General features: G+C 40.1%; 1 protein-coding gene across 5 annotated transcripts; it reads left to right on the forward strand.

Moving 5' to 3' along the window:
• Positions 1-443: 443 nt before the first annotated feature.
• Positions 444-59,910, forward strand: cckb (cholecystokinin b). Of its 5 annotated transcripts, none has more exons than XM_088328945.1 (6): positions 445-638; positions 34,189-34,409; positions 47,745-47,801; positions 50,440-50,557; positions 52,768-52,905; positions 59,721-59,910. In XM_088328945.1, exons 2-6 carry the CDS (start codon positions 34,221-34,223, stop codon positions 59,858-59,860), a joined length of 642 nt encoding a protein of 213 aa, XP_088185071.1. In that variant the 5' UTR covers positions 445-638; positions 34,189-34,220; the 3' UTR covers positions 59,861-59,910. The 5 variants fall into 5 exon arrangements, with proteins under 5 accessions (XP_088185075.1, XP_088185071.1, XP_088185072.1 ...); XM_088328946.1 differs by having other exon boundaries at positions 445-608; XM_088328949.1 differs by lacking the exons at positions 34,189-34,409; positions 47,745-47,801 and having other exon boundaries at positions 444-608.
• The last annotated feature ends 1,038 nt before the right edge of the window (positions 59,911-60,948 follow it).

The raw sequence follows: 60,948 nt of genomic DNA on the forward strand, positions 1-60,948 counted from the left end.
TTTTAAAATGAATATATTCACTATATACTCAAGATCTAAACATGATATCTATGTCTTGATAAATGCACACGTAAGATTAAGAATCACAAATGTAAATCGCAGATATATCTGTGGCTCTGCAAAATACATGATCCACTCCGGATTTCTTTTTTTCTTCTACTACTGGAGAAATTGGAAATTTGTTTTGAAAGTCCTTAAAAGTGCTTGAATCTGGGCATAAAAAGTGTGAAAAAAACCCGGTTTAGAAAGTCGAGATTTGATCATGACAGTTTATGATTTATCACGACTCTGGTGGGGACTGAACAGAATAGTGTTTCCCCCTTGCATCTGAGATTTTTCCCTCCTCGTTTCTTCTCTGGACTCAATCTCCCATCATACATTTATCCACCCCCTTAAAGGTAATGAATTACCAACCAATACTAATAAACGAATTTCCAGTTACAACGTTTCTTGAATTTTACTGGTATTGTTAATCGCTGTGTATAAATAGATAGAAATAATATAGGGTACCACAATAGCACTATAAGCGAAAGGTCCTCAGACTTGATCAAATCACCTGCGGTCTTGTAGAGATTTGAGAGAAGATATTGAGTACAAGCACTCTGAACGTGAGTAACCAAGTCGAGTCAATTCCTCAGGTATGTGGATTTGGTGTTTTGGCTGAAAAATGTTTTAAGATTTTAACCTGACCCGGAACTCTTGTTAAAAGTCTTACTCGCGTATTTGAAATATTACTAAGTTATCACCTTTGTTGTTCTACAACTCTAAATAAATCATTTTATTCTGTTTTATCTTATTTTGGACCATCATAAAACAGTAAAATGTAAAATTTTCTAGTCGCCATTTTCGGTAGAGGAAATGGCGTCAGTCGTTTTACTTGAGAATGGTGCGGCAGATATCTGCAATAATGTTATCATTTTGCTAACTATTTCCTAATTTAAATGTATGATTGGGGGTTCTAGTCGCCATTTCCTCTTCCGAAAATGGCGTCAGTCGCAACATTTTACTTGTTAACTGTGCGGCAGATATTACTGCAATAATGTTATCATTTTGCTAACTAATTCTTAATTTAAATGTATGATTGTGGTTTGAACCACGATTATCTAAAAGTACTCTTACATTAAATAAGGGTCAAATGTCAATTAGACCTTGTTCAACTCATAATTGAGTAAATATTGGCTTGGGATGATTGCTGGAGAATGCAGTGTGAAATCGCTTTAGGAAGTAATTCGTTAAATTGAGGTCGCCGTTAATAGAATATTCTAAGTTGCATGCGAAAATTGGATTCCTTTTAATTGAAACGCATGTTCTTACAGCAATGATATGTTGCCTTTTGGGGAATTGTAAGCATGAAAATGTATGAGTACAAATTTTATATGATCAACAAATTCACGAATAACCAATGCCCGGTAATATCTATGCAGGACATAAATACTCTCACTTCACTTGAGAAATTATTAAGTAGGATGGTGACCCCTGCTGATCTTACTGTGCCATGGCTATAGTACATTTTATATCCCCATTGTGTAGAGAAGACCAAAATGTATGATTTCTGTACAATACGTTTCTTGTAGGAAACCTATATTATTTCTTTGTTCTTTTCAAAACAAACCTTTAGTTTTTAAGCCCCTCACTTTAACAGATAATAGTGAAACGTTGGTTCTTAAACTGCACACAAGAGTGTTGAAAATAACCAAATATTAGTAGTAGTAGTATTTGATACTTTTAAGTTAAATTATTAGCTACGTTTCAGGATTCGTAAGGGTGCTTGAAATCCTTAAAAACGCATGAATGTTAATGTTATGTTTTGACGGTTTGAAAAGTGCTTGAAATTCGGGTGACGTTCAAGACCGGGTGGAAACATATGTTGGCCTGGAGGGGTGTGGGTGCAACAAGGCTATACTTGCCCAAGGCACATCACAGGGAATGGTCCAACCAACCAACTGGCAAATGTTTGAAAGTTTCCACGTTTTTGGGCAGTCTCTCTCGATAGACCACGCATTAAATTAGGGGTTGGGAACCTATGTCTCGCGGGCCGTAGATGACTCTTTTTTTTTTTTTTTTTTTTTTTTTTTTTTTTTTTTTTAAGGAGTACATGCGGCTCGCGGGCCATATTTGGCTCTTTTAAGGAGACAAATATGGCTCCTTTAAGGGGCCACATATGGCATCTTTATGGGGCCACATATGGCTCACGAGCCATAAATGGCGCCTTTACGACTGGCAGCTGGCATTGGTTTGTTTGGCATTGTTATGTAATGTATCATCAACCGTTTGCTACATGTTACACAGGGCACTGTGAAATGTGTATTAGTGCAACAATTACTTATCATCCATCCATCATCTGCACCGCTTATTCTCTGTACGGTCGGAGGGGTGCTGGAGCCCTTCCCAGCTATCTTCGGGCAGTGGGCAGGGGACACCCTGAACTGGTTGCCAGCCAGTCGCAGGGCACACAGGGACAGACAACTGCTTGCTCATTCACACCTAGGGACAATTTGGACCAATTGACCTCAAATGCATGTTTTTTTGGAATGTGGGAGGAAACCGGAGTGCCCGGAGGAAAACCACGCAAGCACGGGGAGAACATGCAAACTCCACACAGGAGGTTCGATCTCATGACCTCAAAACTGTGCCGCACACGCGCTAACCACTGCGCCGCCGTGCTGCGCCGATTACTTATCACCTATAACTTATTATGGGCCATGTAAAAATTTGAAGGTAATGTTTCTCAGTGGTAAATAATAATGGAAAAAAATTCACGCAACTGTAAATGTAAGCTGCATGATGCCAACAGTAAAGCATCGTGGTGAGAGTGTAATGGTCTTTGGCTGCTTTGCTGCCTCAGGACCAGAACAATATCTGTGGTTGACGGAATAATGGATTCCGGTGTTTACCAGAAGATCCTGAAAGGGAACGTCCGGCCATCAAAGTGTGCCCTCAAACTCGAGCGCTCTTGGATCATGCAGCAGGACAATGATCTGAAACACAAGTAGGTCCACCTCTGAATGGCTAAACAAAACAAAATGAAGGTTCGGGTGTGGCTGGGTACGGATTTAAGTCCTATTGAGATGCTGCGGTGTGACCTTAAACCGGCAGTTCATGCTAGAAAATCCACCAACGTGGCAGATTTGAAACAATTTTGCAAAGAAGAGTGGGACAAAATTCCTTCACAGCGTTGTGAAAGATGCATTACAAATTTTTATGAACGTTTGATTTCTGTAATCGCTGCCTAAGGTGGCCCAACTCAATGATAGGTTTAGGGGGGAATTATTTTTTCACATAGGGCCAGGTAGGGTTTGTCCTCCTTTATGCCATAATTAATGGAATCAACATTCCAAAACTTTCCTTGGGTTGTGTCTGTGTGATATTAAAATTGGTTTGATGATCTTGATAAACATGCAAAAAATACAGAAATCAGGGGGGGGCAAATACTTTTTCTTGGCACTGTCGATCTAAATAAATGTATCGCAGTGTCATCACATTTAAAAATTATATTTTGTTTTGTTTTTCAAAAAATGTTATTTTCGTTTTGTCTGATGAAGTTATTATTACATTGAGTGCCCTGATTGACATTCCCTGTAATTAGTTGAGAATCATTAGAACCATATCAAACAATTTCTCGCAAATATCGTACTTTAGTTCCCTGTTTCTCCTCTAGATGTCACCATTGCCACGTTGACCAATACAATTGTGTAAAAAGAATAGATTCATTGGCGTGGCACGCAGAAAAATGTGTGCTCCAACACATGATCCAGCAAAAATGTTAGAGCTGAGGTGCCATGCAGAATAGTATGATTCAATAAGAAGTACAAAGCAGTCATCCAAATAATTACTTGATTAAAAGTAAAAAAAAATACTCCAGTACTGAGTAACTGTAGCAACGTCTTATTATTTTTTCTAAGCATTTAATCAGATCATCCAATCATCAAACTCCCCGAAATCTAAAATAATTTACAAGTCTGTGTAGTCGGACAGTTTATTTGGGTGTGGCTATAGTTATATACACTGTGCACGGTACACAGATTCCTTAACCACCAGGGCATGTGACAATAGTAATACTAGTCCGCACGGGAGGGCGGTTTCTCTGATCCAATCAGTGTGGGCCCTACACTGGGGAAAAACATTTTTTTCTCAAAATTTTAGGTATCTCATTGTATTATCTGCATTGCATCACTTGTGGCTTTCATGTGTTTGTTGAAATGCTTACTTTGTGCCGATGAAGTTGCGTCATTTTGCTTTCGTGACATTTTAAAGGGTCTTTATTTCCTACATTTTTGTATTATTTATATATGTATGTATATATATATATATATATATATATATATGATATGTATTCCCAAGCAATTTTCCTATTTTTTTCTAGCATTCTCCTTTATTTATTTTCTATAGCATTTTTCCTGGCCTTTTTTTTTTTTTCTTCTTTTATTATTGTTTCTTCTTTTCTCTCTCTTTTTTTTAACCTTATTTAGTTTTTTCTCTTGTCAATTATTTTTTTTATTGTTGCCTTTTTATAGGGGAATTACTTGTCCGCAAAAAGTAATTTTTTGCTTAATGTTACATAATAATTTTTGATTGAAGCAATCAAAACAATCTGAAGAGGCTTTTGTGCGCCAACAGAGCCGCTTTTTAAAAGAAATATGGAATTTCCATCTCTGTGAGCTTATTTGAGTTAGTTAGAGGAGCAACCCGGTGAAGGCAGTTAACTGCTAAATTCTGCAAACGCGTTGCTCAACACACAGATGACAGGCAAAAAGTGCAAGATGAATGAAATGAATGAAAACAGTCCTTCTTTTATTGAGTTTCTTTTTCTTTTCCTGGCTTTTTCAGCTCCAACTAGCACCTTCAAGTCAAGTCATGTTTATTTGTGACGCCCTTAATCACAAAGAGTCTCAAAGGGCTGCATAGACTACAGATTATTGCAAACCACACTATCCCCTGATCTAAAACCTACATGAGGAAAATGAAGAAACCTTTAGAAGGGACCGCACATGCCCTCCATCGTACCTGTCTTATATAAATCGCGTCATTCTGTGTTCATTTTACCGCTACAGCAAGGAAGAGTGATGGTGGCCCAAACCAACTTAAATTTTGGGAGGGTGGAATTCCCCCAGACAAAAAACAAATTTCATCTGCTACAATGTTGGTGTTGCACTGAATGTCGCGAAATAGCCGGCTTGAGAATAAATGCACGAGTAAGGTTAGACATTGCAAGTGACAGATACATTTCTCAGTTATTTTTCTCATCCAGCCGGCCCAAACTCCATCTTGACATGAGCCGGCCCTCCGGGAAATCTCCCGTTCTTCCCGATTAGTCACTCCAGCAATGGTGTGGACTGTAGATGTGTGTAAATGTACAGTGCTCTCAGAGGAACTAATTAGCAGGAGCAGACTGTCTGCAAAAGGCGCCGAGGGGAGCAGGTTCGCATGTTTGTACTCCATGCACACTTAATTGTTTTGCTTAGCCAACAACAGGAAGGTCTGATCTCGAAGGGGAAGGGCACCATGTAAGAATTCCCTTTCTTATCCTCAAAACGCCTATCTGCTCTTATTGTTGAAAAGTGATTTTTGTGGCGCGGGTTGGTTTTAGTGTATTGGCCCTAGTCGGTAGAACGTGACCTGTCCCTTGTTCTTGGCAGATTCATTCCTCAAGAAACGGGGAGGCTCATTGATTGCTTCCGTCTTGGATTTCAAAGTCTTTTCAAGTACACATTGACTTCAATTTCGAGTCGTGTTTACCCTTCGTGTCGTCATCTGTGACATCAATACGAGTGCACTGGTGTGAATAATTTCCGCCCCTTGCGGCTTATATGGCTTTTGGCAATAAAATAGCCTCTTGAATGGTTCAAATATTAGGTGCATGTATATGAAAACGTGTAAATACAGGTACATACAATTCAAAATGGATTCAGAGCTTCAATATAAAAAAAAACAATACGATATTTAATTAAAGGGGCCAAAATACAGTGTTCGTACGGGTGCATCAAATCCTTGAAAATGCATGACTTTCAATGTGTTTTCAGGGTTTGAATAGTGCTTGAATTTTGGGTGAAGGGCTTGTAAGTGCTGTATGTTTCTCGGCAGTCTGACTCGATTACGGCAGCCTGGATGAATTTTTATGAATTTTTCATTGCCCCTATGGGTCACGCCCAAGAGAACAAGTGCATGATAAACATGGCGCTATCGAATGTGTATTTGTTCACGCATCAATTATGGACTTTTATTATAGGCTGTGCAGAACAATGAAGGTGATATTTCCCAGTAGTAAATTGCAACTGGAAGAACTTCCTGCAACTGAAAATGTAAGCTACATATTACTGTACCGTCATTTTACCTAAAACCTATATGGGGAGAGATTTTTCTCAAAAATATTTACACCTGAATTGCTCAGATCCACAAATATATCTGTAATATACTCAAGATCTAAAAATCCTGTCTGGATAAATGCAAATTCAAGATTAATCACATAACAGAATGGCAGATATACTGTGTTTGTGGATTTGCAAAATACTTGATTCACACTGGATTTCTTTTTTTATCGGTACTGGATACATTGGAAAATTTTCAGGAAACGTCTGGCATTAAATGAGTTATATTTTACTGAATATTTTTGGACTCACAAAGTAGAAAGAGTTGTCCCTGTATATTGATTTAAAGAACAAAAATCCAAGGAGACGTTTGGGAGCCGAAAGATACTGTTCTCGAATAAGAGCCAGAATTCCCATCACGACTTTATGGTCATGGCCCCGAGTTGTGATGAAAATTGGAACAATGTAGAGGAAGCAGGGAGGGGCTGGAGGTTAGACGTCAATACGGTTTCACATAATCCCTTCGCCAATGAGTCGGAACCTCACGTGGCTCATCCTTACGGGGGGGTTGTTTTGTCATGGCAACTGCTGCAGAAAGTGAGGGCGGGGGCTTCAACAATGGCGTCTCTCACATCGTCATATTGCCCCTTTTAACCTCTCGCGTCGTCTCGGCCCCCATCTCGTCACGACGGATTTGTCCGTAAACCCGAGTGGCAAGCCCGCGGATTGATCAGAAGTGACTGATGCATGACGGTAGAGACGAAAGAGACAGGGAGGTGCTCGTTGACCTCCGCTCGTAAATCAGCATCCCGTACGCCCTGATCATCCACCCGGCAAAAGTGGACCTCAGAATTCGGGGAAAAGTTCCTGAAATCAAGATTTTCTTGCTGCTTGAGCTTAGGTGGAGCAAACTGGAACACTTGCTTGCTGACATACGTATTGATAAGTTAATAGTTTAGGTAGACACTTAAAATAAAGAATGTTCCAAAAGTCTCGGGCACATTTTGACATCAAATATCTTTGAAACTATTAAGAAACACATCTGCTAAATTCAGAAAACTTGTAATCTTAATTTTTACATGGAATGTTCAAAGATGTTTAATGTGAGCACCATTGGGCACAAGCAAAAATCAAGCAAAATTCCTGCCAAACGCGTCCCAGCATTGCATTGTCGATGGTTACTTCTTTTATTAGCGCCTTCATCTCATCTGTGTCTCTTCAAATACGGGCCATGCAGTTCAATACTTTCACAAATCCTCACCAAAAGAAGTCTCCATATACCGTACATGAAAAGTCGCCTCATTGCGAAAACAAGTCAGTTGTCAAATCCATCATCGCAAAAGACCCGATGAGATGATTTATCAGTGTCTATCAACTGTTGGATTAAGTTTAGGTTCACACTGCAAGGAAATCTGATATATTTGCACAGACGCGACCTGTATCCTACCTATTGAAATCCGTCTGAACGGCACATGTCAGATTTATTTTTAACACCGGACCCAGGCCACTTTCATATGTGGTCCTAAATCCGATACATATCTGATCTTTTGGAATGTGACTGCTCTGTGAACAGTCGAGACGCGTTCATATGACCTGCACAGTCATCAATAGGCGTCACTATTTTGCGTTCAACAAAGCTGGCGGAAGCAGAGAAATACACCATGGCGGACCAAAACACGGAGTGTCATGAGTTCACACATTCATGAAAGATGAACAGCCAATATTGCATCGCATACAACCGGATTTCCAGCATGCTGCTCGACGTCACTGCTGTAAACAAGCAGTGGCGTTCATTATTTAATTGATAATATCCTCTAATAATAGAAAACAATATTTCCATTTAAATCACACCCCACGGAGCGCATTCAATGGAGGGAAACCAAGGTTTTAGATTGAATTGATATTTTTGGGGTACAACGTCCCACTTCTCCATGTTGTTTGTGCTTATACACAAAATAGCAGTTTAGAGTACCCACCCTTCCTGGAGTCCTTGAAGGGTGTTCATGAAAGCACGCCCCGTGGGGACTCCCTCGTACTGCTGGGAGACTTCCAACGCTAACCTTGGCAATGACAGTGGGGGCGTGATTGGGAAGAATGGCCCCCCCTGACCTAAACCCGAGTGGTATGTCGTTATTGGACTTCTGTGCCCGTCATGGTTTGTCCATAACGAACGCCATGTTCATACATAAGGGTGACACATGTGCACCAGGACACCCTAGGCCAGGGGTCGGGAACCTATGGCTCGGGAGCCATATATGGCTCTTTTGATGACGGCATCTGGCTCTCTGAACATTTCTGAACGAAACAAATCAATCAATAATTTTACTAATAATGTTACTTTAGCAAAATAATAATAATAATAATAATAATAAAGTCAGAAAAAAACATGTCCAAAAAAATAAATAAATACACACATTTTAATTTATATATATTCTCACCTGCAACTTTTCGTTCAGGCACGCAGCTAAGAGCCAATCTGTTCTTCGGTGAGCGGGAGGGTCCGCTACCCGGAAAGTCTAATTTTAATGGATAATTTACAACAATCTGCAAAGAAGTAATATTTCCTCGTTTTTGGTTAGCTTTTTTATGCAGAGTAAACCCTTCTAATCAAGAAGATGACGAAAAGGAAAAAAGATTACCGTACGTTTCAGCAGGAATGGACAGAGCAATTTGCCTTTATTGAGAGAGCAGGTTGTGCAGTGTGTCTTATATGCAATGATAAAATTTCCTCGATGAAACGGTCAAATATAAAGAGACACTTCGACACACGCCATGCCACATTTTCAGCGAAATATCCAGTGGGAGACAACAGAAAGAAGGCCTGTCAAGAACTACTTTCCACAGTCCAGGCTAGTCAGCAGCAGCTCCGTGTATGGGCCAAACAAGGTGATTTTAACTCTACTAGCTTTGCTGGTTCTTTAGCAATTGTAAGGAGCGGGAAGCCGTTTACAGATGGCGATTATGCCAAATCATTCATGCTTTATGTGGCCAACGAGCTTTTTGACGACGTTAAGGATAAAGATAAAATAATCAAACGGATAAAAGATATGCCTCTTTCAGCAAGAACTGTGCTGTGATGTCGAATCAAGTGGAGATAAAAACAAGTGAATGACATAAATGCAGCGAAATTGTTTTCCCTCGCTTTGGATGAATCAACAGATGTCAGTCATTTATCCCAGTTCAGTATTATTGCACGCTATGTTGACGGTGACTCACTGCGTGAGGAAAGTCTTGCCGTTTTGCCACTAAAAGGGACAACGAGAGGAGAGAATTTATTCAAGTCTTTCATGGAGTTTGCAAATGAAAAGAATCTACCAATGGATAAACTTATTTCTGTGTGTACCGGTGGTGCTCCGTGCATGGTGGGGAAAAACAGGATTTGTAGCGCTGCTTCGTGAGCAGGAGAACAGACCCATCCTCAGCTTCCACTGTATTCTACATCAGGGGGCACTTGCTGTATTGACCATGTTTGGATCTACTTATGCATGCGAACAGTCGTTCTCACACCTAAAACACATCAAAACCAACCTGCGATCACGTTTAAAAGATGGAAGCCTAAACGCCTGCATGAAGCTGAACCTCACCACCTATCAACCGGACTACAAAGCCATCAGCAAAACCATGCAACACCAAAAGTCGCATTAATAGTAAGTCAGAAGTACTTTTCTTATTAATAAATACCTTTAATTTTATTTTGAACAACATGTTATAACAGAGTCTTATTATAATATATATATTGTTGGTCCGGCGCAGTGGTTAGCGCATCTGCGGCACAGTTCATGTCATGGGAACCTCCTGTGTGGGTTCAAATCCAGCTCCAGACTTCCTGTGCGGAGTTTGTATGTTCTCCCCGTGCTTGCGTGGGTTTCCTCTGGGCACTCCGGTTTCCTCCCACATTCCCAAAAACATGCGTTTCAGGTGAATTGGCCGGTCCAAATTGTCCCTAGGTGTGAATGAGCGAGGGAGTTGTCTGTCCCCGTGTGCCCTGCGTTTGGCTGGCAACCAGTTCAGGGTGTCCCCTGCCCACTGCCCGATGATTGCTGGGATGGGCTCCAGCACCCCCGCGACCCTACTGAGGATAAGCGGTGCAGCTAATGAGATGAGATATTGTTGGTCTTCGATTTAGATAAGAAATTGCTGACCTGAGGGCCTCAGACAGCGGTGAACAAGCAGAGCGGGCAAGTAAACATGGACGGATATGAATAAAACCTCAGCCTGCAGACCAGTTGATTGTTATAATTATAAATAATTGTTAGTTTTTGTTATTAACTTAAACCCCAAATTGTGTCTTATTATACTATAACCTCGTTGATTTTCCTCTTCCATTTAGCTGTTTTTGGTATTAAAATATACATATGGCTCTCCTAGGATTAGATTTTAAAATTTGGGGTTTTTTCGGCTCTTTCAGCAAAAAAGGTTCCCGACCCCTGCCCTAGGCCGTGGTTCATGATCAACTTTGTTGTTGTTTCACCTTGCTGTGTGCCATCAACACTGTTTATAGTGGCGATGGGGTGCTGCTGACCTCGACCCGGGACGTTGTTAATCGGTGGGCAGAGTACTTTGAAAGCCTCCTCAATCCCACCAACACGTCTTCCTCTGAGGAAGCAGAGCCGGGGGGACTCAGGTGGGTTCTCATATCTCCGGGTTGAAGTCACTGAGGTGGTCAACCTGCTCCTTGGTGGCAAGGCCCCAGGGGTTGCTGAGATCCGCCCGGAGTTCATTAAGGTGCTGGATGTTGTGGGCATGTCATGGTTGACACGCCTCTGCAACGTCGCATGGACATCGGGGACAGTGCCTCTGGATTGGCAGACAGGGGTGGTGGTTCCCCTTTTCAAAAAGAGGGACCGGAGAGTGTGTGTTCCAACGACAGGGGAATCACACTTCTCAGCCTCCCTGGTAAGGTCTACATGTGTTCTGTGGGCTTGGAGAAGGCATTCGAACGTGTTCCTCGGGAAGCCCTGTGGGGGGTGCTCCGGGAGTATGGGGTACCGCACAGTCTTATCCGGGCTGTGCGGTCCCTGTATGCCCGGTGCCAGAGTCTGGTCCGTATTGCCGGCAGTAAATTGGATTCCCTTCTGGTGGGAATTGCACTCTGCCCTTTGTGACTGATTTTGTTCATAACTTTTATGCACAGAATTTCTAGGCGCAACCTTGGTGGGGAAGGAGTCCGATTGGGGGGCCTCAGCATTCCATCACAGCTTTTTGCAGATGATGTGGTGCTGTTGGCTTCCTCAGGCCCTCATCCTCATCCCTCACTGGAGCGGTTCGCACCTGAGTGTAAAGCGGCCGAGACAAGGATCAGCACCTCTAAGTCCGAGACCATGGTATTCAGCCAGAAAAGGGTGGCATGCTCCCTTCGGGTTGAGGATGGGATCTTGCCCCAAGTGGAGGAATTCAAGTATTTTGGGGTCTTGTTCACGAGTGAGGCCCTGGGGACAACCCAGGACACGCTGGAGAGACTATGTCACTAGGCTGGCATGGGAACTCCTCGGGGTCCTGTCGGATGAGCTGGAGGAAGTGGCTTGGGATAGGGACATCTGGGCTTCCCTGTTAAGGCCGCTGCCCTCGTGACCCGACCCTGGATAAGCGGAAGATAATGGATGAATGGATGGAACGTTCCACAGTTAACATCCATGAGTACTTGAGTCCACCAAAAACGAGTGCATTGCGTGTGACATCATTTGTCGTCTGTGGCATCCACACAGAAGATCAAGTCACATACAAATCGAATTAAGTTGGAAATGTGAACAATCTAGAGAAAAAAATCGGAATTGAGCATTAAGCTCTGCAGTGTAAACCTAGCCTAACTTTAGCTTCTAAGACGTCAGGTGCAGTTGTCTTTTTAAGACATGCCACAGCTCTTTCGATCGATTTGCTGTGGCTCTGCTGGAAAGCAGTTCAAACTTGTCTAATCTTCTGAAGTTGAGGGGCGTCCCGTTCTTTAAACTGGGCATGATCCGTTATGAATTTGCCATTTCATCTTACTGTGGACTTTCCTCTGGTGTTTGAATTTTCAAAGAAATGCACGCTCATTATTCAGTTTTTGCAAATTCAAGCACACAAATTGCCTTTCCTGGTTGAGTTAAAGCCTAAAGGGTCTGAAAAGAAATGTTAAACTCAATGGCCTCACACAAGACTTAATGTAATTAGCTTTAAAATGGCACAATTTTCATGTTACTACGATTCATTTTAAGGAGAAATAGAGCCTTTAAATGTTCCCAGTACTTTTGAACATCCTGTAAAAAGAGGACATCGAAGGATTTTGAACTGGCTAGGAGAACAGGAGAGAATTTAATCAAACCCCTAGATAAAAAATTCCAACTTGTCCTAAAATATTCACCCCTGAGCCCTTTTATTAAATCTCCTGGGTACAAAAACTAGATCAGCCCTATAAGGGTGTGGAAATCAAAGAACATGATAGGTCAATGGTGACGATGATGTAAATAACGCATAATAGTCAAATTAACAAACAACAGTCGTTGCATGCAAATGTTTTACCCTATTGTTAGTAATCTTCCCCAGTGCCCTCACCACCCTAAACATGTGGGCAAAACTAAAAAAATATATCTTTCGACTTTTTTGGGAATTCTCGTTTTTGGTGAAAGTTATTTCACTTCTTTCATTGTACCATTGTTTCGATGCACTATTCTGGTATTTTTAATTGCAATATAATTACAACTGAGGCCAGTCTCTATGTTGTAAACATTTTTGCCTATTTTTCCCGACAGTCTTTTATTTGTTTATCTATTATCTATTTGATCTATTCCTGTATTTAAACTTTCAACATGTATACCACGGAGTGCCTTGCCTAATATCATCGCATACAATGCTTCACCACGTCGTTATCAATGACAAGAAAGACGATTGAACTCAATTCACTTTGAAATAATACTCAAAACAACAAACTGTGAGCCTAAATAACAAACAACTGAATTCCTCAACAACAAATTCATATTTGTTATCATTGCCCCTTTTTATCACAGAAACATAGTATTAGCATTTTTTTTAATTGTCTGAAAAACAGAACAAACATACATTTTTTTACCTAAAGGGACAGTGTGTAATATTTGACCACTATATGTCACTCTATTGTGTAGTGCAGCCAAAAGTCAATGCTAAAAATCACAGGTAAGATTACTGATTACTACAGAGAATCAAAGTGACCAAAAAGCAACTTTTTTCTTTTCATTTTTTTTTGACCAGCCTTTTAATAAAGAATGAAAAAAAGTAAATGAAAGACAGGAAAAAGTTAAAAAGAGAAAGTAAGAAAAGAAGAAAGAGACAGAAGAAAAAAAGAAGGGAAGAAAAGAGAGAAAAAATAGGAAACTAAAAAGTGAAGAAGGAAAAGTGAGGAGAAAATAAAGTAAAAAAAGAGAGAAAGGAAGAAATAAAAAGCGAAAACTGAAGAGCGAAAAGGAAGAATAATTAAAAAGAGAGAGAAAGATAGAAAGGAAAGAAGAGTTCCGTTTCACCTCTTTAATACAGAGTGTGTCCTTTTATCCCTTTGATCCACATGTGTTAGTTTGGACTATATAGTTAAATGAGTAATAAATGGTAAATGCTCTGCATTTATAAAGCGCTTTTTAAGTCACTGAAGACCCTCCATAGCGCTTTATAATGTGCTTCACACTTACCTATTCTCACACACACTCAACTAAAATCCTTTCTATCTGTGCAAAAATTATCCATCCTCCTTTTAATCTGTGATTCAGGTTATTCGTGCGTTTCAGTTCAATCAAGAAGTTCTATTATATCGAATGTGTGGGCACTTTTGGTTATTTTATGAAATATCTTTAATAGAATATAAATGCACTAGATGAACACATGAGGAACTTTACAAAGGGAACTTGCTTTTGTTTATGGTTTCCTCGTTTAAATATTTCATTTGTCTTCCTTCATGTTCCTCATGATGAGGTTTTGAGTTTTTCCTTGCTCTCATGTAGGTTTTAGATCAGGGGATGGTGTAATGATATAGTGCAGTGGTTAGCACATTGGCCTAACACGACAAAGGTGCCTAGGTCGAAACTGGGTGGAAACATATGTTGGCCTGGAGAGGGATGGGCGCCACAAGGCTGTATTTGCCCAAGACACACCACGGGAAATGGTTGCCTTTTGACCTGTGTGGTTAAGGGATCCACCCATCAACCAACCAGTCTGTAATAGTCTGTGGACTGTGCAGTTTTTTGAGACATCTTGTAATTTAGGGCTCTACAAATAAACATGACTTGACTTAACTTAAGAGAGATTATAAACGAAAAGGAAAAGGTAAGAACGCAAAAGAAAAAGAAGCAAATGGGGAGAAAAAAGAGAAAGAAAGGAAATAATAAAGAAAAAAGTAATAAGGGCAAAAATACAGAAATAATAAAGAAGATAATAAAGTAAAAAAGGCAAATGAGAGAGGGAAAAAAGATACAAAAGAGAGAAATAAAGCAAAAAGGAGAATGAAGCAAAGAATACAGAAAATAATGCGGAAAAAGAAAAGAAAAGAAAGCAAAATAAAATGAAAGAAAAATGAAAAGTTTTTTGGAGGGAGCAAACAGAATGGCTGAAAATAATGTCAGCCCCTAGGGAGTACAGAATTATTAGGCAAATGAGTATTTTGACCACATCATCCTCTTTATGCATGTTGTCTTACTCCAAGCTGTATAGGCTCGAAAGCCTACTACCAATTAAGCATATCAGGTGATGTGCATCTCTGTAATGAGAAGGGGTGTGGTCTAATGACATCAACACCCTATATCAGGTGTGCATAATTATTAGGCAACTTCCTTTCCTTTGGCAAAATGGGTCAGAAGAGGGACTTGACAGGCTCTGAAAAGTCAAAAATAGTGAGATATCTTGCAGAGGGATGCAGCACTCTTAAAATTGCCAAGCTTCTGAAGCGTGATCATCGAACAATCAAGCGTTACATTCAAAATAGTCAACAGGGTCGCAAGAAGCGTGTAGAAAAACCAAGGCGCAAAATAACTGCCCGTGAACTGAGAAAAGTCAAGCGTACAGCTGCCAAGATGCCACTTGCCACCAGTTTTGCCATATTTCAGAGCTGCGACATCACTGGAGTGCCCAAAAGCACAAGGTGTGCAATACTCAGAGACATGGCCAAGGTAAGAAAGGCTGAAAAACGACCACCACTGAACAAGACACACAAGCTGAAACGTCAAGACTGGGCCAAGAAAAATCTCAAGACGGATTTTTCTAAGGTTTTATGGACTGATGAAATGAGAGTGAGTCTTGATGGGCCAGATGGATGGGCCCGTGGCTGGATCGGTAAAGGGCAGAGAGCTCCAGTCCGCCTCAGACGCCAGCAAGGTGGAGGTGGGGTACTGGTATGGGCTGGTATCATCAAAGATGAGCTTGTGGGGCCTTTTCGGGTTGAGGATGGACTCAAGCTCAACTCCCAGTCCTACTGCCAGTTTCTGGAAGACACCTTCTTCAAGCAGTGGTACAGGAAGAAGTCCGCATCCTTCAAGAAAAACATGATTTTCATGCAGGACAACGCTCCATCACACGCATCCAAGTACTCCACAGCATGGCTGGCAAGAAAGGGTCTAAAAGAAGAAAAACTAATGACATGGCCTCCTTGTTCACCTGATCTGAACCCCATAGAGAACCTGTGGTCCCTCATCAAATGTGAGATTTACAAGGAGGGAAAACAGTACACCTCTCTGAACAGTGTCTGGGAGGCTGTGGTTGCTGCTGCACGCAATGTTGATCGTGAACAGATCAAAGCACTGACAGAATCCATGGATGGCAGGCTTTTGAGTGTCCTTGCAAAGAAAGGTGGCTATATTGGTCACTGATTTGTTTTTGTTTTGTTTTTGAATGTCAGAAATGTATATTTGTGAATGTTGAGCTGTTATATTGGTTTCCCTGATGAAAATAAATAATTGAAATGGGTATACATTTGTTTTTTGTTAAGTTGCCTAATAATTATGCACAGTAATAGTCCCCTGCACACACAGATATCCTCCTAAAATAGCTAAAACTAAAAAAGCCCCACTCCAACTTCCAGCTTTGATATTAATGAGACTTTTGGGTTCATTAAGAACATGGTTGTTGTTCAATAATAAAATTAATCCTCAAAAATACAACTTGCCTAATAATTCTGCACTCCCTGTAATGTCAGCCCCCTTCAGACAATCCTCATCTTATGTAGAATAGATACAAATTTCTCAACCAACAAGTATTAAAACATGTACGTTTATATCACAATTCATGTATTTTCGCTTATTATTTTTTTGTAATTAACGTTTTTTGGTTCTTACCACTAGAAGGCGCTAAATACTAAACACTGTATACCGCCTTAAGTCAACAAAGAGTCTCCGACTCCCCAAACGATCGCGAGCGCCTTGGAAAACGGCCGTCCACATTAACATTCGGCCGCATTCGTTTCTCGACAATACCCAGAAATCCCAGGGGCGGTTCAATTTCTGTTTGTTTTGTCGATTTCATAATTGATGCCGCCAATTTGACATTCTCCCACGTCGGCCTTCAATATGGTAATTTCTCTGCGTTTACTCGTCTCCGATACAAACAGCCGGAGGGACTCGGACTCTTCTTTTAACACATCTCCTGAATCGCTGCAGGTTAGGAAAAGTTCAGGGTGGAATAAACCATACAATGATCTCCTCTTACCCTATAAACTGGACGCAACTTTTTTGACACAAAATTGTCATTATTACCCGATTACTTTTTTTTAACAAAGATTTACCGCACTTCAAACTTTTCGTCAGGCAGATCCGCCATTGTTGTTTTGGTCTTGCGGTTCGAGTTTTCGTCTGCACGCCGATCTCGGCGCTTCGAGATCACGTCATTGTTGTGGTGGTTGTCGTCGAGGGAAGGTGAACATCAACACAAAATTGGTAATTTCTTCAGTGTCAGTAGTAAGTCGAAACATAATGCAGAAAGTGATAACAACGGCAATAATTCCGGCACGAAAAAACGTCGGAGAAATTCATACCTGTCAACCTGTACGTTTTTGCCGTACAAAGTACGTTTATTATGCATTTTAAGACGTATACGATGTACAAGAAAATCTGTACGGAAAAAACGCAAATTTGTCAATTATGGGTACTATCCGGTATACACCGACTATCACGAAACGGCAAATCAATCAAGTCAAACGAGTTCGAGTTGTGTAGTGACAGGAAGTCCGTCTTTTTTTTTTTTTTTTAGAGAACCGTTTTTTGGGCTCAACTCATTAAAGAGAGCCGGCTTTCAAACGGCTCACTTGCTTTGAAGATTGATATCATGAATTATGTTGTATAAAGAAGTTAAGAAAAAAAGGAAGCATAAAAGAAGAAAATGAAAAAAAGACAGGTTTGTGGTTATCCCTTTAATCAGTATATTATCAACAATAATTTGATGCAGAAAATGATTTAATAATTTGAATAAGAAAATGTATTATTCTACTTAATTATATTTGCATGTATTTTTTTCCCTTTACGGTGAACTTCCAAGCTACTTCATTTTTGAACATTTTTTTATAACAAACTTCATTCATGTCGAGCAACTCGGTATCTCGCAACAAAATGTTCATTAACAATATATATGATATAACGAAACACATGTACAATACAACATGTTAAACTACATAAATAAACACGTTTGAAAAAATATGGTATAAGATCATTTTGTAAGGGCATTGAGCCGTGGAGGTTGACAGGTATGGAAATTCTTTGAAAGATCACGGAGGCAAGGAAAACACGTGTGTTCAGGCGAACAATTCGACGAAAGAAAATAAACAAAAGAATACTCCTAGCAAGAAAAGGACTTTTCTGCCAAAATGGAATAAATTATATTCCTGGTTACGTTATGAGGAGGATGATAATGGATTGGACCTTCAGAAAGCATTACAACTGTGGCGGGACAGCAAACCACAAAGAATATATGAACTGAAAGATCTGAAGTAAAACGGCTTTGTATTACCAATTAACTGATGATTTAAACTGAATGAAAATATGGATTAATATAATTATTTCAGCAATATTATTTTGTATAATGTACAATATTGTTGTGAACTGAAAAATCTTGAAGTCATAACTGATTTGTATTACCAATAAACTGTAATGATTAAAACTGATTGAATATATAGTTTTTTATTATATATTTGTCACCGTTTTACAATTTCAACCTCGTAAACACAAAATTTTGGGGACCTATAGAGCTCTGTTGGGACCCTTACATTTTTGAGCATGCGAGTCCCTGGGACCCATCGCTTTTCACAGGTAAAATGAACACTGCTCCACGGCTCCATGCCCGTACAAACTGTCGTATTTTCCCATACAAAAAAATCGTACACCATTTTTTTTTCGGAATGATGCATGATGGGAAATCCCTAGGCGGCAGACGCATGCGCACAGTAGCATCAAACCGCTCTCTTCTCTTGCAAGAAAAAAAACGATACCGAGATAGAGGCTACCGCGGCGAACTCCTTTTGACTTGATTGATTTGCCGTTTCCTGATAGTCGGTGTATACCTGATGGTACCCATAATTGACAAATTTGCGTTTTTCCTTACAGATTTCCTTGTACGTCGTACTCGTCTTAAAATGCATAAAAAAACTTACTTTGTATGGCAAAACCGTACAGGTGACAGGTATGAGATTGCATGTCTCAATAGTAGATGGTGATAATACCACGCTTGATGTCTTCTTTCTATTCAGTCAATCGGTGCCTTTGAGAGGGACCACATCTCAACTTGTTGGTTTTATTTTGTTTTTCTGCCTATTATAATGGGTCCCAACAAAGTTTGTGATAAGGAGAGGAGGGAAATGTAGAAAATATGGAAAACGCCAAAAAGGAAAAAATTGTGAAATTCGAAAACGGTGTACAAATGTTTTCCATTAAACACTGCTGCAAGGTACAGTAAATGGTTTACAAATGTTATAGTTTTAGCTTTTGGCTTAATTGCTCAGTCGTAAGGCCACCGTTTTCTGTGGTGTGTCTTGGGCAAGTACAGCCTGGTGGCACCCATCCCTCTCCAGGCCAATTCACCTGTATTGTAATCTTCATTTACTACATAATTGATTAACTATTCATGTTTGGTCAGACGCATCATAAAATTTTTAATTTCTTTTAGTATCTGGCTATTTTAAAGGAGTTTTAGGGGTTCCCTTATATCAGGGGTCAGGAACCTTTTTGACCCAAAGAGCCATAAAAGCAAAAAATGTTTTAAAAATAAATTGAGAGAGCCACATTATATATTATAAGATAACAATGAAAAAAACTGCCAAACACGCTCTCTACACAAAAGATAATTCTTCGGCACATTTTATTTCACTGTGTGTCATTTGATGATTTAATCAAATGTATGAAATGGTAATAATGCCAAATCCTGTGTCCCAAATCAATGTAAGAGTGTCGAGGCAATTTTTTTCCATGAAATTTGTCCTTAATAACGGTTTCGAAACAATGTGCATGCAGAGTTCGTTTGTAAAAATGTCACAAATTACTGCAAAGGATAAGCATATCGTCATATTCACTTTGGGTGTAGACTGCACTGAGCGAGAGAGAAAGAAGGTGCCTTGCGCTGTGTGCAGGGATCCGCCCACTTGTACTGTTCACCCAATCAAAAGTGTTTTTATTTATCAGTTTAAATGGTTTCTTATCGAACTTCTGCATTAAGTTGCTTCGGCTTTATATGGACCAAAATCAGGATGAAATCACTTGACTTTGGAACGCCACAGAGAGATGTGCAATAGTTGCATTTTTTTTCGGAGCCATATGTACTCATAAAGGCAGCACGGCGGCGCAGTGGTTAGCGCTTGTGCGGCACAGTTCATGTCATGGGAACCTGTCGTGGGCTCAAATCTAGCTCCAGACTTCCTGTGCGGAGTTTGTATGTTCTCCCCGTGCTTGCGTGGGTTTCCTCCGGGCACTCCGGTTTCCTCCCACGTTCCAAAAACATGCATTTTAGGAGAAATGGCTGGTCCAAATTGTCCCTAGGTGTGAATGAGCGAATGAGTTGTCTGTCCCTGTGTGCCCTGCGATTGGCTGGCAACCAGTTCAGGGTGTCCCCTGCCCACTGCCCGGAGATGGCTGGGATGGGCTCCAACTGCCCCCCAAAGACACCCCCCCTCCCCCGCGACCCCAATGAGGATAAGCGGTACGGCTAATGAGATGAGATGAGATGAGATGTACTCATAAAAAGAGTCATATATGGCTCCCGAGCCATAGGTTCCCTACCCCTCCCTTACATGCAATTATATACTTGTAGTTTTTTTTTTCTTTGCTGGTCATTTTCTTTTTTAAAAAGGTGAATATATTATACTATTCCCGCTTTAAATTGCGCAATCTTTCACTGGATGAATTTGAGAAGTGGATTTTTTTTATTTTTTATCTTGATTTGGGTTGCAGCCTGTTTAAGGGTGAGACAATGGGTCTTGAAATCAGATGACGAAACGACCGACACTCTAAAATGCCCCTCACTCATCGCACCCAACGTCCATTTCACGGAGCCGTCAAATTATTTAGCCGGCGGCTTTTGGAATGCTCAAAGCCGTCAGCCGGAGGAACTCGGTCTACCGATGACTGATTGCCACCGGGCCAGAAGTGAGTCGCTTGACACTTCAAGCCTGTTCGCTGTCGATTCCTCAACGCCGTGGAACAGCTTTATGGTCTCCCTTCGGGTACCCGGGGCAAACCAGACAGCGGCGTGTCCACGCCCCTCCAAGATGTTTCGTATCACTCTCCGAACCTGCCGTTCGGCAGACACCATAAGGCCTGAGCAGAGCGCGGAAGTAATCATGTCTGCTGCCATTGGCCGCTCGTCTCGCCTGTCTCCCTTGAGTCCCGTCTTCATCTCGGGGCCCCGTTGAAACGCGTCAGGGATAAAATGCGTAAATGAAGGCCAGAGAGCTGTTCCGAAGCAAACGCAAATAGAGAGTGAGTGGCAGTGTCGTGATGAATATTCCACTCAAAGACTTTTCAGAAAAGGGCGCTACGCTTGATGTCGGCTTCCGATGCGGGTAAAGTGCGTCCGCTCTAAAATGAGTTCCCACAATGCAAGCTTCAAATGGGCCCAGGAAGCAGGGGCTTAGTGTTGATGGGTTGCCACAGGGGCAAAGCAATCGGAATATCATCACGACTTTGCAGATGAGATGTGTTGAAACCCTTGTAAAAATTCAACCTTTACACCATGGGTCGGGAACCCGTTTGACCAAAAGAACCGTAAAAGCAAAGAATATTTAGATTTATTTTTGGGATAGAGTCACACCATATATTTTAAGACAAACCCGCTCTCCAGACAAAAGCTAATTCTTTGCCGCATTTTATTTCACTGTGTGATGTTTGAAATAATAATAATAATAATAATACAAGAGCCTGTGTGTAACAAACCACTTAAAGTTGGTCTCCCTCCCGCAAGTACCTAAAAATGTCATCTTGGTCCTAAAGTATTTCAAAACAAGGTGCGAGCAAAGTTCTTTTGTAAGAATGTCACAAAATACTGCAATCAATGATACATATTTGCCTTCAGTGCAGACGGCGCTTGGCAGAGGAAAAAGAGTGTGGTCCTGTCCTGTGTATAGTTCGGCCATTCAAATAGCTCAGAATTCGTTGCTAGAGCTTCTGGGTTAAACGTTGGGTTAAAGCTTGTTCTGTGGCTTTTTATCAAAGTTTTCGACAATGAACATTGATTGCTTCATTGGCAAAATGATTTTCTTGCTTTACTTCTTTCTCTTTCAATTTCTCTCCATCTCTTTCTCCCCTCGTCTTTCTTTCTTCCTCTCTTTTGCTCTCTCTTTCTCCTCTTCTCTTTTTTCTCTTTCTCTCTGCAGGACCTCTTGTCTTTCCCTCTCTTTGTTTGTTTGTTTGTTTCTTGTCTTCTTTCCTATTCTCTCCCTCTTTTTTCTCGCTTTCCTCTGCCTTTCTCTCGCTCTCTCTTCTCTCCATTTCTCTTTATCTTTTAAGGACCTCTTTTTCCTTTTTGTATTTCTCTCTTGCTCTCTCTCTCTATCACCTTTACTTCTCTCCTTTTCTCTCTTTTTATCTCTTAAATACCACTCATTTTTCTTTTTGTCTTTCTTTCTTTTTATTTCCATTTCTCTCCCTCTTTCTATTTCTCTCTTTTCTCTCTTCCTCTCTCTCACTCTTTCTTACTTCTTTCTTTTTCTCTCTCCTACTCTCACTCTTTCTCTCATTTGGTTTCTTTCTCGGTTTCTCTCTCTGTCTCTCTTTTTGTTTCTCTCTCTTTCTATCTCTCCCTTGCTTGCTCTCTATTATTCTCTATATCTGTTTTTTGCTCTTTTACTCTTTCCTCCTCTGTCTTTTTCTCTTTCTCTTTCTCTATTTTCCTCTATTGTTCTCTCTGTATCTTTCAAGTTCTTTCTCTCATCCTTTTGTTTTTTTCTATCTTCTTTCTCTCTTGTGTTCCCTCTCTCTCTTTCTGTCTTTTATTCTCTCTTTTTTTCTCCCTTGCTTTCTTTCTATCGCTTTCATCGCCTAGTCTGGACCCCGTGAGAATATTTTCTGTAGCGTGTGGACCCCCGAACTAAAATGAGTTTGCCAGCCCTGATATAAACTTTATCTGAAGCGATAATTCTGGTGTTTGCCAGCAGGATTCATGAATACCAAGCGAGCTGCTCTTTTGTGAACGTTGATTCTCTTTGTGTGATTAAAGATGTAACCGTAATAAAGTGCATTATTATAGCATGGCAACTCCAATAAGTAGCTTTTATGTAAAGAAAGTGCCTAGGGTCGGCAGGAGAGATGATTAACACTATTTTCAAGCGTATAAAGTATGCATACTAATCGGAGCCCAGGCAGATGCAATAAACAGTGAGGCATATTATAACAAACAAAGAAAAATGGTAAAACAACGTACCCGTGGAGAAAAAGAAAGAGAAAGGAGAAGAGGAACGAGTAAGATAGAGAAGTGAGAGAAAGAGAGAACAAAGAAAGAAGGAGATAAAGAATGAGAAAGATCTTGCAAGAGAAATAAAGAGAGAACAAGAGAAAGAACATACTAATGACATAAATATAGAAAAAAAACATGTACAATTTTCTCACATTTGATATGTTTTGTAATTTGGGTATGGCATTCCTTGCCTACCCGCATACCTTGACACTAAAACGAAAATGTTTTGCTTGAAATTGTACAAAGTGCATGTTTCCAAGTACATCATTAACTGCCAAAGTGAAAGAAATCTCATTAAAACTACAAAGCTTGCTTTGGTCTTGTACCGTATATTAAAAATACATCAATGGTAGTTGTCAGCAATAAAGTCATAAATTATATAGTGTATATTAAATCAAGTATGCCCCTTTATTGTCCCACATGCTTGTACACGCGATTGTATTAAATCCTGAAAAAAGTTAAAATGGCACATTTAAAATCAGGGTTGGGTATCAGGTTAAAATTATTTTGGCCAATCTTAGAGACCCGTCCGATTGTTAACATTTGTGTATAAATATACATACAGAGATTTACATGTTATATATATATATATATATATATATATATATATATATAATATATACAATTATATTCATTTCTTTATAATAAGATTAGTCTCATTAAATTCAAGCCAAACAATAGGTCCCTGTTTTAAGCTCAAAATTGGATACTTAGATTTGTCGTATAACTGTATTTTTTTGGGGTATTTATGTAATAGTATTTTTGCGGTATTCCTGTTGTATTTTTAGTAATACGGTTATCGTATATGTGTATGTTTCTCTAGTAGTATATCTGTATTGCAGTATTACTTTAATAGTGTTTTTGTAGTATTAGTGTGGTATTATTTTGTACCATTTTTGCTGTCTTTTTAAGAGTATTTTTAGTATCACTGTCAAAGTATTTTTGTCTTACTTTGTAGTATTACTGTAGTAAGATTTTTGTGGTATTTCTGTAGTATTTTTAGTATTACTGTCCTAGTATTTTTGTTATATTTCTGTAGTATTACTGTAATAGTATTTTTTTAGCATTACTGCACTATTTCTCTAGTATTTTTAGTATTACCGTACCGTAGTAGTGTTTTTGTAGCATATCTGTAGTATTTTTAGTATTACTGTAGTAGTGTTTTTGTAGCATATCTGTAGTATGTTTCTGTAGTGGTATATCTGTATTATAGTATTACTCTAGTAGTGAGTGGTGTTGTAGCATTAGTGCAGTATTATTTTCCATAGCATTTTTGCATTCGTATTTTAGTATTTTGTAGTATTACTATGGTAGTATTTTGTATCATTTTTGCAGTATTTCTGTAGTATGTATTAGTATTACTGTAATAATACTTTCGTCTTATTTGTTTAGCAATATTTTTCTAGTCATATCCCTGTATTATAGTATTTCTATAGTAGTATTTTGGAGTATTTTTGTAGTAGTTTTTCTCTATTTCAAAATGAAAGGAAAAATATAAATTAGATCTGTGTTTTCAAGCACTAAATTGACATTTATTTTTTGCAGTTGAGTAGTAGTATTTTTTGTACTGATGTTGAAATGGGGCTATACGCATAAACATGACTCAACTAGATGTATTTTTGTCGTGGACACACAAAAGTACAATGGGGACAGATGGAGCAACCCCCCCAAAAAACGACATTTTTGTTTTATTGGTAGTACTTAACTACCGATTATATATACTGTCATTATACTCAAACCATTTTGGTTCGGCGGGACGGATTAGGTTTGCAGTTTTAGGTTATAAATAATTTTTGTTTTTTCTTAGCAGCCTCTCGATGTCATCTCCTATTTTCATTCCTGCTTCATACCCGAGTACCAAAAGCACGACAAACCATAACAATCATCGTCAGCTCATCAAATTGCAGACGGAGTACGTTGTTCTTTTGAGACTATTGTGTCCCATCGAAAAGCCGACGTCACCCCCCAAAAAAAAAACCCAAACCCAATCAGACGTCCGTTCCGCGTTTCGGAGGCTTCGGAAACTAAGAGAAAGATGAAAAAGACGTGGATAGAGACTTTTAATATGGGAGCAGGTGCTCGGGAGACGCAGGCTCTGCGGGCCCCATCTGCTTCGCCAGACGCAAATAAAACATTTTCATCAAAATTCAGACGGAAAACCAGTACAGGCGGAGAGCCACGTACTGCATTGATGTGCTTCGGGGGATCGAGAGGAAGGAGGGTTGTCACAGTAGCTAACTTTTGTGTCATCCCTAATTAGCTCCGTAACATTTTCCAATGCAGCTCTTTTGCATGTGTGAAGCCGGGTTCGAACGAGTGCTTGACATCCTTGAATATGCTTAAATTTAATGTAAAGGACTCTGGTGAAGTGCTTGAAACTGTTGTCCTGTTTTGTAGACCTATTGTTCGTGAAGTATACCAGCTTTTATTATGAATGGATATTTTTACTGCAGGATACAGTAAAATGTCTGGAACTTTAAGCGGAGGAACAAAGGTCAGCCTAATGTCAAGAAACCACGAGACCAAGGTGCGAACCAAAAAACGGACAGAAACTTTGGGAATATGCTAAAACACAAAAATGTGCGGACATACACGCAGAGAACTGAAGTTGCGGTTTCCTACACAACGCCTAAAAAAACGAACTGAAACTTTTGAGAACTGGCTGATAACACAAACATGTCCCAAGGGTTTCAAGCAGAAAACTTAAGTTGCGGTTACTTGTTGACCTATACAGCGCCTGAAAAAAGGTATAAACATTTTGCTTCAAAATGGCATAGAGAGACTATTGCTAGGATTGTCCGATTTAAGACTTGTATTGAGGTGGTCTCCAGAACCTATCCTGCCAATAAAAACTTCTCAAGAAGTAGTTCATCTCCGGCCTCTTAATTAACATTCACCTTAACCGAAATTCAACAAACACGCGAAGGACAAGATCAGAATCTCACGCTACTTCTTCAGTTTCTCAACAAGTCTGTTAAGAAATGACACCGACACTGCTCTCTGGTGGCTTCGCTTTACCATCGCATTTCTTCCCTTGTGATTAACGGAAGAATCCGGTTTTAAGACATTGCCCTATGAAGCGTCATTGCCCTCTACGGGTCGCGCCCAAGAGGAATGGTGCATGCTACACCTAAACAGGGCACAATGAAATGCGTATTGGTGCGATAATTACGTATCAATTATGGACATTTATTATGAACCATGCAAAAAATTAAGGTAGTGGTAAAGTGTAATGGGAAGAACTTCCTGCAACAAAAAATGTAGGCTACATACAATTTTTACTAATCGCCTATATGAGGAGACAGTTGTCTCAAAAACAAAAATAATTGCAATTTACTCAGGACCTAAAAATCATTAGTCTTGATAAATGCACATGCTAGATTAAAAATTGCATGTGCACAGATATGTTTGAGGCTCTGTAAATTACATGATTCACACTGGACTTTTTTCATGTAATTGTACTGGAGAACTTGGAAAATCGGCTTTGACGGTCCTCACAAAGTGCTTCGATTTGGCCATGAAAAAGGTCTACAAACCCTGGTGAAGGCAATACCAAAATTCAGCTCCCCTCTAAAGAGTGGGATGACGCCTAACACTGAAAAAACAATAGGCCCTAGGTGGGGTAGCTTTTTTTCTAATGAGGTACGATCTGTACAGCTATTTATTTTAACCGTAATCCATCCACAAAAATAGCTATACAGCTGTTTTCTGTTTACCTAGCTACTCCTCTTTTGAAAGAAAAATATTTTATATATCCCTCCAAATGAATACAGCTAGCTCAGGGTTCCGGCAGATCCTTGAAAAACCTTAAAAGGCATTGAATTCATTATTCTAAAAAGAAGGCCTTAATTGGCATTAAAATGTCTTAAATAACATTTTTGAATGTCTTAAAAACGCAAACAGAGTACTCAGATTTATATTTGTTTTAACAAAAAAGATTTGGAAATGTTTATCAATTGTCTTTGACCGAGGATCAATGAACTACTGTAAACATCCTTTTTATTTTTTTTCTCCATGTCTAAAACTTTAGAGAGTGCTATGGTTTTTGGACTGAAAAATTTCAACTGGACTAAAATGTGATTTAAAGAAAATTAAAATAAACATGTGTTTAAACTTGCCTCTAAATCATGTGGTGTTTTTTCTCAACTTGGTCTTAGATTTGATTTCAAAAGGCCTAAAAAAGTCTTAAAAAGACTTGAATTTAACTTAACCTGTAGGTTCCTTGGAGCTATCTATGGCTTTCAACCCATCAAGCATACAGTATTACCTTCCAATCTAAGATAGCATATGGCTAGCTATCATCTGTTTGTCTGTTTAGCCATCAAGTGATGTAGCACTTTAGCCAGGTATTAAATAACTTGAGCTATCCCGCTAAAATGATCTGTATATTTTTCATTCACATATTTTATTTATTTATTTAGTGACAAAGCTAACTAGTTAATACAGCTAGGTGGCTAGTAAATCCTGCTGTTAACCATGTCTATAAATTGGATGTTTATCTTGTTATTAAAGGGATATTGTGTATTCGTATTAAGTGCTTCCCAGTGGTAAACATGTAAGTCAATGTTTTAAAATCGATTTAACACAAGGCTCACCAAGAGGGAGCTGACATGACTGTCCGCCATCTTGCCGCTTTCGGTATTGACAAAACCCAAAAACCTTGTGAAACACTGTGCAAAAAACCCTGAAAAATTGTATGGTTTTAAATTTTGAGTCTCCGTCGTTCGTATCCTTCCTTGTACTTTATAGCACAGTATTTTAGTCACAGTACACAATACAGCAAAATCTGGTGAAATATCTCACTGTGTCTCTTTAACAAAACTCTTTTTGTCTGTCGGACTATAAATGCATTTTGACTCAAAGACCAGATCCTTTCATCTACTCCAAAAGCGAATAAGTAAAAGTTTTCATAAATATTGCAAAACCTTTAGTGAGCACTTACACAGAACTGATTCATGTTGGTCATTTTGTTAATAAAACCATCACACTTGATATAATCACCAGCTACTAGGAGGCATTTTCAGTTTCAGTTTTTCAGTTTTACTCCTTGCTGGGTGGTTAAAAGTTCAGGTTAAACCCAATTTTAATGAAACGCAATTCCTCCTCAAGAATTAGTCACCGTTCCATCCCTCTCTCTTGACTCTCCGCCTGTCTTTCTCAATGTTTTAGTAACGGAAAAGTGATTTTTCAGAGGGACTGTCCTTATTCATCTTGAGCACTATATTTATCTATTAATGACTGAGCGCCGGAGGCGTTTGGGATTCAGTGACTTGTCATTCCTCACAGACCGTCAAACCATAAACCGAGTATTCTTCCAAACTTTAGCAAAGTGCCTATCCATGCCAAATATTGTCAATCAGACTTCACGTTTCCGTACTAAACGATATCTCACTCGGACTACCGTGGCAGTTCATTTCGGCGTAATAAGCTTTGTGGTAGAGCACACTCTGTGACAGTTTTCAATGCATCTGATATTTGTAAGATTATTGTATTGAATCCCTGGTTAATGACAATAAAAGCAGCTCATTTACGTAGTAAGGAATGGCATCAATGGGACACTAATGATGCTATTTAGCACAAGCTAATGTATTCTTTTGAGTGTCTTTTACGTGACTCGCACCTACCTAACATAAGGTAGGTGGAGTTGTCGCGGCAACCTTTGATGCGCAAATGCAGCACACAACGTCAGGGGAACCCGTGAATTTTTACCTTCAGGCACTGTAACTTTGACTTCAGTCGCTTTTTAATTAGTAATTTTATGCCCCCATTTTTGTGCGCTGGCTAGATTTTCTTGTGCGCTGAGAATGTGTGAGCAGTGACCACTGGCAGCAACGTTAGAAAAAGTACAGGATCCACTTGTATCCCAGAAACGAAACAATAGTTTTGTCTGGTCTTGCGGCTTGGAAAAGGAATGTTTACAGTAAGCCATGATTTACTGCACTATAGCTGAGCTCTAGTTTACAACTTTATTTTGTATCCTGTTTTGATCCCTTAGAAAGGTTTGTTGAAGGGTTTGTTTTGTTTGTAGCCAAGTATTTATTTGTTGTCATTTGTTTATAGACAATGTTAAATTGTGTGAAATGTTCCATTAAATGTGAATGACAGTTCAGAGTCAGAATAGTTTGTGAGATATAACACTACACGTTGTTTTCGATAAAGAAGAATTGCGCAAAGAAAGCCTATCCACTTTTCCATATTAATAAGAGTATTAAAATGCTAATTTAATGTACATTTATAATAGATTAAAATGGGTGATTATTGTATGATTAATCACAAGTTAACTTTGATATTTATTCGGTTGATCGCGATTAAATATTTGAATCGAGTGACAGCACTAATGAATAGGTACCCCTGTCTGCATCCGAGGATTCAACAAGCATTTATGAAATTTCCTTCGAGGGCGAGCAGACGACAGACGCTAATTCATGAGACCACGTAGGTGTGAGCCATGGTGCGTCGCTGCCTACTAACAGTCTGACACTTGGCCTTAATGACTTTGTGGTTGCTTGTCAGTCAATAGCGGGCATGGAGTAGAAGTCGCATTTTGGGTTGAAATGTATTTGATAAAATCAAACACCAAAATCATACATGTCATCTTGAAAGGCAATTTATAAGACAAATAAAATCGAGAACAACAGGCTGAATAAGTGGATGGTATATTAACGTCACATGATTGACATGCCTGGTAATGTCAGTATTTTTAGATAACGTTAGCACAGGGGTCGTGAACTTTTTTGACTCAAAGAGCCTTAAAGGCAAATTTTTTTGATTTTATTTTGGGAAAGGCCACACCATATTTTTTGAGACAAAATCCAACAAAACAGCTACACCCGCTCTTCAGACAAAAGCTTATTCATCAGCGCATTGTATTTCACTGTGTGACATTTGATTTCATCTGTTATAATTTATGGAGTACAATATCAATGTAAATATACCACTTCAAATTTGTTTCCCTTCTACAATTACTTAAGATCTTTGCGGCTTATTTTGACCTTCATTATTTTCATAAAGAATTGATTCAAAACAAGGTGCAAGCAGTTATTTTGTAAAAACGTCACAAAATTCTGCAAACGTAGGATCTCGTGTTAACTTTCGGTGCAGACGGTGCAGGGCGAGAGACAGAAGGAAGTGCTTGGGGGTGGCAGTAATTTAAGAGGTAGAGGGATCGTCTTGGGTGGCAGGTTCGATTCCTGGCTCATCCGAGTTAAATGTCGAAGCGCTATAGAAATGCAGACTTTTACCATTTACTTGTGCTCTTCGCTTAGCTCCACCCATCCCTACCACTTACCCAATCAAATTGCTCTTGGTGTTCTTCTGGTGTTTTGGCCTATTTACAGTTTCTCATGTGGGTTTTTATCATAAGGTTTCTCAACGCGAACTATGAAATGAGCTTCCATATAAAAGTTTCCATAGTGATGTTCACCTCAACTGTAAACTGTATATTAAAATGTTCCCTATACAGTATATACTGGACAGTACTGCTCAGTTCTTCAGTGTTGGTTTGGCTCTGCGCGCATTTCAATAGGCTTTCCATCATTCAAGTTTGGAGCGACATGGAGTAAATTTGCACGCTATCAATTTTGTCTCGGAGTCGTACGTATGCGTGAAAAGAGCGATACGTGGCTCGTGTGCCATAGGTTCCAAACCCCTGCTCTATCAAAAAGAACATGGATTCCAAACTATCAGTTTTACTCCAAAACCCTAAATCCAATGAAATATTTATCCTCTGTGTCAAGGTTGACAATGCGCCGCTTTCTCCTTCCATTTCTATGTCGCTTACGCAAGACTCATCTTCACTTTCGCTTTTCGGCCCCTTACGAGTTTCTTGCTAACTCAAGTTTTTGACCTGGCTCTTTTTAGTAAATTCAAGTAAATTCCATTCGAGGACGTCGCCGCAGTGTTTCGTATTTTCTGAGAAAATTTCAAATTCTTTGACAATTCAAAGTAATGGAAATAGTTACTTTCCCTTGTTTTTTACTATGGAGTAAATCAGTTACTAACTCAGTTACTTTTTGAAACAAGTTGTGAGTAGTTATAACTAATTATTATTTTAAAGTAACGTGTCCAACACTTGAAATGATATTCTGGTAATACAAATGGAAACCATGCTATCAAAATTTTTTATTAATTTTAGTTGTTACTAAGTTGCACCTCCAGTTGCACCTCCAGCCAAACTATGAAAAAAAAAAACTGTGACGTATACTCCAAAAAATATGGTACTTAACAGGAATAAACAATGGCATAGAAACATGTTGTTGTCTTGCTTTAACTTTTAAATGAGTTTTATGTGCCGCTCCTTTGAAATAAAAGCATAAATAGATTGCTAATCCTCCATTATGCAACTACCAAAAAACAAAAATACTGTGCGTGCTAAATTAGAATCCTTAGTCTCGCTATCGCTCTCTGCCATGAGGCAAAAGAACTGCGTGCCTCACTCATCATCTGAGCACAGTAATACTTTACACCCTAATTGTATTAAGTTTAGTTTTTAAAGGAAAATCCCAAAATTGTGGAGTTTATTGAAAATAAACTTGAAGACCATTTTGAATTGAATATTCCAAAGATGACCATTGAGGCACAGCCTCACCTGCCTCCCCTGATTGCACGTTACTGCTTTTGTGCATGCGTTAGTACAAAAACCTAACACGCAGGTAAGACAAGCTAGCGTCGTTGCACCAGTAGCACTTTTTTCTTATTCACTCGGCAGGTGCTTGACAGCAAACAATTTGAAGTATAGTCTTGACCGGCAAGCGCCCGCAAGCCCTTATTCATGCCGTCCCCATCATCAAAAAGGCTTTTAATTGGGAGGCCGAGCCCTCTAACGAAGCCTCATCAGCCTAATTGGATGCAAAATGTATTCACACAAAGCTGCTGACTGCAGTCACACATCCCTTTATTAAACTGACCAAATAAAAACGATAGTGGTGAGCAAAACGGACTTTGTACTATGAAATAACACCTAGATTGCTTATTTACATATTTGTTTTTACCTTTGTCCTTCTCTCCTCATTGTCTATTGCACTGGTTCTCGACCGGTCAAACTTTAGGATCCACCATTCCACCCTAATGACATGCTACGACCCAAATCAAGAAACTAAATCAACTTCTCGATTGTATGCATCGAAAGGACTGTGCAGTTTCATTGATAGATAGTAGAAAATATTGACAATTGTTTCAATTTCCAAAACAACTTCAACTATTGTTTATCTTCTCATGTAACCCTTAAAATAGCCACATTCTAAGTATGCACCTAAAAATTGATTACTACTTATTTATGTAGGTAATAAAGAGGAATATACTGGTATAAAGCTAAAAATATAAAATTGTTGACCATAGTTTTATAGGAAAGGGGTGTGGATTTGCACAACGGAACATGAAACTTAAACAGGCAAAGAAAGGAACTCGCATCTTATTTAAGAGCTCTTTGTTAAAACTGGTCGCAGCTGTATTTTGAAGATCGTATGCTTAGACAAGGGCGGAAGACCATTGCTGGGAAAGTACTGATACAAAAGGATACAGCAAGTAAATACCTCATTCAAATATGAGGATGAACCTAAGTGCATTTGAAACAACTAAATGAACAATGTTAATATTGAAGTAATGCTTTGATGATCAAATAATAAACTTAATATAGCTGGAAAAAAACATGTTATTGTGACAACATATGTAGTGACCTATTTTAATAATCTAACCCTATCCACAGTATTTATTATGCAATTAAGACACACATGTTCATTTCGCAAAATGCTCTGGGCGCTAATTTGGCGTCTTTGGCAGCACGTAGAGTGCAACCAGTAACCAGGTTATATATCTTTGCTAACTAGCTGTCAAACCAGCATCGATTTGGCGCCGCCTTTAGCATTATTCGTCACCCTGAACGATGTCAGTGCGTGCCGGCCCTGTAGCCGGCATGCGAGCAGCAACTGTAAGTAAACCCGGCGAATTTCACACGAGGGTCGGGGAAAATATGCGAGTAAGACAAGCTCACTGCTCCCTGGCGTTCTTCTTTTATTTCTGTCTATTCTAAGGGAGGCAACTAGCAAAATTCTGGACATCCTAGTAAATACTTCACCGCAGAATATGAGGGGGGAAAAGAGAGAAAATAATATAAAAAAAAACGCACTGGTTTGTGGAAATACGTGTGATTTATACAACGCTTGTCTCTGAATGATACATCTTCACAATATCATATAGCTTATTTATGGTTTTTGATTACAAAACGGAGAGTACAGCTACCGGCGTCGCCGTGTGGAAGCATAAAACCGACCTGACTTCGCAGGATGGGCGTCCGAAGAGCGATGAGGCGGCGGTAAGGCCCTTCGTGGGCCCCTGGCGGCTCAAAGATGCCGAGGCAGTGACTTCATTAAAGTCCGTCGATAGTATCGACCCACGACAGGAGCTCTAAATTGCGGTGCCGCTAAAGTTTAGGGCTTAATTACTAAGCGATCATGTCCAGAAGCCTTGAGACTTCCTAGCTAAAATGCACCCTTCGCTCCAGATTCTGGCACGAGCTGTCTGTTTTATGGAGCGTGGATCTGAATCATTCGTTTCTTGGTGTAGAAATTGTGTAATATTGAGATAAAATTGAATGCCTTTTCAATTTTCATCTCCATAACTGATAATCTAGTGTTTAAGGGACAATGCTCTCATCGCTTACAAGCATGTTCGTTTTCCAATGATCACCGCTGTTTTTTGCGGAATCCATCGTTGCACAAAACGGATTTTTAATTGAATTGTTTTTATTGTCATTGATATCAACGTATCGTGCAATGTGCTGACAGCACAGGAAAGATTAGGGAGGGAGCTCTGTGTTGGTTGTGTGTGACTGTCTGCGTGTGCGACTGAGATGGGCAACACATCCAGGGCATGCGCAGTTACAACAAAGGAAGGGTACCGGCAGCTAGCTTTTACGTCTCGTTACACAGAAAAGAAATTCCTCAGTTAAATCGACCTCTAACAAAAGTCAGAAGAACGCATTGAAATGCTAAACACCAGCGGGTGCTGCGTGAATTGTTATTGCGCCCAGGAATCGACTGAGGCGGAACCGGAAGGCAAGCGATGGCCTGGCTGCAGGTCCAGCATACTGCTACGGCTAAGATAACACCCGATGGTAGCCCGCAACTGCCCAGCTGTTCGGTGCCGTACCCACAACGGGGAAGGGACTTCAACGCCCGTGATCGTGTGGCGAGTGTCCAAGTGGTGATACAGCTCGGACCACACAGTGGTGGACAGGTATTGCGTGTTGAGGTAAGTGGGAGCGCTTTGCTCAGATCGGAAACTGCGCATGATCTTGACAAATGTCCTCCAATTTAATTGCAATTCTCTATAATAACAATAAAGCCATTCATTCAACTGCAAATATGTGTTGTTATTTGTAGATCTATAGTTGTTGTTTTGTTGCAGTCGTATAACTCTCAGTCAGTCATTTCGAGGTAAATTTGCCACCTGGGTGCTTTTATGAAGGTGTGATGCTACTTAGCTTATCGCACCCCCATTAACCTCGAAAATTGAGTGATCTCTGTGTTCCGAAAAACCTCTAGAAATAACGCATGCAAAAATGCTGTATGCATTTTGAATCATATCCACCATATTTATTGTATATAAAGTGCACGTGGTTACAAGGCAAAATTTCAAATTGCTGGCCAATTTAGTTTTTTTAGGTGCGCCTTGTAGTTAGGAAAATACGGTCATGCAAACAAATACATGAATTGCCGTATAAATATGAAATGTAGGTTATATGTGAGTACATACATTCTGTTAAATTATTTCTAGTTTGTCAAATATAATAGTGAAAGATTAACTTGAGGAAAGTTTGCATTCCTTAGTCCGGTGTTTCTCAACTGGTGTGTTGGAACCCAAAAGCGGGTCAAGGACCTGTTTTTAGTGGGTCGCGAGCCTTTGCCTTGTCAAAAAAATGCAAAGAAGAAAAAAAAGATAATAATGCTCTGCTTGTTCTATTCTTCTTGTTCAGTCAATCAGCATGTTTGAGAGGGACCACAACTCAATTTATTGTGACTTTGGCGTTTTTATTTCCTTTTTTCTGACCATAATAATGGATCCCAAGAAAGTGAATGATATGGCAAAGTAAAAGTGGAACAACAGTGATAACGAGACAAAAAAGGTAAACGATAGCAAAACACGAACATGGTGGAATGTTTGCCATAGAAGCGCTACTGGAAGGTACAATAACTGGTTTACCATTATAATCATCTGTATTACTGACAGAATTAAATCATCATTAATGTTTAAGTACACGGTTTGTTATTATTTCAAATTTCTCTAAGTATGTGAGAGTTTGAGGGGGACGTAAGCTTATAATCTATGCGACTACAATACGGTGCTTGAAGTCGCTTTGATTTTGCTGGTCCTTTTGTTTTTTTGAAAAGAAGATCGAAATATTATACTAACTCTGCCTTAAAATGCACAGATACGATTGAGAAGTGAAAATTTGTTCTCATTTGGGTCGCAGCTGGTGGGTCCTTAAGGCAAACTAGTTAAAAACCACTGCCTTAGTCCAAACTCAAAGACTCACATGTGTCAGAACCCAAACAGACGGTAGACCCAAACGCGCAACATTTTCACACCAAGTTTTATTTACGGAAGAGGAGCAGTCATGCGCGGGAACACAAACGCCAGCGATTCGGAGATCGCTGGGCAGGAGAAGCGAAGCAGAGAAGTCGGGCCTGGGAAAACAAGAAGCCAGCGATTCGGCGCTCGCTGGGCAGGATAAGCAGGAAGCCCACGGGATCGGAGCGTGGTCGGAATGCGGAAACGAGTGGAGTAGCGTGGTCGATGTGCAAATACGGGTCAAGTAGCCGGAGCGGCAGATCGGAGCGTGGTCGATGGACAAAATGGGTCAAGTAACCGGAGACGATCGGGAAGTCAGGGACAGACGGGCAGGGTACACATGAGGACGGGACAGACGGGATCGTTACAGGATACTGGACAACGGGGCTTGGATCAGGGATTGATACAGGATACAAGATACGGAACAGACGGGAGCCAGAGTCAAAATGCTTGCCTTGCAAGTGCGGAGGTTCTTTGACAGACCGACAAGGAGCGAATGAGAGCACTAAGTTTAAATAGGAATGGAGCTAATCAGGCAACGAGCAGCAGCTGGCGCCAAACGAGCGGGCACAGGTGAGGGCAATGGGTAATCGTCACAATAAGCATATGCGAGGACCGCTATTCAAATTTCGTTCCCTACTTCTTCCACGCATTCTTGAGGAGGATGAGGCGAGAAAAGGATTACGCTGCCAGATTTCAATCTGTTCAAAGACACTGTGTCATCCCCACTTCTTATTCTCCGACACGCGGCACCTTTGTCACGCGCTACGTGTTAGTTATTTGTGTGCTCGCATGAGGCCCACGTCCTCCTCTGCATGCGGCACGGCTTTTCTCCGAGCACTCGAGAGCCAATTCATCGGCCCGGAGAGCTGATGGCGTGGATGCTCCTCTCCATCATTTTGGCATTCGACGCGCAAACGTAGACACGGGAATCGAGCGTGGGCGCCTTTTGCTACTTGCCGAGGACGTGGAGCTCGAGAGTGCTAACCGTGCCTCCGGGAGGAGCGCTATGAGGGCTTTTCAAATTGGATTTGATTCCGGACGCATAAGCGGGTTCCAAGTTTGTCGACGCTCATTCAGTACCAGACTTTGTGACCTGAACAGTTCAAATACTAGCATCTAGAAAACATTGATTGGAATCTAAATAAAAGGAATGTTAAGTATTTTCTTTGTATTGTTCACATGTTTATGTCGCCGTGGCGTTTGAGAAAAATGAATATTGACACCACTAAAGTTCAGGACTATGAGGCACACCTAATAATAAAACACAATTTAAAAAAACCCTCAAAACAATGTGTATTAGCGGAAAAAAAACGATTTTTTGAAATAATAAAAATCCAGCAGTCAGGTTGAACCTCCGTCCAATATTCATAGGGTGCTTGCATTTTGGGTGAAGTGCTTGTAAATACTTGGAATTGTTGCCGTGTTTCTCAAAAAATCTGCTTAAGCTGAGACTGCTCTATGATGGTTTTGCTTCACCATTACGTTTGTCCTTCTTTCGTAATAAACGGCAGACGGTCTTAGTTTTTATGGCATTTTTGTATGAAGCGCCATCGCCGCCTAAAGGAAAGGTTTATTTTACACCTAAACTGAGAATCTGAAATGGGTTTTAGTGCAAGGATTACGTACCAATTATGAACATTTATTATGGGCCGTGCAAAAAGATAGGGTAGCATTTCCCGGTGGTAAATTGTAACAGGAAGAACTTCCTGCAACTGAAAATTCAAGCGACATATTATTTATTTTTTTTCATTGTTATATTACACATTTTTACCCATCACCTATATGGGAAGAGACTTGTCTCAAAAATAAATATATTTACGATATATTCTAAGATCTAAAAATTATACAGTAGGTCTTGATAAATGCACATGCAAAATCAAAAATCGCATACGTAAACCACAGATGTATTTGTTACTCTGCAAAGGTTCACACCGGATATCTCGAAATTTGAAAATTGGCTTCAAAAGCCCTTAAAAAGTGCTTGAATTTGGCCATGAAAAAGGTGTGCGAACCCTGCATGTTCTAAAGTCTTAGGTGACCGTGGAACTTGACTTCAGAGATGTGTTTGAAAATAAGTGGCTCAAAAATTTCAACTTGTTGTGTTCCCTTTATTTTGTTGCCTTGACGTTTAACAAAAGTTAATATTGATCCCAAAAAGTATGAAGGATAATCCACAAAATAATGTGTATTAGTGAAAAAAATGATGCAGAAAATGTATTTCAGCAATTGAAGTCCAGCGAATCGGATAAGGTTTGTGTCTGGTAAGGCCCAGTCAAATTTACAAATACATCGATATTCATTATTTGATTGGAAGAACAAGAAAGCAATCTATCAATTGTAACATAGACAAAAACTTTTGTTTTTTTACCGTAACTTATAAACTATGTCTATGAGCTCCTCCTTTTGAATAAAAACATCAATAGACAGGTAATCCTCCATTTTAAAAAAACTCCATTCAGAATCCTTGGTATCACTATCGCCCTCTACCATAAGGCACGAGAATTGCGTGCTTCACCTCCATCTGCAGTCACAAAGCTTATTTACTTATGGTATTAGTAATATTTACCATATGATTTTATTTGGAAAAATCAATAAAAAAACAATATTTTGAAGGTATATGAGAAAAAACTTTAACACTGAATAAATAATAATGATATTAATAAAAATACATTCTAATTAAAGCGCCCTTCAGGACACCCAAGGTCACTGTACCAGCTCAGTAGCCTAGATGGTAGTGTGCCCGCTTTGAGACTGGGAGGTCGCTGGTTCGCGCCTCGACCGAGACATACCTAATTGGTATAATGGCGGCGCCCTCTGGCTGCGGCTGCATCGACTTGCTACAACGGGTCAGATGTATCGACATTTCGTTCTGTGTACATTGTTACAAAGAATGACAATACAAAGGAAATTATTATTATTATTATTATTATTACATAGAAAAACAAACGGGAATAAAACAAGAATAAACCAAGCAAGTAGCGTTTAAAAGGGTGCGGTATGTAAAGCAGATGATTATGAATAGACAAGTCTGAAGAGGTGGGTTTTGAGTCCAGATTGGAAAGTGGACAGGGTGGCGTAATTGTGGAGGTCAGGCGGCAATGAGTTCCAGAGCTGGGGGCCGGGGTGACTGAAAGCTCTGCTCCCCTTGGAGCCGAAATGAGCAGTGGGTATAGTAAGATGGAGGGAGAAGGAAGATCTGAGGGTGCGGGATGGCGTGGCAATGTGAAGGAGGTTGGAGAGGTAGAGAGACGCTTATTGGACTATTTCATGTATTTTTAAAATTTTATAGCTCAATGATATAAGGTGATGCACAGCCTCCCCTGCCTCCCCTAACTACACGTCAGTTTAGAAGTCGTAAGTATAGGGAACGAGTGTCAAATTCCTAAAAGTGCAACAGTGATATGAAAAAGAACTAATGACGTTACGATTAGAGCAATGAGTCATTATTATGATGTTCTGTGCGTTAAAAAATCAAATGTATAAAAATCTTTCCTCTTAAAGCTGCATTATCTTATAATATTGTTTATTCTCATAACTTAAACATATTTCTTCAATTATATAATTTCATCAAATAAGTTACTAACAGGAATCAGAAAATAATTAGGAGATATGTTCAAAAATGTATATAAACGCCTATTCTAGATGTTGTACTATTTAAACCAGGGGTGTCGAACTCATTTTAACTCGGGGGCCACACAATAGAACAAACATACTGTCGGGGGCCGGACTAGTAGATTAAAGAGAAAGAAAAAGAGAGATAAAGAAATAAGAGAAAGAGGGAGGGAAAAGGAGAGAGGGCGGGGCAAAGAAAGAAAAAGAGAGACGGAGAGAGCGTGAGAAACAAAAGATAAAAAGTCATGAGAGAGGGGGAAAAGAATGGGAGAGGAAGAAAGAAATCCAAAGAGAAATAGAAAGACAGAAGGAGAGAAAAGAAAGTGCGAAGGGTATGAAGAGAGAAAGAGAAAAAGAAAAAAGGAAGTTAGAGCAAAAGAGGTTTAAAAGACACAGAGCGAGAAAGAGACAAAGAGCAACAAAGGAAGAGAAAAAGAGAGACACAGAGAATGAAAGAGACAGAGACAGAGTGGGAGAAAAGGGGTGGAAAAAAAAAAGAGAGAGAGAGAAATAAATACAAGTACAGTGCCGTTGTGAAAGGCACCTGGCTTTGGCAGCATCAAGTTGACATATTTCAACCTGCAGCTTGTTTTTCTCTTGCGCTTCTCTGAGTCTTGTCTCGCGGGCCGGATTCAATCCCTAAGCGGGCCCGATCTGGCCCGCGGGCCGCCTGTTTGACGGCCGTGATTTAAACCATATGTTTTAAACGTAAATCTAAAAACTAAAAATATTCAGTAAGAAGCAATAAAATGTGATACACAAATTGTGAAATGTAAAAAACTAATAATTTCAACAATGTATATTATACTTACAGCGAAATAACTGAGAAGTAGACCTAAATTACTATCAATGACAGAGTACACTGCTGTGTTGTTTCAGTTTGAATGCACCTGTCTTTGATGAGCTCTGAGGTCTGTGAAAGGAAACACCGGAGAACAGACATCTTTATGACCGAAGAACACATCTGGCAAGTCAGGGATAAACTTTTAGAAAGCTTCAACGAAGGAATAGGATACAAGAAGATTTCACATCACCTGAAGGACTGTGCTAGGAATGATATCAAAATGGAGAGAGCATAAAACCACTGCAAACCTACCAGGACCTGGCTGTCCCTTTAAACTTCTGGTCCAAACAAGGAGGAACTACTCAGAAAAGCAACCAAGAGGTCCATTATCAAATTGGATGACCTGTAGGCATACACAGCTTTGGTGGGACAAACGTTTCATAAGACAACTAGTCTTACCCAGCATATATCTGTACTTTATGGAAAAGTGGCAAGATGAAAGTCATTTCTAAAAAAAAAAAGGCCTGTTTGTCAACATGTGAGACGCAAATAACACTGCACATCCCCCTGAAAATGCCATCCTTACTGTCAAACATGGTGATGGCAGCATCATGCTACAAGGTTCCTTTTCTCTAGCAATGACTGGGAAGATCGTTATAGTTGATGGCAAGATGGATGGAGCCAAATACAGGCTGAGTCTGGCAGAAAATCTGTTGGACTCTGGATAAATGGGGCACAGGTTCACCTTTCAACAGGACTACGACCCTAAACATAAAGCAAATCTCTCATGGAATGGCCAAGCTAAAATCCAGACCTCAATCCTATAGAGCATTTGATAAAGGTTTGATGGAACTTAAAGGAACTTCAGCTGAAGAAAAGGCAGATATTTTGTTTTAAGATGTCCAAAACCTAGATACATACACAAGAAGACTAGTGACTGTGATTGCAGGAGAAGAAGGTTCTTTGAAATTATTTTCAGTTTTTTTTTATCAACAAGCTAGAAGCCTGGAATATGTCATTATGTCAAAAAGGGGCCAATATTTTTGCAAGGGACTGTGCAAAATCTGCAGACATGAACACAACCCCTGCAGCTCTTTTCTAATCCACAAGTAGCGAAATTCTTCTTATAGCTCGCTAACAGATGGGCGTTCTGCGCGCAATGTTCTAGGCGACATGTTCACGCTGAGCTCCACAAACACAATCGCACGATATCCAACCTCGTTCTCAAACGGTCCTCGGAGATGCCGATACTGTGACGAATACTTTAATAGCCGTTTGCATTATTTAGTATGTTGACTCCGGCTGCCGTATTAAACGGCAGCAAATCGCCGTTGCCGGTTCTCTGGACAGTCACCTTTACGAGAGAGCCGAGCCCGAGGTTCTCCTCAGTTACAGGTTTTTAATCAGTGTTTAACCTCCAAACCACAAGTACCTGCTATATGCTAAAAGTATTTGCTAACGAGATCGTGAGAAAAACAGTTGTTTGGTAGGTACGTGCGACGAGGTTCGTGTCTGGGGAGGCACACTCGGCTTTCGAAAGGAATAAACCCACATCTTATACATCATTTGATTGGCAGAGCAGGAAAACGATATATAAACTGTAGTATAGTAAAAAAAACATTTTAATCCCTTACCTTAACTTATTACTAAGGTGTGATCTTTTTTGAGTACAAGTATTAATAGATAAGTAATCCTCCGCAGTAAAAAAAATTCTGTGTAACACAAAAAAACGAAGATTGGATGGCTTGACTTATTGCTAGCTTGTGAATATTATCACTAATTACTGTACATTGATTGGTGCTGAGGTGTGCTCAAAATCAGAATACTTGGTCTCACCAGCGCCCCCTGCCATTAGGCAAGAGAACCGTGTGCATCTGCAGGTGGTCAGCACAGTAATGCGTTTACATACTAATTCAAATATTGTCATGTTTATTTGTGACTCCCTTATATTCCTAGATTCAAACAGTTCCACTGAAGTTGCAGATCGAATTTAAGAGGGCGGAGCCGTCCACAGCACCGAGGCCCGAATGGAGAAGGCTCTCAAATCTCTGGATTTCTTCTTGCCTCTTGGGATGACTGCTAGATAATATTCATTATGTGAAAATTCAGCAAGTTTTAAAAAGAAATCCCAAAAATATGAAGTTAAATGAGAAAAGATTTCGAATATTACCATTTGATATATCTTTAATCATACATTTCCATGATGACAGGTGAGGCACTATCTCACCTGCTTCCCCTAACTGCACATCACTGTAAAAGTCGTAAGTGTAATGAGGTCATCAAAATTCCCAAATGTCCCTGAATCCAACAATAATGATACGATGAAAGATCACAGACCAGTCATGCTGAGCACCAAGAGAAAAGAAAAACCAAAGAAAAGACATAAAGGTCCAGTCTCTGTCTCCTTATCGCCCTCTGCAATGAGGCAAGAGAATTCCGTGTCTTACCTACAGTTGCTTAGCACAGAAATACTAATTGTGTTAACGTATTTTCCGCACTATAAGGCGCAACTAAAAGCGTTGAAATTTTTCACCATGCGCCTAATGTATGGATCAGTATTGAGAAGCAACAGGTCTAGCAACTACGGTAGCAGTGGCCGACTTGATTTTTCCCCGTAGTAGTGCACGGTGCATCTGGGACATGTATATAAACTGGCTGGGATGGGCTCCAGCACCCCCGCGACCCTACTGAGGATAAGCGGTGCAGATAATGGATGGATGGATGGATAGTTTACTTTACTCACGGATGTCAGGGGACTATAGTTGCGTATTATCATCGAATGTGATGGCTGTAAGAAGACATCTTTGGTGAGCTACCCCGGCTTTATATTTGAGGGCATCTTGTTCAGACTGAGAGTGATGTTTCTGTGATGAGTATATTTTGAAATGGTTAGCAAATCTTGAATCCCAAGAATATGCGCTTTTCAATGATATGCGGCATGATAATTTGACTGACTTAACTGTTTTCTTGATGTTCCTGCTGTAGCGCTCTATAGTCCGGTGCGCCTAATGTATGAAAAATATATGACATAAGACTATTATTTGGGGGTGCGCCTTAGAAGTTGGTGCGGTCTTCTAGTGCAGAAAATACGGTAATTAATATTTACGCTATGAAATTTCAGCGATTTTAAGGACAATCAAATAATTAAAGATACATGAAAAAAAACTTTAACACTGTATAAATATAACCATTAAATATTCTTAAAAAGCCCATGTTGGCCTGAAATTTAAAAGTGCGCCTTTTAAACCGCAAGATACAGTGGAATGCATTCAGTATATATTCATGTGTGTATGTGTGCCCTACTACACCAGTTTTCGCCGTATACTTTTGTGTTTGTGCAATGAATGATCAATCACTAAGAATCGCTGACCAAAACTGCAAAACACTGTACGCTGTATGCAACGAGAATCGATCCCGGGTCAAGAGCGCCGACACTTATCCACTTGATCTCCAGTGATACAGCTATGAAAACAGGTATGAAATTTCATCACATTTGATCTCATTTTCACACTATTTTTACTCACAGTGACAGAAACGAAATTTAGAGAATAAAAAAATGGTAATTCTTCCTTAAAGACATGAATAAACGCAAAACTCGTTCCAACACCAAATACAACAAAGGATTAGTTCCCACATTGTGCTTTTTTTGCTGATCATTATTTCAGGAAGACTTACTTTTTTCTCCATTCTCTTACATTCGTTTCTGGGACTGTGAGTAAAACTACTGATAGATAGATAGATAGATAGATACTTTATTAGATAATTTATTTTTACTGTGTTGATGAAATAAAAACCGAATGCCTTTTTGTATACCATCTGTATCAGTAATGATCTAGTAGTAAGGTTTCCGCTCTCTCACCACCGTGACCCGTGTTCAATTCCTGTTCCATACAGCATTAGCTGTTTTTGTCAGCTACAAGTGAAAAATTTTGGTAGGTCTTCCTTTAGTTTGAATTCCATGTGCCTTATAGTCCAGGGCGCCTTAGATATGAAAAAAATTGACAAGAGACTATTTTTAAGACTTTTTTGAGGGTGTGCCTTATAAGGTGATCTCAGTTTTATATTTCCACAATGACAAGTGAGGCACAGCCTCACCTGCCTCACCTGACCGTCGGTCACTGTCGGAGAGTGTAACCGGGTCAACGGAGTACATCAAGGATTCATCTTACTGGAGGGATCTATTGGATTAACATTTCTATATTGCTGTGTGGAAGGACGGAAAAAAGAAAAAAACGAAGACGAGTGGAAGTTCTCGGGCACTTCCTGATGAAAAAGACTTAGCAATATTCCCACGGGGAGTCACTAATGTCTCCGGCTCACGACCCGGAACGTCAAACGTTCTTGCAGCCGTGACTCATCCGGGGCGGCCGCCCGACCTTCGGCGGAAATCCCTTTGTTTGGATTTCAAAGTGGACCCAGGGCACTCATGAGACGTAGCCCGACGTGCACAATTAGGAAAAGAACAAAAGAAAAGAGGGCTTGTCAGAATCAAAAGGGTGGGAATCGCCTTGCAAAAGTATTGCACCCACACCCCCCCCCTAAGAACTTTTTGACATATTGCCATATTTCAGACTTTAAACTTATAGATAAAAAACTACATATTTTCTTTGAGTTATTACTTTGTACAACCTCCTTATGCTGCGGTCACTGCCGCAAGTCTTTTTGGGTTCACGGTCCGTCGAGGCACCAATGAGGACGCACTCTGGACAGCTTTCTCCACTGTTGACGCTCCCTGGCATGTCTTGGCAAAGTTGGCCCCAAGCCATTCCTTGATGTTGTCAGCCCAGTTCTTTTTCGGTCGTCTTCTTCTCCTGCCCCCTTGCCCTGGAGAATGATCTTCGCCAGTCCTGATGATCTTGTGACGTGACCCTACCACTGAAGTTTCCGTCTGTTGACCACAGCTCTTCGTAGGGTCCCATGTGCCATCTGATGATGTTGCGCACCGTAAAGTTTGTCACATTGCCTAGAATTTTTCTGTAGCATCGCATCTCCATGCCCTGAATTTTCATCTCGTCCATGTCTCACAAGCATAGAGGAAGATGGAAATAACCAGCACTTGCCTGAGTCTGATCTTTGATTTCACTGCTATGCTCTTGTCCCTCCAAATTGGTTTAAGTTTAAAAAGTGCCCTGTGGTTTGAGCTATCCTTGATTTCTGGCTCTCACCATGGTTGGGTATATCTCTATGGATTTTGCTCATCTTGAAACACAAATATTTGCCCATCCTCCCTTACAAAACATCTCAAGGTCCTCATGGTTTTATGGTCATCGTTTGTACACAGCATTTATTCAGATCTCTCCACAAATGCTCTATCAAATTGAAGTCAGGACTTTGGCTTGGCCATATTAACACTTTTATGATCTTATTTTTAACCATTCCATTGTAAATTTTGATTTATATTTCGGGTTGTTGTCTTGTTCAAACTTGAACCTGCACCTCATTCTGAGGTCTCTTGCAGACTCCAACAGATTTTCAGCCCGAATCACCCTGTACCTGCTTCCATCCATCTTCTCATCAACTCTAGCGATTCTTCCAGTCCCTGCAGAAGAAAAGCAACCACCATGTTTGACAGTAAGGATAGTCTTTTCAAGGTGATGAGCAGTGTTACTCTTACGCCTAACGTAATGCTTTGCATTCAGCCTAAAAAGTGCAATTTTGGTCTCTTCTGATTAGATTATCTTGTTCAACGTCTTTATGTATTCTTTTAAAAGGGCTTTCTCCTTGATAAAAAGCAGATTCGGGCAAAGTGAGACTAATATTTGTTTTATGTACATATCGTCCAACCTCTGCTGTGTATGCCTGCAGGTCATCCAATGTGATCATGGGCCTCGTGGTTGCTTCTCTGATTAGTTTTCTACGTGTTTAGGCCGGAAGTTTAGAGGGACGATCAGGTTTTGGTAGGTTCTCTGTGGGTTTTATGCTCTCTTAATTTACATGTTATTGCACTGTACTCCGGGAGATGTGTAAGTGTTGCAAAATCTTCTTGTATCTCATTCCTGCTTTGAACTCTTTCACGACTTTATCCCGGACTTGCTGGTGTGTTCTATGGTCTTCATAATGATGTCTGTTCTCTTTGAGTTTGCCACAGGTGCATTAAAACCGAGGTTTAATGACACACCAGTGCACAGGGTCATTGTTAGTCACTGTTAGTTAGGTCGACATTGGATCATTCAGAAGATATCAGGGAACTTATGGAGTCACTTCTTCAATACATGACGCCATAAATTGGTTTTCAGACGGTCTTTATTCTTCACTACTTGACAACGAGTCAAAACCAAACTTCCAACAGGCGTAAAATGTAAACCTTAACAAGAATGGTCAAACATTTTTGAACTAGCAGCGACTATATACAGTAAAACGCCCGAAATGCCAAATCATTTCGGTTATCGTGTACAAGCTTTTAGTGATTTAAAATTCAACAAATAAATATTTGGAGAAGCGGTGATCGATTTTGAATGCCATAAATCCCCTTCAAGTTTGCTCTTGTCAAATTATGACAAATTGTTCCTAATCGGAAGGCGGCAATGGTGAGCGCCATCCCATTTCCGACGGTCACTGGACTTGTTATCTCCCCCCCACTGGCAGATACCTGGCAATACCTTGTTTGTTTTCCTCATAAAAACATTAAGCAGCTGTACTTGATCGATAGTTATTGACTCGGGGTGGGAGAGAAGATGGCGGATCGATGGGCCTGGGAAATCCCGCATGGCTGGACAGAGACTGTGTGGGTTGCCACAAAGACGTGCAGGAACGATTTTACCGTATTTGCTAGGTTTTTCGGGGTGATGGCCCCCTGTTGGGGAAACAGGAACTTGAAGCAAAGGTAATCAAAAAGAGAGATTGGATTTAATGACAAAAAGAGGTACAACATAGTAAACAAGTGTGCACAAAGCAACTAACAGTATGTCCGGACAAGAAACCAGGAACAAAACCCAAACCTGCTGCAGTGACCCCAAAAATTGATCCCAAAACGTGTGCTCTCCAAAATGTGTTTATAAAGGGTCAGGATTATTAGGGACACCTGTGCCCTGTTCCAAACATGCTCTGCGCCCTCTGGTGGAAGGAGGCGCACCAGACCCTAACATAACTTCCCCCTGAAGGTTCAGGTACCAGACGGCCTTAAACACATTTCTTAAGGAGGCTACAGAAATGGGACTTCTGCAGGTTCTCGAGGCTTACCCCCGAGACAGGAAACCAGGTGTGGCCGAGGGGTTTTCTTTTTTTCCGCCAGGACAGGACACCAGACGCGCCGAGGGGCTTTCTACTCGCCTCGAAAGGGGCCAATATTTTAGCTATGTGGACTTTTTATGTTTTTGTTTGCTAGCACAGTATAAAATGTTGAATACATGTGTTTTTTTAATTAAGATTTTGTCTTGCTGTTTCTTAGAAAATACTTTGAGTTTTATGGTAACAGGTCAAAAAGTTATTTTGCAAGGCTCTGTATATTCAAACACATACTGTATCTATCCATCCATTGTCTGCGCCACTTATCCTTACTAGGGTCGCGGGAGTGCTGGTTGCCAGACAGTTGCAGACACGTGTGTGTATATATATATATATATATATATATAAAAGAAGCTCCTCACCCCTGTTGGGGTGGTATCTGTCATCCTCAGACTTGGATCTTTTACCGGAGACCCAGGAGTTTGAGGGTTCTGTGCAGTATAGGACAGGTAAGAGATTTTCCTAGGACTGTGCTCTTCTCAGCTAACGCTCTTTCAACCCTTGGTACTTCTTCAGTTTCCCGTATTCTTTCTTCCCAATTTTGGCATGGGCTAAAATCGCCACATCGATTATGTCCACCATCTTCTGATCTTTGTCCAATACCACAATTTCGGGTTGGTCAGACCAGAAGCTATGGTCCCACAGGACCCTGATATTCCCAGCCACCTTTTGCAGTTTGGCTCATTAGGATTTGTGTACTTTTATAGCATACTGGTTACAGATGTTCCTATATACAATCCCAGTCACTCGTTTGTGCCTCTCCAAGTACGCTGATTCAACTAACATCTTGCACCCTGCCAGGATGTGCTGGATGTTTACAAAAGCCTCTGCACAGTCTGCATCTTGGTTCAGATCCTGGCCCCTATGGCTGTTGTGCTTATGGCCTGCCTGCTCTTTTGCTGTCATGATCAAAGCCTAAGTGCTGTCTGTCGGTCCTGCATTTTACAGCTACTGGTACAATTTCTTGATGTCAGCCACCTACTCTATATGACGGCGGTGAAGGCCATGTCCTCCCAGGATGTCTGCTACTATCGTCTCTACACGCTTATCATAGTTCTTCTGTCTCAGAAATTCACTCTGCAGGTCATCTTTTTTGGCTTTTTGTTCTATGTACTCTTGGATTTTTAATGTTTCATTCTGGACTGTGGCACTGGTGCTCACTTTTGTTTGGCGGGCCGGAATAAAAGGCCCCACGTCGTGCGCGGCCCGCATGCCCTAGTTTGCCCACCCCCTGGTAACGTCAACAAAGCAACAGCCGTCTTATTGCGTTTATGATGTACAAACATCCTCCGAAAGTCAATACGGCGTTTGTGTCGTTGAAACTGAAGAGCAATTATAACCGTATTACACTTTGTGGAAACACACTCTCAAAGACACACACAAAGACACACAGACATTAGGGAATACACCATACAGTTTGCGACCGCACACACATAAGCAGAACGGCGAGAGAGTATAAAAGAAGCTTCCTTCCCACTCAGCGGAGAAGTGCACTCCCAACGCTCACACACTCCTTCTACCACGCAAAAGCTCTTATCTCAAGGTAGGAAATTTGATTACAAATAATTGTATTTCTTTGATTTTTTGGACGATTTTCTAATTTGATAAATGTGGCGTAATAGTCACGACATCATCGTGTTGATTTTTTTCACTCATTCAACGTTGTAGACACGTTTTCACGGCATTGAAGACATTTTACCTCCTCGTTCTTGTAATTCTACGATATTTTCACTTCAATTCATAGGTAAATGATTCCCTCACTAGAAAATAGCGCTTATTTCAGTTTTTTGTTTCAAATTCTATATTTATGATAAAATTACACTCAGATTGCATAAAGTAATCAATATTCTTACCCTATTGTCAGAAAATGCTGCTTATTTTGTCTTTGTTGTTATGCGATATTTTCACTTCGATTTATATTTACATCACATTACCTTCATGTTAGAAAATGCTTGTGTTGTTTCTATTTTTAGGTTGGATTTACTTTATTTTTACTAATTCTGCAATTTTTCTGGATGAACTTCATAAAAAAGTATACTTCAGTTGCAAAACATATCAAGGTATCATGGTCACAAAATTTCGCTTATTTTAGATTTTTGTCGCCCCACAAATTTTATGATTTATTTGATAATTTAGATATTTTTTATCAGAAAATATTGCTTAATTTGTTTTGAATTTCAAGATATTTTCATATTTTATTGACTTATTTTGCACGATTTTACTTTTTTTTTTTTTCTTATCTTGGTGACAAACATTTCTTAAAGGGACAGTGTGTAAATGGCTCGATGCCATTGCGTTTCAATAAAAAAACATTTGGATCTTTCGCCTAATTATTGTTTTTATTTTGGTAGATAATTTTTAACGATGTGCAAAAAATAGGTTGCTTATTTTGAATTCAAATAAAAATATGATATTTTTACTTCATTATTTGAACTAAAATGTACTTCAAAATATTCCAACTTTTATTAATATTTTTTGAGTGTAGGCAGGGAAATGATGGAAAACCCTATAAAATCCCAACAATATAGTATTATTACTATTTAATGATTGAGATATTACAATTTTCTGGCGTTTTTTTTTTTTTTTAATTATTTGTATGTAAAAAAACGAAATTAATTTGGTTAGGTGTTTGAATAAAATTTTATTGTCATGTTTTAAACTTAATTCTACTTTAAAATAGGCTTTTTTCAATTGTAGTGTTTATAAACCTTATTTGAGTGGAAAATGATGGAAAAATCTGTATTTGTTTGTAATTGAGTTGACTATACAGTCTTATTACAATGTAATAAACCAGGGATTACAATTTTCCGCTGTTTTTGTTCTCAATTTGGCAAAAGGAATGTTATTGTAATATTTTTACTTCATTTTCAAACTCAATTCTACTTTAAAATAGGCTTTTTTTTTTTAATTCTAACATTAAATACCTGACGGTTTTTGGCAATGAACTAGTATTGATACTATGCCATGTATGAGATATTGGAATATTTGTCCATTTTTCAAATCAAAAATGGAAAATGAAAAAAAACGCCAAAATGCAGTTTTACAACGTAGCACTCTCAGGCGAGCGTACATGTATTTGTATTCCAGATGAGCGCGGGTCTCAACGTGTGCGTGGTCCTGGCCGTCCTGTGCACCAGTTCCTTGGGGCTCCAGAAATCGCTTTCCAGCCGAGGGGCCGAGGACCGCCGTCCTCTCCCCGAAGAAGGTACGGCTCTTCTTTTTCTTTCTCTTTTTCTCTCTTTCCCTCTTTCTTTGTCTTTATCTTTTCTTTCTCTTTCTTTCATTTTATATCTCTTCTTTCTATTATAATTCTTGATTTTTTTGTATGCCTTCTTTCTTTCATTCTTTATTTCTTCCATACCTTCTTTTATTCTTTCTTTCATTCTTTCTCTCATTCTTTCTTGATTGCTTTCTTTCTTCTCCTTTTCTTTCTTTTGTGCTTTATTTCCCTTTTCTTTCTGTCTTCCTTTCTATATTTTTTTTCTTTCTTGATTGCTTTCTTTCTTTCTTTTCTTTGTTTATTGCTTGCTTTCTTTCCCTTTTTCCTTACTTTCCCTTTTCTCTCTTTCTTGTTTTCTTGCTTTCCCTTTTCACTCCTTTCTTTCTCTTTCATTTACTAGTCCTAAAACTAAGTACAGCCTTGAATTTCTCTTCATGCAGATATTCTCCCTCTGTAACCCTACCACCCGGCCCAACTCCGAATCCAAACTCACCTTTTGAGACTTGCCTACCCATCATTTTTAACTCTACTCTGTGTTTAGGTATTTATTTTCGCTTTATTGGTATCACAGTTCTATATTCAGTGTACAGCAACCTTGGTTGTCCTAAAAGGTGATACTAAATCAAATGTATTATTATTGCACAAATCATTTTACGAATGAAAAGAGCAAAAAAATAGCAGTTTTCCCGTCATTCTCTACTCACAATTTTCCGTTTTGTGGTTGCTGTATAAGCCGCGCCCCCCTCTAGAGCAGTCTCTAGTGGTAGCCTCTGGGAGTCCTCGTAAATTGGATTTTCATTCGTCAGTCCGGCAAGATTTTTGGTCGAAATAAATCGCGTAGCTCGATATTCTCGTGCCTGGAGATGTACCACTGTATTTTATTTTATAGTGTTTAATTTGGCTTGGATGAGAGTATATATGGTAGGGAGAAAAATCGAAATGAGGATAAATTCAGCGTTCTCTCTCTTTGAGACATCGCGGCCATAACTGTATTTAGTTGAATTTTGTAGCTCAATATCAACACCTTTCACGGGTTGTTACTTTGCAATCAAGGGATCTCACACTCTCTCCGGTTTTCCTTTCTTTTTCTCTCCCTTTGCCTACATTCTCTTTTTCCTTTTCACGCTCTTGCTTTATATCTCACTCCCTCTTCTTTTTTTTTGCTTGCTCTCTCTCTTTCTCACACTTTCTTTCTCTCAAGCGCTTTGGGAAGTCTTCATTGACTTGAAAAGCGCTATATAAATGCAGATCATTTCATTTCTTTTTTTTTTCTCTCTCTTTTTCTATATTTCTTCTGTCTTTATTTCTCTTTTTTCACTCATTCTTCTCTTTCCCTCCCTATCTCGTTCTTTTTTATTTATTTTTTTCTCTTTTTCTCTCCCCCCTATTTTTTTCTCTCATTCTCTCTATCTTTCTTTTTCTGTCTCTTTCTCTGTTTTATTTCTTTCTTTCTTCCATTCTTTTTTTTCTTTTGTTTCTTTCTTTTTCCGTTTTCTTTTTCACTTTCCTCTTTGTTTTTCTCTTTTTTTTCTGTCTCTCTGTTTTCTTTCCTTCTTTCTCCTTATATTTTCTCTTTTTGTCTCTCTTCTTTCTCACTTTCTTTTTCTCTTGTTTTTCTTCCTCTATTTCTTTTTCACTCTTTTCCTTTCTTTTTTACCTTTTCCTCCCTTTCTCTCTCTGTCTTGTTTCCGCTCTATTTCTCACACTTTCTTACTTCCTCTTTTTCTCTCTCATCTACTAGTCTGGCCCCATGAGTGTTTTTCTAACATGTGGCCCCCTTGCGCTAAAATGAGTTTGACCTACTGTTAAAAAGCCTTTTCGGATGTTATTTTTCCCACTGTTGGTCACGATCCAGGTTTGAATCCTGCAGCATACAAAGATTTGGTCATCAATGTTTATTTATTGCTCAATCATTGCACAAATACGGAAGTATATGATTGCACACCTAAAAATACTGTGTCCCTTTCCGATCTTATCCACCGTATTCTGCGCTATATAAGGCACACTGGGTTAAAAAGATTCTGGCAAATTTGGGGATTTTAGGTGCGCCTGATAACCTGGAAAATACGGTGAATACAGTAGGGAGAACATCTACATAAGGAGAAATTCAGTGCTCTTGTAATCTGTGCTGGAGTTCCCTTGGGTTCCTTTGTGATGTGTCGGTCCCACGCGTGTCATGTTGTGTGTCCCTGCAGCCCACCTGGAAGGCGACGCCCACAATCTAGGGGACCCCCATCTCCGGCGCGCCCGCTCAACACCCCAACTCAAAGAGGACGGCGACTCGAGGGCCAACCTCAGCGAGCTCCTGGCCAGACTCCTCTCCTCCCGGAAAGGTGCGTGTCATCCTTTCTCCCAAGAAAAAAACCGAAAACCATCGATACGTGTCACTCATTATTGAAGTGGTCTTGGCCGGACCCTATCTGCTCGCGCTCCGCCATGCCCCTAATTACTGGCCTCGATACACAGCGGCTTCGTAAAACCAATGAGTGGCTCCGGAAAGCTTTTGTGGTTTGAGAGTGCGTTTATTAGAGTCTTCCGGCCGTTCCCGCAGCCATTGAAAATTCCTTTTGTTTTGTTTTTGCAAAAGACGGGAAAAAACCTTGTTTTTGACTTCTCGGTATGTTGATGAGCTTTCGGAAACGGTCGACGTTAAGGCAACTGGGTGTAATTACTGTTTTATATCCAGTGTTGGGCACATTCCTTTTCAAAAAGTCATGAGTTAGAGTTACTTCTTTCACTTGAGCTAGCAACTGAGTTAGTCTGTAGGAAAAGTAACTAGTTACCAGGGAAAGTAACCATTACCTTAGCAGTATTCGCGTCAGTTGAATGGAGAAAAACAGGTAGTTGTGTTATAGAACCTTGCCAAATGTATTCCCTCTTACCACCATTTATCCTACACTTGAAGTACAACGATATGATAAAATAATGATCTACAGCAAACAATATAAAGTGAGTTTAATCAATTAAATCTAACTCTCGCAACCTGGTCAAGTAGAAATCTGCAACTGCACTTCTATACCTCTCTCACTCCCTCCCCTCTCTCGCTCATTTTTATCCTCCTCCTCGAGCTATCTTTCTCTCTCTGATAGCCACCACGACTTCTCTGAGTGAGGGGACGGCAGCAGGTTTGGAACAATTTGTGTTTGAAGACGAAGAAACCACTGAGAAAGAGCCCTACGCTAGTTTTTGCAAATGCGAAATTAAATACGGTGGTACCTCTACTTCTTTAATTGGTTCTGGGAATAGCTTTGTAACCTGAAACATTTGTAAGTAGAGGCGCCTTTTGAATGCAAATGCTCTAATCCGTTCCAAGCCCCACAAAAAGTATATTTTTTTAAATAAATGATAAAAGAGCATCAGAACATGAAACAATTACATGTTAAAATTGGTATACTGCACAATAAACATAAAACGAGAGGCACATCCTGTAAAAAAAAAAAAACTAAGAGTAAAGGAAATAATTAAATCATTTAACTGGCCTCTTTGTATTCCGGTCCTTCTTGCGTTTCTTGAAAACTGATCCAATGGCGTCTGCTTCTGACTGCTTTGACGATCTTTCACGACAGAGCCAGGCAGTCATCATCATATTAAGCAATTGTTTTAGCCGACCACTAATTGTTGCAACCACGAGATAAAAAATGTGTAAAAAAAAAAAAAAAAGAAAAGAAAATCACATTGTTTGATTTTGAATGAGTTTACTCGCAAATCATCTTAGTTATATTTTTGGTATTGACATAATATTTATCTCAATACTTTGTAATGTACCCTTTGTTTGTAATACCGGCCGCCAAACATTTTCTGGAACTCTTTACAAGATCCTCGCACACTGTTGCTGGTATTTTGGCCCATTCCTCCATGCGGATTTCCTTTAGAGCAGTGATGTTTTGGGGCTGTCATCACACAGTCTTTCAACTCTCTCCCGAGATTCTCAATGAGATTGACGTCTGGAGACTGGCTAGGCCACTTCAGGACCCTGACATGCTTCTTATAAAGCCCCTTCTTTTGTTGCCCTGGCTGTGTGTTTTCGGGATCATTGTCATGCTACATATATATATATATGTATGCCCTTGCTGGTGAAAGGACATTTTCACTATAAATTTCTCAATACATGGCCTCATTCATTCTTTCCTTTACACAGATCAGTCAGAAAAACAACCCCAAAGCATGATGTTTCCACCCCCATGCTGCACAATGGGTATGGTGTTCTTCAAATGCAATTAAAAGAAGAGAACCTGTGTTTCTATCAAAAAGTACTTTTTGGTTTCTTGTGACCATAACACATTCTCCCAGTCTTCTTCTGGATCATCCAAATACACTTTAATGATCTGAGACGGGCCTCGAGGCGCACTAGCTTCAGCAGGGGGTGGGATTTTAGTCCCTACCGGAGCATTGTGTTACTCATAGTAACCTTTGTTACTCTGAAGGTCACACTCTAGGTCCCCCCCCGTAGTTCTGGGATTTTTGCTCTCTGTTCTTGTTACCACCACAGGGTGAAATTTTGCATGAAGCCCCAGGCCGAGGGAGTTTATCAGTGGTCTTATGTCTTCCGTTTTCTAATAAATGCTCTCACTGTTGATTTCTTTACACCAAACGTTTTACCTATTGCGGCTTCAGTCTTCCCAGCCTGGTGCAGGTCTACAACTTTGTCTCTGGTCTTCTTCGACAGCTCTTTGGTCTTGGCCATAGGTTGTAGACGGGGGTCTTTTATACGGATAAGAAGTTCAAAGGGGTGCCATTAATTCAGGTAACCAGTGGAGCCGCGTAAGATCTCGTTAGAAGATGTTAGACCTCTTTAACAGCCAGAAGTCTTGTTATTTTCCACTCTTAATTTGGAAATAAATTCTTCAAAAATCAAAGCATGTGATTTTCTGTTTTTTTTTTCACATTCTGTCTCTCATGGTTAAGGTTTACCTAGGTTGACTATTAAGAATCTCAAATTTTTCAAACAGGAGAACCTGCACCATTTCCGATTGACCAAATACATATTTGCCGCATTATTCATTCAAGTTTCACGGTTTACTTCCTCTGGCGTGTTTCGGGCAAGTACAGCCTGGTGGCACCCATCCCTCTCCAGGCTCTTTTTTGGTGGGTGGTGGTTTCCTCCCCCACATGAAACAGATAGTACTGTTTTTAGGGTTACCAGTAGCAGGAGAAGCCTCCTGATCTGACTCAGATACAGCACCTTCATCATCTGGTCTCCGTCTTCCCAGCCCTCTACTGATCGTGTATTCTATTTCCGTTGCGCTCCATTCCAAGAGGAAAAAAACAGACTTTGAGACATAGGAGATGGAAGTGGCACGGGTTTTATCGATTGGCATCCGTAGGTTGTGCAGGAGGAGCGGTGTTCCTGGCTTGTTGCTTTTGCATGTTTTGGGTGTGGGAGGTGTCGTTCTTCCAGCCTTCTGCAGACGATCTTCTCGGCACACCGCGGAACTTGAAAGATTTTGCGTAGGAGGCGGTGGAACGGCTGAAATCGCAACATCTCCCGCCCGCAGGGGGATGCCGTTTGATTTCCATCGCCACCGGCATACAGTAGAGTTCGTTTGAGATCGGGGGCCGCGCGGTGGGAAAACAAACTGTCACGGGGGCCGCACTTGTGGATTAAAGAGAAGGGGAAAAAGAAAGAGAGAGAGGTAGATAGAGAGAAAGGGAAAAAGAGAAAAAAGGGAGAAACGGCAAGAGGGAGAGAGAGAGAGAAAGAAAAGAAGGAATGGGATAAATACAGACAGAAAGTGAGAAAGCGATAAACAAAGAGAAAAAGAGAGAAAGACATGGAGGAAAAGAAAAAGAAAGAGAGGGAATAAATAAAGAATGAGAGCAATAGAGAGAGAAATATAGAGATACATAAATGATGGTAGGGAGTGAAAGAGAGAAAGAAAAAGAGTACAATAAGAAAGAGAGAGATAATTAAGAAGAGGAGAGAAAGATAAAAAAGAGAGGAAGAGAATGGCTGAGAGAGAAAAAAGAAAGTAAAATAATGAAAGAAAAATGGAAAAAGAGAGATAGAGGGAGAGAGAGAGGGGTAGAAAGGGGGACAGAGATAGAGAGAAAGACTAATAGAGAGAGAACATCAGAAAGAGAAAGAGACTAATAGAGAGTGAAAAGAAGAAAGGGAGAGCAAAATACAGATTTAGAAAAAATAAGGGAGAATGAAAGAGAGATATTAAAAACAAATCTAAAGGAATGGAGAATGAAAGAAAGAGGAAGAAAGAAAGAGAATGAAAGAAAGAAAGAATAAAAGAAAAAGGCAATATAATGGAGAAATAGAGAGAAAGGAGTGAAAGAGAGAAGTCAAAGAGAGAGCGAAAAAGAAGAAAAACAGAAAAAAGAGAAAGAGAAAATTAGAGAAGGAGAGGAAAAAGGGGGAGAGAGAGAGACAGTGATAATGTTAGGAAAGGGAGAGAAAGCAAAAAAAACCAAATACTGTATAACAATGTCAACAAGCCAACTAAAATACCTTCCAAGTTAGCAGTACAAAAAATGAAATCACCACTGGATCCAATTTGAAAGTAGTAATGTATGTAAAACCTTAGTATCCGTTAACAAGATCATTATAAGGTTGTCAAAACGAAAGACCGTATCCCTCCCAGGACGATAGCATCCATCCAATCCGAGTACTTGCTCAGTATACATATTATTTTAGTATTTGCTTCCGCTCGTCTGGCTTCAAAATAAAGCGACTAGTTGTATTTCAAGATTCATTCGGTTAGCACAGTAGTCACAATTGATTCCATTGGTATTAGCATGAACTTTGTTAATTACCGAGTATTTGGTATCGGGCCCGATAATGATCATGTACCCCTCGTTAGTTAGTAACTAGCGTCGGCATGTATAACCGTTTTTCTATATAGTAGTATTAATACTTGTTCTCGATCACTATGCCATGTGTGCAAAGGATGGGAGAGCTTAAGATCAGCGGCATGGCTCAGCATGTGTACAGACTGTTGTTTTTTTATATTGGCTTCGAATTACACTGGGTACAGTACGTAGAGCTTCTTTCAGGAATGTTTTTGTTGTACTTTTGCGTATACCTGTAGAAATTTGAGAGTTTGGGGCAAAAGACGGGATCAAAGCGCAGTAACAAAGTTGAGAAAACACACGGATTAATTGTCTATCGTGGAATCTCCACCGAAAAACAACATAATGATGAGTGAGGATTCATTTTTGGAGAACGAAAATCGTATATTTGCCGGCATCCTTAATTCAATGCTACACGTTTCTCTCAAATGATCCCGCCAATTTCTGCCATTTTGACTCATTTTTGAAGGCCTACAGAAAAGTCAGTTCTGGATCTATAGAGGCATAGGACATGTCCAAAGGAAGCTGCAATTCCATATTTCATCCATCCATCCACTCCATCTTTCGTTATCCGGGGTCCAGTCTTGGGTGAGCAGTCTCAGCAAGGACCTCCCACTTCATCTAGATCATCCCACAGGATGCCAAGGAGTTTCCAGGCCGGCCTGGAGATGTAGTATCTCCAGCGTACCCTGGGTCGTCTCCAGGGCCCCTCCTGCCGATGGGACATGCCTGAACATCTCCAGAGGGTTGACGTCCAGGAGGCAACCTTATCAGATGCCCAAGTCACCTCAACTGGCTCCCCTCAACGCGGAGGCGTGGAGGCCCCTGAATGGCTGAGCTTCTCACCTTCCCTCTAAAGAATAGCCCAGCCACCCTGTGGAAGAATCTCAGGACAGTCTTCTTTCGGTCATGACCCAAAGTAAATGACTACAAGTGAGGGTAGTGTTAGGAAATAGATATTAAAAATGTACCGTTTACCAAATTGTTCTAATTAGTTATCTGACTCCATCGACCAAACACCACCTAACAATGCGCGCTCGTTGGACAAGACGGACAAAAAAACAGCTTTTCCACACGGGGGCAGATTTAATTTCTTAAACAAATTAACTAAGTGAACTCCATCAAATTAGCCGAATTAGTGTCGCTTGAGTCTTCGTCGAGCCTCCTCTCTCGTTCTCTCTCGATCTTCTCTGATCTTCTCTCGACCGACGTCTCTCCGCCAGCTGGTGTGCCGGCTCCTCCCATGGGTGGCCGGGAACGCCCCCTCGCCTCGATGTCTGAAATGGTCAAAAGATCCCCGAGCGTTTCCACGTCATCAGGGCTTTGTTCTCCAAACATCGCCTGCCGTCCCCCGTCACCAGGGCCCCTCTCCGTCGTCGGATGTGCTGATTATCTTATCAGCCCTTCGTCCCAGTTCCTGCTGTTTTCTGTAAACATCGTTCTTCACAAGGTTGCATTGACCTCGCCCCACAGCTCAGCCAGTGAATATCTTTTGCATTAAATGTCATTTGTATTTGATCTTACAAAATCCCTTATAGTCAAATGTATAAAATCCTTCAGTAGGAACGTAGATCCACAGGTAAATCGAGAGTTTTGCCTTTCGGCTCAGCTCCTTTTTCACCAGGACACATCGGACCGGGGTCCGCATGACGGGAGACGCTGCACCGACCCATCCGTCGATATCCAGTTCCATCCTACCCTCACTCATGAACAAGACCCCGAAATACTTTAACTCCTCCACTTGGGACAGGATCTTGTCCCCGACCCGGTGAGAGATGCCACCGGCTTTTCTGGCTGAGAACCATGGTCTCTAACTTGGAGGCGCTGATCTAAAAAGTATGTTTCTAGCTTTTACCATGACTCAGTAAACAAAAGTTAAATTTTGTAGTTTCTCGGATATCCCAAAAACTTCTGAGAAAAATGTATCCAAACAATGCTTTCCATAAACACAAGGGCACTTTGCTCGCAGAATAATATTTTATTGCAACAACACTGAACTGATGCGTGAACGATACACGAACTTAGCAAGAACTTTTCGAAGCCCGATGTTTCCAGTGAATTAATGACATGATCTTGGTCACCATCGCAATCGCATTCTCTGTGAACAGACGATGACAATGAGATATCATCTTTTTTTTTTTTCAAAAGAAAAAGCTCTGTTGAAAAGTTAACTGCCTATTACTATCGGTCTATATTCCACTGCTTCACTACGCATACTGGAAACATGAGACTGCCCTCACACACTCATTTGCCAAATATAGGAAGTGGGGGCTTCCTCGATGTGTGTACAAAGATGTGATCAAATCCACGCCATCAAAATGAGTTGGTTGCGATGTGTTTTCCCCTCCAGCCGCTTCGGTGCGTCGCAACTCGTCCAACAGCAGAATGAGCGGCCCGAGCGGCGCTAACCATCGAATAGCGGACCGAGACTACACCGGCTGGATGGATTTCGGAAGACGCAGCGCCGAAGAGTACGAGTACTCTTCGTAGGACGGCATAACATTTCTTCTCCTCACACACAATAAAAGTCTACTTCATGATCTTGTACATTTGTTTGTAATGTACTGTTAAATGCAATATACATATGCCAAACTTCAGCCGTTTTGAAAAAAGGAGGACGTGTGGTCTTGCGGTACATGGAGACCTACGACACTCAATAAACTAGAAAAACTGGTTGCTGGTCTCAATTTTAGAGGGGAATTTTCCATATCGAAGGCACATCCATGCACCTGCAGTGCAGTCATTTAATATATTATCTAAGCTACCCGATTTGTGTTTGTGTGTGTGTTTGTATGTGACTTATAGGCTCCAAAACGGCGGAACTGATTTTCGTGAAAATGTACACAGTTGTACTTTGGGCCTCCGTAAGTGTATTAAGCTAGGTTTCGTGTCAAGCCACCTCCAATAAATATCAACGGAATCGATAAACATCTGCTTTCATGGGGTTTGCTTTTGAGGGGTCTCTAACGCATTCATGTGGCCAAATTGAGAACTGCAGCTCCTGACCACCGACCACTCCAAGCAGCCAAATCCAATCTACAACAGACGGCAACTTTCGACGCTGGGCTGTAACTGAGAATCATCAAAGCAAAAACAATTATTACATGACATGCTACATGTGTTGTTGTGTGTTATTAACATTTGGATTTATTGAATTTATCACATTTTTCTGTTTTTAGTTAGGATGTAAATAATTTAAAAGAAAGTATACTGTTTCTCGGTCGTTCGTTTTTTAAATTAGTGCAGTTAATTTTAACCAGGCATGTTTTGGCCATTTATGACGTGAGGTTTGTTTACGACCAGATTTACAGAAAAATGAAACTACATCTTATTTATCATTTCATTGGCAGAGCAAGAAAGCAATAAAAGGACTGTAGCTCATAGATAAAAATGTTTTTGGGCTGCTTCGTAAAAAAAGACAAAAAAAAAAAAAACAACATTAGATATGTAATCCTCCTTTATGACATAAAAATCTATGCAACGCGCAAAAAAAAATACTGAGGGCTTGAGTTGCTGTTAGCTTGCTAATACTCGTTATACTAATTCTATTGTTAGGGAGTGAGAGGTATGCGCCAAGT

This window comes from Urocampus carinirostris, chromosome 2 (assembly GCF_059441175.1).
Source record: "Urocampus carinirostris isolate Australia breed hairy pipefish chromosome 2, RoL_Ucar_1.0, whole genome shotgun sequence".
NCBI classification, from domain to species: Eukaryota; Metazoa; Chordata; class Actinopteri; order Syngnathiformes; family Syngnathidae; genus Urocampus; species Urocampus carinirostris.

Coding starts and splice junctions, on each gene's coding strand:
- cckb (XM_088328945.1), top strand. CDS start 34,221: ATGGCCTGGCTGCAGGTCCAGCATACTGCTACGGCTAAGATAACACCC. Junction 47,802..50,439: donor TTCTGTGCAGTATAGGACAG/GTAAGAGATTTT, acceptor TTTGTATTCCAG/ATGAGCGCGGGTCTCAACGT. Junction 52,906..59,720: donor ACTCCTCTCCTCCCGGAAAG/GTGCGTGTCATC, acceptor TTTCCCCTCCAG/CCGCTTCGGTGCGTCGCAAC.